The sequence below is a fragment of the Adiantum capillus-veneris genome, chromosome 17 (genome assembly GCF_014529385.1).
Source record: "Adiantum capillus-veneris isolate H3 chromosome 17, ASM1452938v2, whole genome shotgun sequence".
Classification (NCBI taxonomy): domain Eukaryota; kingdom Viridiplantae; phylum Streptophyta; class Polypodiopsida; order Polypodiales; family Pteridaceae; genus Adiantum; species Adiantum capillus-veneris.
Genome location: NC_140947.1, coordinates 113670886 through 113727176, shown reverse-complemented (window position 1 = coordinate 113727176; position 56291 = coordinate 113670886). Strand labels below are relative to the sequence as shown.

Below are 56291 nucleotides of genomic sequence, written 5' to 3'. Positions count from 1 at the left end.
AAAAAGGCCCAAATAGAGTCCTCAAAGGCTGCAACTCCGGAGATACACAGAGACACACACGTAGTAAGGTGGTGGCCCAGATGCCAGTTCCAATAGACTAGCATTGGCTAGCTCACTACTGAGATTGAAAATGGAGAAGACAACGCACCACACCCAAAAAGGCGGGGCCATGCTAATTATACCACTTTTTTTAAAGTCAGGACGGGGTCAAATCGAGAGCCATGACAGATTGAAATCGGTGATCTCATTTGCCAAAGCTAGAAGCTCAGAGAAGAAGGGAATTAATCTAGCTAATCAACAAGTGCAAAGCATCTTGGCTAAACTTGACGTAGTGCAAGACGTGACCTGTTGTTTAAGAGACAAAGACAAAACCTCCTTTTTGCCTTAGTAAAGTAAACCCCTTAAAAAAAATAATGAATTGTCCTTGTCCGAAAAAGGCAAAGCTCGCATAGCGGAGCAGAATGAACGAGGATCGGATAATCCCGATGGTAAGTGAAGCGATCACCACTTATCAAAAACTAGTAACAAGTGAAACTAGTAACAAGTGTACTTCGTGTGTTGACACAAATTTAACTGCAAACACAGGGGCAAATTTGACTAGTGCTAGCTCTGATTTCTAAGGGGATGGGTCGTTTGGCCCATTTAATTAACCTTCGCAAAGTGTCGCATAAATAGCGACCTGCATGAATAGTGTACACAATAGGTTACTTTTCTTTTTGAGATTTCAAAACAAAAAAGGTTATGGATACAAGAGATGAAAAACCCAATACAAAAAGTTGACTTTCAATTTATCATAACTTGCTGCTGTCTGCCAGAATCATTTGCTATTGTTCTATTGGTTTTCAAATGGATATACAGATTTGAAATCTCAAAGAACAAGAATAAAATAATATCATACACCATTACCCCTATCCATATAAGATAGAAGAAAAAAAAAATATTATTCCAAAGAAAAACAAAAAGTCATTCTTTAGAGATTACCTAGTACAAGTGCACATCTAGGCTATTAAGGACCCTCTACCCTATATTATTAAAGATATTCATATAGATTTAGACATAAAAGGGCTATTATGTATTTAGAAAAAACACTTCTCTTATTGAAGATTGCCTATAATATGATTAAATCTATTATTCATAAAGGAGGCCATTTATTGTTAGTAAAGATTGATCCTTTATGCAATGAAATAATTTAAAAATGGGAAAAAATAATTAAAATCATATTAATTTTAAACGGTGTCGTGCCGTGGCTCGTTCATAATGTGAAATTAAAATATCTACCTCACTCTTAATGTTTATGATGTGTGGGACCAAATACTATAATGTACATACTGTGATATATGCGAAAATGAATGCCACGGTTGCAGCCGTGTACATACCTTGCCAGGCGGACGAGGCCCTACACGTGGCACCATGGAATAATTTTTCAGCATAAATATATGCCTAATTTACTTTGGGAATGTACAAATGTCAAGTGTTTCGAAGTGGCACGCTCGTTTTGCCTAGAAAGTTCAATGCGGGCAATCTCGACCAAAAATAGCAAGTTTTGTACGCTGGTGTGAAAGACGTATCCAAAGTGCTTACCAAGTGGGAAAATGAGGTTCAACATGAAATTTGAGCCCAATGGGATTTTCACGGACAAAAAGTGATATTTTTGGGCTAAAATTGGTCAAAAATAGCCTTAAAAATGCTCAAAATATCTCGAAATGCCACATCCACGATCCTAGCATTGTTGCTCAACCTGGGCGGAAAATGTTAGAGCCAAGAATGAGCTCATTTGGGCACATGAGCAAGGAGATACAGCCATTCCTTTACAAGGTGCTAGTGCAGTCCCGTGTTGCTTCCACTACATGGTTGAGGCTGTGAGGCCTCCAATTAGGGTTTCCCCTCCTCAAATAACTACTTGGGATTCTCCAATGAATTACTGAAGCTTCCATGAAATGGTCACAACAAAGAATCGAAGCATAAATTTAGGGTTTTTAACAGGTGGAATGAGCACTGCATCTGTGCAATTGGGAGCGAGGCTACACCTCAAGAGTTTTGAGTTAGTATGGGTTCTTTTTCAAAGTGGAGCTTTCATGGCTGGAGTTTTGTTATTTTTTAGTGTGTTTTTGGCTTCAAATCGTCTACGTCTTGCTTGATTTTGCTACGAATCTTCACAATCAGAGACCCAACGCTTTCCTAGTCGCATTGCGCACTTCTTGACACATTTTTGGTGAACTCGACGCAAAGTAGGCTAGGGTGAGGGTTCAAAAGGTTCGTTGAAGGTCTCAAAGAAAGGTTTAAATCTATGGAGCAACAAGAGAAATAGGGGGTTCGGTTTGATCCAATAAAAATGCAAATGTTTCAAGCTTTTGTAGTGTTTATGCAGCAGTAGTAAGCTGGAGAAAGGAGGGAGGTCTCCTCAACCAAAGTGCTTCTATTTGTGGTGAAGAAATTGGATGAATTTAAAGGTAAAGATGTAACAAAGTATCTTTGTGGATATGTAAAGGAGATGGAGCTTCATCGAGTGCTCGAAGCAGAGATGGTGCAAGGTTTTGAACTTGTTGTGGTTACCGAGATCAAAGAGCATGTAAGGGGAATTAGAAATGAGCACGGGGCAACTTGGGAAGGATTCAAATCAGCCTTGAAGGAAGAGTATTTCATGGAGGACTCCGAAAGGGTAACAAAGAAGACTTTCTTAGAGTGGGTAGTTCGGCCAAAAGAGGGGCTCTCGCCCCCGAACTCCTAAGAGAATTTGAATGCCATTATGATCAACTATCAAGGACTGCAAAGGCTACACTAAACTCAGAGAAGACATAGCTCTTTTTGCAGGCAGTAGGTAAAGAGATTCAAGAGAAGTTAGAGATACTACTTGAGGATAAGGATTCAGAACAAGGCTTAAGGACTAATTGGAATGATGTTGAAGATGCCATTTCGCTACTAGCTAAGCGTCAACGACAAAGAGACAAGATGATAGTTAAACTTACTCAATTCCCAAGTGTTTCCGAGAGTCCTATAAAGCATATTAGTGTGGTTCCAAAGAGTGACAAGTCCATTCTAGATGGTATTGTCAAGGGAATGCAAGAGCTCAAGTTAAAGCTTACAAGACTAGAAGAAAAGGGGCAACCATCAGGTCAATCTACAGGGCAACGACTGCAAACCAGAGAAGGATTTGTCTATAGATGCATATGGTGTGATAGTACTGACCATGGAAGGAGGGATTGTGAAAGTTTTAAAGACGCTTTGACAAAGGATCTCGTTTCCTTTAAAGATGGAAAAATTCACTTAAGTGAACAGGTAAGCTCTTGGGAACAAACTTTGGGAAACGCGGGATGAAGAAACTAGTTGAGGACATGGCTACTAGCCATGCCATCTCGATGGTTGAGGCAGCCGCATATGCGTTGAAGGTGGATCCTATTAAGAAAAAAGGACCAGTCAAAGGTAAAAGAAGAGTAATCTAATGGTATTGGAGAGCTATGGCCATGCGCTATAGAGTCTGCTATGAAGGGTAAAATGACTATAGAGGTTTTACATGCAGCTGGAGATTGCATTCCGCTTGAAATAGGTTGGAATGTTACTGTGGACTCTTTGTCAGTGCATGCATATATTGCCAAATGTCAAGCAAATGAGGCCATTGTTGAAGAGAAACGTAGGCACGAGAATGGGGATGAAGGGCCTTCAAAGCGGGCAACAAGGAGTCGAGGTAGAAATGACACAGTGCCTCCTAGATCACCTTCCCTGCAGCAGATGCTTGTCCCCAAAGTGCCTATGCAAGAAGCCTCTAAAGCAAAGAAGACGGATGCAAAAAAATCCATAGCAAAGGGTCCGGCCTACAAACCCCAATCCGATATAGAGGCAGCAAGGGATCTCAAAAAGGTTTTGGAAGAGAGGATTCTAAACAATAAGGTGGAATTTACCTTGGGCGAGGTCCTTGGTATAGCAAAGCAAGAATTCCACGAAGAACTAATTGATATCATAAAGAGAAAGCGGAAGTCTCTTACTCAATCTATCCATGTACAGGGTGAAGAAGAAACTTTAAATGCATAGGGTGTACATGTCTATGGCGAGCAAGGTGAAGAAACTGTTGTTGGATGCTACAAGTCCAAGGGAGGAGTAAAACACGTTCGCTTCTTGGATGATGAAGATGAAGTTGAGATCACTCACAAGAGCTACTACTTGAAGAGTCACTGGGCAAGAGCAACTACGGAGACCCTGGTAAAAGTGGGTGACTTGGGAGAGCCATACATTGCATTGATAGATCGTGGGTTAGAATTAACATCATGTCAAAGAGTCTTTAAAATGGCCAATTGATATAAATCATGGATGGATGATTCGTGCAGCAAACAACTCATTAGGGGAGCTGTATGGAGCTTGTCCAAATGTAAAGTTGACTATTGGAGATGTGAAAGATAACCAGAATTTCCTTGTACAGGACATGTCTACATACCCTCTTATCCTTGGACAACCATACATCAATGTTACTCGCATGGAAACCAAGGTGATGGATGATGGGTCAGCTTATGCAAGAATAAGGAGCATGGAAGGAAAGCGTGCAGTACAGTTCCTTATTGTTTATGTAGACCATGAAAGGAACCTTGAAAGTCTTAGAGAGCAACCCTTGCCAAAGACAAACAAAGAGTTCAAGGAATACAGGGATATGAGGGGTTTTGGCCATCTGCCATTGTAGAGCGGGATTGTAGTGGTACAAGAAGAGAAAGGTTCTCGCATGATGTGTATGCAAAGGAGACATTTTCTACAGGGTTTGTAGGATTATCAAACTATGGATCTATTGCTTTTACAGAGTGTGAGGACTTAAAGTGGGGTGAACAACAACATGTAAATAGTGTACAAAGAGGTTTGAAGATAAATGTTTTTCTAAAAGATGATGAATGCATTACAGGTGTGTTTGATCGATGTTCATTTGTGGATATTATGCAAGATTTGGAGTCTTTAGTGGATCGCAATCTGTGTATGGGAAGTGAGGTTGTGAAAGTATGCTCAATAGAAATGTATAAGTCCATTGAGGATTTCAAATATGCTCAAAGTGTTGATGTACGAGTGGAGACTAAGTATAAGTACGTGGCAAAGAAAGTGAAACTAGTGGCATTACCTCTACCAAAAGACTGCACAAATAAGATGGAACAAGCTGCTTTGCAACCTAGCCTTCGTGACCCAAGCAAGATTGGACACAAGTTCACAAAGGATTCTTTGAAAGAGTTAAAGGTTGGTTGCGAGGACAGTTTTACAAAAGTTGAAAAGATATGCTTTGAAGACATGCTTGCCAAACACGGAAAAGCTTTTGCATTTGAGCCTTATGAGATAGGGCGTGTTGATCCATCCATTGTTGCTCCTATGGTGATCTTCACTATGCCTCATGTACCTTGGAACTTGAGACCTATTCTTGTTTCAAAGGCTCATTCGCCAAAACTAATTGAGTTGCTTAATGAAAAGATCAAGATGGGTATCTTGGGTCCTTCTTGTGCTCCATATTCAAACAGGTGGTTCACAGTTCCGAAGAAAAATGGTTCTTTACGCTTTATTCAGGATATGCAACCTGTAAATAAGGTGACAATCAGAAATGTGGGTATAGGGCCAATTGTCGATGAGTTTGAAGAGGCATTTGCAGGAAGGGCAATATATTCTATGGGAGATTTGTACTCAGGGTACGATCAATTCCAACTAGCAATGGAAAGCAGGGACCTGACTACCATAAGGACACCCTTAGGTTTAGTAAGTATGTGCAACTTACCTTAGGGGGAAACTAATTCAGATGCACATATAATGAATGGTATAAACAAAGTCCTACGTGACTTCATACCTCAAACTACAATGCCTTTCCTTGATGATGTGACAATCAAAGGATGTGATGTAAGTGATAAATATGTGGCTCTAGACTCGAGGGGGTGTCGCCAGTATGTGGCAAACCATATCAATGATTGTGATAATATCTTGTCGAGGTTGGAAGAGGTGAAACTTACCTTGTCTGGCCAAAAGTCAGTGTTTGTTGTGAATGAAGTTCTTATTGTGGGACATATGTGCGGGCCATATGGTAGAAGGCCTTGTCCTACAAAGATTGATGTAATCTAGAGAATGAAAGAGAAATGTATAAATGTCACTGAGGTTCGAAGGTTCTTGGGTGCATGAGTGTTTTATGTTATTTGGATTCCGCATTATGCACATGTAGCAGAGCCTTTGTGTCAACTTTTGAGAAAGAACCAAAAGTTTCAATGGAAAGAAATGCATACACATGCCATGAGGAAATTAAAGAATTTGCTGCTTATGTCTCTAACTTTGAGGAAAGCAAACTATGAATGTGGAAGATATGTAATTGTGACAATTGATACTAGCCCCATAGGAATTGGATGGGTGATTGGGCAAGATGATAATGATGGAAAACGATATGTGGTGAGGTTTGGAGCAAAAGTACTAAGTGCTCGTCAACGCAACTATCTGCAGGTAAAAAGAGAGCTATGGGGAGTCGTCACATCTTTGAAATGTGGTAAACAGTATTTGATAGGAGCAAATGTAATAGTGGAGATTGATTGTCTACCCCTTCTTGGAATGATCACAACACTACAAGAGGTTGTGTGCTCTTGTGATGCTGTTAGCGACGGAAATACACTGGGTTTTTATAACCCCCGGCGTCGCTAAAACCGTCGCTCCGAGCGTCGCTACGAGAGCGTCGCTATATAGCGACGCTCATAGCGACGTTTACACAGAAGACTATAGCGACGCTCATAGCGACGCTACAGATCCATAAATAGCGACGCTTATAGCGATGCCCGAGAGTTTTTTTTTTTGGTGGCAGGGCATTGAATGCCCTGCCACCCATCAACCATATTGTACTTGATTCACTTTTTAAAAAAAGTGCAAGGGTAGATAATAGACCCAAAATAGTCACCCACAAGACGCATTGTTTGCAAAATTGACAATTGTACACATCATAGGCAAAATGAATTGATTGGCAAATGTAATAATGACAATTGTACAACATCATAGGCATAAAGAATTGATTGGCAAAAGGAACTGCAGTGACAAATGTAATAATATACATGGTTCAAAAAGACGTATAAAATCCGTCTCATGATACATAAGCTATGAGAAACCCTAAACTAATGCTATCTAGCTACGGCTAAACTGACGTCGTCTAGTCAGACATCTCATCGCGTCCAAGCGGCGTATCTGTCGGATTCTGCAAAAAAAGACAATAAGATAGCTTTCAGTAAGTATAAACATATAACGACATTTATAAAACAATACAAAAAATAAAAAAGAGTAAACCCTAATACTAACCATGCCGCCGCGAGAACTGAGAATGTCCATCAGGGCGTTTAAGCCCTTCCTGCCTGCGTACTCGCGCTCGTACGGTGTGGGATCACGTCCTGTCATCGACCACTGTCAAAACATACAAAGATTTCATTATGTTAGAATTAAAAAACTCATAAACCCTAAACTATCGAACATAAAGAGCAATGTAAAAACACTTACAAAATCGGCCTCAAATGATGTCCATCCACCGCTCCCCAAGTGGTGCGAGCTCCCTGCCTCTACTCGCGCTCTGGCTGCATCCTTTTGTTGCTTCCACTTGTCGGGATTCTCACGCGCTGCTTTCTTCGCATTCTTCCAATCTTCTTTGGCCAGCCAATCTGGCCTGTTCCACCCATTCTTGATTGCTTTTTGCACTTCGGAACGCTTGTGTTTGCAGTATTCGCGCATTCGAATCTTCATCAGGTCTTCATTGAAGCGCTGATCCCGTGTTGGAACGGGAAACTCATCATGAAGTATGCTGATGACTCTATTTTTTAAATCACTTGGTACTTCACTCCATTTGTTTAGTATGTAGTGTCTAAACAGCTGAGAGCAAAGACCACGCATGCGCGAGATCACCTTCTTGCCGTCATCATCCATGATGATGTCGCCGCTGATGTCGACGGAGTAAGGCAAGCCCTCTGGCCGGTGACGCGTGAACCTGGGTGTCCCGGCAGGGGTCTCTAGCGGCGTGTCGATGGGGGTACGGACGTCAGGTGTCTCCACGGGCGTCTGGGCCCCGAAGCGAGGAGTGTCGAGTGGGGTGGCTCCTGGCGGAGTAGGTAGAGGTGTGTAGCTTCTAGGAACAATCAGCCGTGCAAAACCTGGCGTACATGGCGATGCTGTGGCTGGTGTGGGGGCGGGCAAAGAAGGGGAGGGTAAAGAGCCTCGTCGAACACGAGGCGGTGTGGAGGCATCGGTGGCGGAATCCCCACAACAACCGCCACTGCCACCACTAGAGCGCCGGTGTCTAGACGAGTGTGAAGCTCGTCTCGTCGACGCCGAAGCTTCGGAGCGCGCCGAATGCTCCGAAAGAGAGGGAGATGCGGATGGAGTAGGAACGCGCGATGATGCGCTAGAGCGATGACGCTCCACGTACCACTATCTCTGCTGCGGTGACAAAGAAGAAAGAAACTCCTCATCATCCATTCTGCATTAAACACACGAATATTTAAACTTAATATTGAATGAATAGAGTAGACAATGACGCAAAGACCATTAAATACAATGACGTAATGACACATATAAATACAATGACGCAATGAATTGAGTGATAGAAGAGGCAAGTCGAAAACTCAGAATTTTCAATCAAAAGATGTGAGCACGAGTAGATAGAGCGTTATACACCATGGAAGGTACTTAGAGAGCCAGAGCTTTTACAACACGGAGCAAAATTGTTCAAATACAATATTTGTGGCTTTAAGAGATCTCTCTCTCATCCTCGCATAACTCAGCATAACTTCCTATATCTATATAGAGCTCTCCGTTTAAACACATATCCTCTGTTTCATTTTGTAGCTCCTCTGCATGCACCCCATATAGAGTAGTAGCATCTTGATGCTCGTCTGGCACCACCGCAGCGGCTTCTGATTGAGCATCTTCTCTGATCTCCTTCATACGTCCTTGCACTACAAGGGGCTACCTCTATGACGTACCACCAGTTTGATGTAGACTTTGTAGGATGAAATATTACCTGCCAGAGCCACATAACTTACATGAGAGCTTTCAAGCACATAACTTGTAAAAGGGGGATGTTAACTATTTACATACTTACTTGTTCACAATGCTCGGGTAGTACGAAAGAGTCTCTTAGGTCAGTCCATTTCTTAGTAGAATCCACCTCAAGAAAACCAGACTCTCCTCTACGCACAGTAGCGTTGCGACCCTCCATGATTATCTTGAACCATTGCACGTCGAACCAGACTCTCCTCTTGCTCTGTATCCACCTCAAGAAAACCAGACTCTCCTCTTGCTCTGTATCCGCTTGTTTGAAGCCCTGCATGTATACACATGATAATAGATCAACTATGGAAAAAAACAAGATTTACAGTGTCTGAGTGAGGAGTGTCAATAGATCACCTGAGCATTGTGTTAGCCCGGGATAGTCATGCATGGTCCACATTAGAATGCCTCTAATCAAAGCATTCCGTTGTCCTGTGTGTCGGCTCATATCCACCACCTCTATGCCAATCCACAATTTTTGTAGCTCTTCCAATAGTGGACGAAGATACACATCCATATTCCCCACTTTATATCGCCCTGGCACAATCAAGCTTAGCCATAGGTGCCCCTTCTTCGTAGTCAACCACGGGGGAATGTTGTAGTTGACGATGACAATGGGCCATACACTGTAAGATGTTGATCTTTGACCAAATGGATTTACGCCATCCATAGCCAGGCCTAAGCGCAAATTTCGAGCTTCCCTGGCAAAATCCGACCATGTTCCATCTATATGTTTCCACGCTACGCAATCTGCAGGAATTCGTAGCACACCATCCGAAGATTTATTCTCCTCATTCCATGATGCTAGGGCGGCCATGGACTTACATTCGAAGAAATGCTTGATGCGAGGAAGCAGAGGGAAATGTTGCAAAACCTTTTGTGGAATTTTTGTCCCGTGGAGATCTACTCGATATCTTTCGGAATCACATTTCGGACACTTCTCCATGTCTATGTATTCCCCTCTGAAAAGAATGCAGTCATTAGGACAAGCGTGGATAGAATTGTAATCCATCCCCAAGTTTCGCAAAATCTTTCTTGCTTCATCTCGGGAATCTGGCATCACATTGTCAGCTGGTAGTATGTGCTCTTTCAGCAATCTACACAACATAAAAATATGATACAGTCGTGTAAAAATCTATCAGATCATTATACATTTAGAGTTTTATTAAAATAAACTAATTGTAATAGGTCACCTGAAAAGCGCTGTGACGCTAGTGTCACTCCATCCAAACTTTGCCTGCATGTTGAGAAGAACCAGGAGTGCTTTCAATCTAGACATACGTGCTCCATTATACAATGGCGTATCGGCTTCACTTTTCATATCATCATAGATAAGCCTTTCTGAATCCATGATCGTCTCGATCATTTCATCAATCTCGGGCTCAAACATTGCCTCGTTGGGAATGTGCTCTGCATGATCATCCCCCGAGCTGTCAGAGGCTACATCTTGTGGCCTCACATATGCTGCTTGACCAAAGCGCCTGCGAACACGTCTATTGGGTTGCAAGATTGCTGCTTGTTGGCCAGCGTCAGAGTCCGACCAGTTATAATTGGCAACAACTCGATCTATAATAGATGGATCGAACTCGCCAAATTCATGAACGTGCTGCAAAGAAACACGTCTTGTCCGTCGCACAGCATGCTTGCATTGATTACAAGGACATAAGACCCTCGTTGAGAGATAGGTGTTTCGGTTGGACGGTCCCACATCCTCGTCGCTACTCATAATGAGGATAAAAAACTTATAACCTGGACAACAAATTTAATATTCTATTGGCATTCTTCGTCTTATCTCTCTCTCTCTCTCTCTCTCTCTCTCTCTCTCTCTCTCTCTCTCTCTTTACCTCACATTCTCTAGTCATGTCCAATCCCCGCACACCTCGGTCTAGAGGTGCACGGAGATCAGAACCACCAGGTTATAATCTCGTCTTTATTGGTCAATACCTATATTTGTGGGTACAAGAAATCTACACACCCACGTCTACATGATACTGCAGATAGTGGACAAAACCCCTTTGCCTCTTCTGTAGCTGTAGCACTTCACAGCATCTTAACATCTTTTCACAGTAGATCTTTTCACTGTTCGTCTAACTCTAAACCCTAAACCGTAAGTAATTCTTGCGTGGACTCGATCTAATGTAAATAAGCGTAAATCTAAATAAACGTAAATCTAACTAAAAATAAACCTAAATCTAATTTAACGTAAGTCTACATCTAACCTAATCTTTAACGTCTTTTGGGATAGTTTCCTACGACGTTAAAACTCTCTTCTTCTTGTGTGTGTGTGTGTGTGTGTGTGGGTAAACCTAAATAAACCTAAGTCTAATCTAATATAACATAAATCTAAATCTAACGTAAATTATGTTATATTAAAAACAAAGAACTAAACTAATAGGGATTATAAGAACCTTAAAACTGATTTAACACATAATTTTTCACATAACTCGGCAAGAGTTGGCATTCTCATCACTAAAGATGTGAGAGTTAACTTCCGACGGTGACGCTACCTCATCTCCATCCACATCTGATGACAGCAATTGGCCCTTTAGACCGTTCTTGCTCTTGTTACTAACTTTGAAGTTGCTGTTGAATGACTAGAGGTTGTCTAGATGGTCATTGTGTCGGGGATGTAGTGACTCTTGCCGCCCTGAAGATCCACCTTCTTCCCTATCTTCTGACGACATTTCACCAGTACTTTTGGATCGACTGAGCCCACCATGAGTGAAGGCAACAATACCATATATTCCATTGAGGGCTTTCTTCACCCGCTTCATGCAGGCATCGCAGTCTATGGAGACCTAAATCTAATCTAATATAACGTAAATCTAAATCTAGCGTAAATAAACCTAAATCTAGTTAAAAATAAACCTAAATCTAATTTAATGTAAGTCTACATATAACCTAATCTTTAACGTCTTTTAAGATAGTTTTCTACGACGTTATAACTCTCTTCTTCTTGTGTGTGTGCGCGTGTGTGGATGTGTGTGCCAATAAAAAGAGATAAATGGTATAACCTTTCTATCACCCATGACAAGTATGATAGATTGATTATGCCATTTCCCTCTTGAATAATAGGTCTTGAGTTCAACTCCTCGTCGGCTAGATCTTTAGTTCTTTTAATTTTAATTAGTTTCCTACGACGTTAAATTAGTTTCTCTCTTCCTCTCTCAATGTGTGTGCGTTTTTTTGGATCGTATGCATGTTTTCTCTCTCTTTTCCTCTCTCAATGTGTGCGTTTTTTGTTTATGCATGTTCTCTCTCTCTTTTCCTCTCTCAATGCGTGCGTTTTTTGTTTATGCATGCTCTCTCTCTCAATGTGTGTGTGCATTCTTTGTTTATGTATGTGTGTGTGCGTTTTTGTTTTTTTTTGTACTCTCTCTCTCTCTCTCAAAAACACTATGTGTGTGTGTGTATGTGTGTGTGTGTGAGAGAGAGAGAGAGAGAGAGGGAGAGAGAAAGAGGGGAAGGGAACATGAGAATGAGGAGAGGGAAGGAGCATACCTGGCTCTCCTTCCTCTCCTCGTGTGTGTGTGTGTGTGTGTGTGTGGAGAAGAAAAAGAGAGAGAGAGAGAGAGAGAGAGAGAGAGAGAGAGAGAGAGTGAGGGAGAGCGTTACCTGCTCCTTGTTTGAGGGCGCCGAAAAACTCAGATCTGAGATTTGAGTTTTTGGGCGCGCTCGGTTATTTTTTTAGCCCAGCCGGCGTCGCTATGAGCGTCGCAAATTTCTTTGTAAATTTGCGACGCTCATAGCGACGGCGGGAATTTTTTTTTTGAGCGTCGCTGTGTGAGCATCGCTAATATGAATAGCCTCTTTTAGTGCAAGCTGCTCAACTCCCAACATTGCTATGTTGAGATGGATTGCCTACATAAAGTCCTTGAATCCAGATTTTAAGCATATTGAAGGGAAAGATAATCCAGTTGCAGATTTTCTTTTAAGAGCAAGGTATGAAAAAGAATAAGACATGGTTGTCGAGGGCGATGATTTAGGCAGACAGTTCTATAGTATCTCTCATACCAAGGGTGATCATGTTTTCCTGTCAAATGCACTTGAGTCATTTACAGAGGACCTGTATCAAGGTGACTGGTTACTCATTGGACACTATCTGAGCACTTTGCCAAGGCAAGAAGGGTGGACTGATCAAAAGTTCAAAAGAATACTTAGAAAGGCCTATGGATACTTTTTGAAAGACGGGTACTTATGGAAGCATCCATAACAAAGAAATGGAATGCCGATGAGAGTCGTGAATGATAAGGACGCTCAAAATGAGCTTATGAAAAAGTTTCATGAGAGTCTTTATGCTGGACATAGAGGTGTATGGGCCACCTTTACTAAAATGAAAGAGAGGTATTGGTGGAAAGGTATGTATGAATATGTGTCTCACTTTGTGGAATCATGTGAAACCTGTCAAATGTATTCAAATGTACGTCATCGTGATGGGTTGCACCCTACTTACCCATTGGCCATGCATTACAAGTGGGTAGTAGATCTGGTTACAATGCCATTGGGCTTATGGAAAATGAGATACATAGTGCTTGCAGGGGAAGATTTAACCAACCAAGTTGAAGGTCGTGCTCCAAGAACAAAAAGCATAGATGGGGTATGTAAGTTCCTCTTGGATGATGTAATTAGCCGTTATGGTTGTGTTGGGAAAATAACAACGGACAGGGGTGAGTTGGATACTGACAAAACAAGGAAGTTTTTCTCTTGATTGGGCATTAAACTTTCTCTCACTACTGCATATAATCCTGATGGAAATGGAAAATCGGAGCGTGGGCATCCTCCTATCATAAAAGCTTTGGCTAAGGCCTCCAAAGGTAAAATGGGAGAGTGGCCTAGGTTATTGCCTTATGCTTTATGGGTTAATCATACAACTTATAGATCAGTTACTAGTTATATGCCTTTTGAGTTGATGTATGGTCAGAAACCTATAATGCCAATTAAGGATGTAATTCCCACATGGAATGTATTGCCTTGGGAAGATGGAATGAGTAAGGAAGGCCTTCTTGCTTTGCGCATACAACAGTTAGAAAGAAGGCCCCAATATATTGAGATTGAAGTAGCATGATTGAAAGATGCAAGGTTAAAGAATAAGGACAGATTTGATAAGCGGCATAGGCTCAGACCTAAAGCTATTGAGGAAGGTGATTGGGTGTTCGTGTATGACAGTAGTCTTGAAAACTAACATTCAACAATAAGAAATCTTTCAAAGATATGGTTTGGTCCTTATGTGGTTCAACATGTACATGGGAATGCAACTTACACCTGGCATGAACTAGATGGGACAAAAATGAAGATTCCCATCACAGGAAAAAGAATCAAGTTATTCAAAAGAAGAGGTGACACAGATCCCTTTGATTCACAAGAAAGTCAACTTGAAGGCTCTAATGAAAATGTTATGGATGTGGATGAATAACAAGAGGATGATGCGCTAGATTTTGTTGCAAGTGATGATGAAATTGACATGTATGTGGACTTGAATGAAGATTGAACCTGCAAAAGTTATCTGTGGCACATGCCGGAGGATGTGCAGGTTTAGAGGGGGTGGATGTCCTGCCATGAAACATTCATAATGTGAAATTAAAATATCTACTTCACTCTTAATGTTTATGATGGGTGGGACCAAATGCTATAATGTACATAGTGTAATATATGCAAAAATGAATGCCACGGTTGCAGCCCTGTACATACCTTGCCGGGCGGACGAGGCCCTACATGTGGCACCATGGAATGATTTTTCACAAAAATATATGACTAATTTGCTTTGGTAATGTACAAATGTCAAGTGTTTCGAAGTGGCAGGCTCGTTTTGCCTAGAAAGTTCAATGTGGGCAATCTCAACCAAAAATAGTAGGTTTCGTATGCTGGCGTGAAAGACATATCCAAAGTGCTTACCAAGTGGGGTTCAACATAAAATTTGAGCCCAATGGGGTTTTTCCACAATTTTAGGGAATTTTCCCAGCTGGTTTGAGCTTTTTACGGACAAAAAGTGACATTTTTGGGCTAAAAATGGCCTAAAAATGATAAAAAATAGCCTTAAAAATGCTCCAAATAGCTCAAAATGCCACATCAACGAATCTATAGTTGTTTCTCAAGCTGAGTGGAAAATTTTAGAGACAAGAATGAGCTCATTTGGGCACATGAGCAAGGAGATACAGCCATTCTTATACAGGGTACTAGTGTAGTCCAATGTTGCTTCCACTACATGGTTGAGGCTGTGAGGCCTCCAATTAGGGTTTCCCCTCCTCAAAAAATTACTTGGTATTCTCCAATGAATTATTGAAGCTTACATGAAATGGTCACGACGAAGAATCGAAGCATGAATTTAGGGTTTTTAACAGTTCGAATGAGCACTGCATCTGTGCAATTAGGAGCGAGGCTACACCTAATCTTCACACACACAAGAGTTTTGAGTTAGTATTGGTTCTTTTTCAAAGTGGAGCTTTCATGCTTGGAGTTTTCTTCTTTTTTAGTGTGTTTTTGGCTTCAAATCGTCTACGCCTTGCTTGAATTTGCTACGAATCCTCACAGTCAGAGGCCCGACGCTTTCCTAGTTGCAATGCGCACTTCTTGACATCGGATTGGTGGTTTTTTAACTAATTGGAAACATATGAAACATGAGAAACGCTTAAAATCTTCATCTAGGAAAAACTTTAGCCCACGTTTATTAAAGATGTAAAGATATTTTGAGGGATTGATAACACGCTAAATTCTAGATGGTTTGATTATATTGAATGCATGTAGAGATTTTTGCGCTATATTTGGAGCTAATTGATTATGAATACTTATTGCATTTTGGTAGATTCTATTCTCCCAAAGGAATTACGAAAATTAATTACTCATCCCATCCTGGTGAATAATGATTCTATATGGTTCACAAATCCATTTTTTTCATTAGTCATAGAAAAAATATTTATTTCATAAATTCTTCAAATGCTAGCAAAAAAGCCAAAGGAATTTACATAAAAGGTTCCATAAAAAAGGAAAAAACATAGAAAAAAGGAAAAACTATCAAAGAGCCCATAAAACAGAAAAAAAAACAATAAACAATGAATTTTTTCACTTTTCATTTTTATTACTTTGTTTAATGATCTTAGTTGAGTTATTATGGCTTTTCTATGGACAGGAATAGCTATAGTTCTTTGCGCAAGGAGTGAATTGAAATTGATAGAACACTTTTGGCTGGCATATTTTTATAGAAGATGTCTGATCTTATCTTCTTCAAAATTCACCAAAATTTGGGGTTTGACCGAAACATACCAAATGGGAAAATTGCCCAAGGCTTGGATGACACATGATCTGGCTGAGGCCATGTTTTCTAAAAAACTACAATCCCTTATAGGTTCGCTAAAATCATAATTATATCTCCACATCCATGCATTGGATAATGTAACAAATTGACGGGAATCAAGCAAGGGTTTTTGCTTATAAGGAAACTACTTTACTTAATAACCTAGAAATGGAAAATAAGCAAGTGTTTGTTGGATTCAATGATCTTGCATTTAACATTGAGTTATACATTACATTGCACGGGGCTCAAAGTTCTCTCTACTTCAACCCTCCCCTTATAAAAAATCATAAATTTCCTTTCAACCATCAAATTAGCCCCAAAAAACTTGAATTGGTCGGTTAGCTTTTAAAGAAATCCAAAAGCCTATTATGAGTTGTTCTAATAACTTATGTAGGATCCAAAATTACTGTTTGTGGAAATTATTGAAATCTTCATGTCGGCATCGTATGCCAAAGATGGATTTGTTGTCTCTACATCTGGCGTGGCTGACTTTGGACAGAAATTCAAACAAGTGTTTCAATCAAATAGCTGCAACATTTCACTGATTCAAAAAGAAAATGGATAATCAATCATATCGTATTTTCGTAGTTTGTAGTTTCTTTTACTGATACAGATATAGAATTTATTTATTTTATTATAAAACGGTACTTTAAAATACAAACTAACGTTGGGGGAATGTCTGATCCCTTCCCTTCCAGGAGGTATGGATGAGCGGCTTAAGGCATTGGTTTGCTAAATTAACATACAATACATTGTATAATCGGTTCGAATCCCATTTCCTCCTTTAATTTTCCTCGATGATTATGTTGAAGTACATTGAAGAATCAAAAATTACAAGACGCTCTTTCCCTATCATATGATGGTCAGCTCTAGGTTTAGTCGCTCTATGAATGTCTAGGCTATTAAAGGTCCAAGTTCTCTAGGGACTTTTTTAAAAATTTATCATGCAGTGATTGAAACGTAATTCCATCCGTTCTTTACACACATAATTCCTTTTAAGCTTTCTTCGCCTCGCTTGATAAATTTCAATCCTTTGCCTTTTGCCATTTGTAACTTGATCAAATGACACCATAATAGCTCACAAGTTATTGTCATCATCTTCTTTTCACTGGTTTCATTATTATATAGGTTTGTCTTGGTTTTTTTTAAACAAAACACAAAAAATCTATTGCTTATATATGTGTGCATATAGCTGTTTTTTTATAGAGCTTAGACTTGAAAGAACCAACTAAGACACGACCCCATTTTGTCACACTATTGAGGTTGTTTGCTAAATTTTATAAAGTAAAGGTGTGTTGTTGAAGTAGTAATAGTTCATGAATCTTTCCTCGGCTCACTATTTTCATTGTATCTAGAAAGGAAAGAAGCCAAAAAGGCCAGAAGCCTTAAAGCCATTTACAAAACAAAAAGGAAAAGGTTATGGATACAAGAGATGAAAAACCCAATGCGAAAAGAAAAGTCAAACAAAAAACATGAACTTTGAACTCGCTTTTATCACTATTTTTGAATTTACCCCTGTTCCTCTCTACTTGGGCATCACTTTCCTACTTTCCCTAATCCTAGTTGGTGCCTCTTTTGCATTTTCTTTAAAAGGTCCGGATTATCTAGATATATTGTCAACTTACAAACGTAGTTTTGATCTATCCGATGATGTTAGAAGTCGTTTTGATATATGATTTTATTTGGTCTCTCCTGCATTCATTATGTTTGATTTGGAAGTGACATTTTTGTTTAATTGGACAATATACTTGAATAAGATTGGTTGGTTTGGATTTTGGTTCATGATGGCGTTTGTATGGATTCTGTCAGTTGGATTTATTTATGAATGAAATAAAGGAGCTCTGGATTGGGAGTCATTGACATTGAAGACTTGAGATCCAATGGAATGGATGATTAGTAAATGTGAGGGCTGCACACAAGAATACTCAAAATAACTATTATTACTATCATGTCTAAGTGACTCTTAGTTATTAAACAGCCTTTATTTTCTATACTTAACTAGCATTTGATAGAACAGCTAATTCTAAGCAATACAAATTATTGGTGGGGGTCTGGTTCATTAGCTGGTCCTTGTTTAGTCATTTAGATTATTGCTGGCATCTTTTTGGCCATGCATTCGACACCTCATGTCAATTTATCTTTCAACAGTGTAGAACACATTATGAGAGATGTAAAGGGAGGCTGGTTGCTTCATTATATGTATGCCAATGGGACTAGAATGTTTCTTACTACAGTTCATATTTATATTTTTTCTAGCTTGTATTATGGAAGCTATACCAGTCCTAGAGAATTCATTTGGTGTCTCGGAGTGGTCATCTTTTAATTAATGATTGTTATTGTTTTTATAAGCTATGTACTCTCTTGGGGTTAAATGAGCTTTTGGGGAGCTATAGTAATCACTAGCTCAGCCAGTCCCATACCTAAAGTAGGAAGTTACTTAGCTTTGGGGTGGTTTCTCCGTAGACAATGCCACCTTAAATCCTTTTTCTAGTCTTTATTACTTGCTCCGTTTTGTAATTGTAGGCGTTAGTCCTATCTATTTGGCAATGTTGTATTAATACGATTTCAATAATCCATTGGTTCTAACGTCCTCTGTGGATAACATTTCTTTTTATCCCTATTTTTATGCTAAAAATGTAGTAGGTCGGATAGAATTTCCTATTTGTTTTTTCATTTGTCTCTTCTATGCACCTAATGTCTTAGGACACCTTGACAATTATATGCCTCCAAATTTGATGTTCATACTGGCTCATATTGTATTAGAATGGTGTTCCTTATCAATTCATGCTATTTTATGAAGTATCCCTAACAAATTAGGAGGAGTGGCCGCTATAGGACCAATCTCTGTGTCATTATTGGCCCTACTTTTCCTTAACATTTCAATAGTACAGAGTTTAAGTTTTTGACCAATTTACTAAAGAATGTTTTGTTGTCTTTTACTTGATTGCTTACTTTTATTTTGGATTGGATGTTAAATATATGTACTCGTTTGTGTTGGTATACACACGTATCTTGTTCATTTTCCATTGAAAATTGAGGAGGCATTATACACTATTATTGGATAAGTGGCTCTTTTATGATTTATTCTTTTTTTTTAGTATCATGTTTCTTTTTAAAAATCAGGAAAATTTGTTTTTGTATGTACATAAAACAATAAAGAAAATTGAAGGAGATGTTTTGGAAGAGAAGAAACAAAATTAAGTAATAGTGCTTTTTTTTTGCCTTTCTTCAGTTGCCCCGGCCTCCCCACTTTTCCATATCCTTTGATTGATGGCCGCTCTAAAATTAGTATTCTTATTCTTTATAATTATAATATTTATTTTATTTATCATCTCTTAATTGACGACCCCCTTCCTCCTATCCTTGAGTTGCCGAGCAGATCATGGGTAGGTGGAAATAAAAATAAGAACAACAAAAAATGCCGCCTTTCTTGATTTGTGAAGGCACTCACAAAGTAGATGAAAGGATGCTTCTGTGGTGGTGGAAGAGGCTAAGAGTAGTTTCATGCATTATAGGTGGCGTTTCAAAAAAAAAGGTAAAGTGAACATGTAATGAGCTGGAGTCAAGAGATGTTAGAAACCTTAGCGGCGCACACCCCACCCCACTGCAAGGAAAACTCAAACGATCTCTTAAAAAACATAAGATACTTTGCCGAGCCAATTCTAGATGCTTAAGCATATAGGTAAGCAACCCTACTACTGGCTATGACAAGGTCATCGCGTAAGATCGCTTAGAGGAAAACTAATCCCTATGCCCATCCATGGCATGTGCTTGCTGGACGAGGTGAACACTTCCTAAGAAGAAGAGAGTGATTTGTTTTGTAGAAAATATAACTTCACGATGATAGGGATACTATTAAGACACCCTATACAGCAACAACTATATTAAAAACAACAACAACAAAGCTGTAACTGGACTTGATTTTTGAAGTGTTCTAGCAATAAATTTTGTTTTCCTAGGAAGTTTTGGTTGGTCCACTGTGTAGAAGGATGTGTGGATTGTTTTTGTCCAATAAAATTTATTGAGCCGGAAGGCACTTTCTGGGTTATTTTTTAACGTGTTAACGTGTGATTTTGGAAAAGTGATGTATGAAGCGATTGAATCCTGTGTTATAAGGAACAACTTTGGTTCTCTGAGTTTTTAGAGATTTTGATGTTTTGATGCTCGTTGAGGGCCAAAGATTAAGGAAAAAGTGAGATTTGCTATTTTTGCATCGTTTTTATAGAAAATGTGGTTTTGCAGGTTGATTTTTAGCAAATTAGAGCAGGCTCTGGAAATTTTGCATCACATAGCCGTCGAAGAGTGCAACAAGAGCAACAAGATTGTGTGAGAAGGACCTGGGCTTTTTGGCTCCGTTTGGGAGTTATGTTCAGTTGAAGACAGCTGGAAATTTTAGGACTAATTTTAGGACTAAAGGTTTTGAAAATATAACCTTTATGGATCGCTTCGCGATCACGTTCTTATCTTATTCTCGCAGGTATAATTGTGCAAAAATCGAGACGACCGAACGCCTAAAAAGCGGCTATTTTGAGAAGTCGCATGCTTTTCGAGGAAAAGAAGGATAAAGGAACGACGGGTGGTGTGTTTGGGGATCATTCACAGATCTCCTCTTCTGCGAGTGCGAGTGAGACGCTGCATGCATCTGCTATAAGAATTCGGGGTAAGATAGGAACTGAAATTGTGAATTTTCTCATTGATTCGGGTAGTACGCATTGTTTTATGTCTAATAAGCTTGCGTAGACTTTGAAATTGAATTATGATTTTCACTTTAGGAGACCTGTAGAATTGGCTAATGGGAAGAAACATTATACACAGGGTCATATTCAAAACTTACCTTTTTTGCTGAACGAAGAGAAACATTCGGGAGAATTTTATGTTATTGGCATGGGTGAACGGGATGTAGTTCTAGGAATGGATTGGTTCGCTGCGAATCATGCATTGATTGATTGTGAGAAGGGTGAATTGGTTTTTAAAAACAAAGATGGTCATGTGATTAAAGCTGAGGAGACAGATACTAAATCACTTCTGATTTCTACCATGAAGCTTTTGAGGGGGGTGAGACAAAGGTGTGAGACGTTTCTTGTGTTTGCTAATGAGATTAAAGAAGAATCTGGGGATAAACAGAAAGAGACAAATCCAAATTTTTAAGATGATCTTTTACATGAATTTAAGGATGTGTTTCCGGACGATCTTCCTGGTATGCCTCCGCCTAGAGCGGTAGACCATGCCATAGATCTATACGCAAGAGCAACACCTTATTCAAGGGCTCCATACAGGTTCAATATTGATGAGCTTAAAGAGCTCAAGATACAACTTAATGATCTTTTGAAAAAGGGTTTAATTAAACCTAGTGTATCTCCTTGGGGTAGTCCTGTGTTATTCCAAAAGAAAAAGGATAGTACATATAGGTTATGCATTGACTATAAGGGATTAAACAAACATACCATTAAGAACAAATATCCTCTTCCTCACATAGATGAATTGCTTAGCCAATTGAGTGGTGCCACAATATTTTCAAAGATTGACCTTCGTTCTGGCAACAAGATTGTGTGAGACGGGCCTGGGATGTTTTGGCTCCGTTTGGGAGTTATGTTTAGTTGAAGACAATTTTGAAAATATAACATATACGGATCGCTTCGCGATCACGTTCTTATCTTATTCTCGCAGGTATACTTGGTGCAAAAATCGAGTCGACTGAATGCCTAAAAAGTGGCTATTTTAAGAAGTCTCATGCTTTTTGAGGAAAACAAGGATAAAGGAATGACGGGTGGTGCGTTTGGGGATCATTCACAGATCTCCTCTTCTGTGAGTGCGAGTGCGAGTGTGAGTGAGACGCTGCATGCAAGCGGACTGAAGCTCGTGGGTGGTCAGGAGGTTCGAGCTCCATACAACGGAGTGTGCCCATATTCAATTGCTCCTCTCTTGTATTAAGACTCTGCAAAAATTCATCAATACAAAGATCTCTTTCTCTATCTTTTGCTGTCTATCTCTATTATTCTATTCCTGTGACAAAATCTAAAGCCAACATATAAGATTCAACCACCGTTTAGCCCTTTTCAATCTAGCGCACACAAAAATCCTATTTCTATGTATATATTATGGTGCTATGCATGCAACATGTCTTGTATAACCAATTTAATACCCATTTAATATGGATTTAATACCAATTTAGTCTAGTACTCGTGGTATCTAAGAAGTGTTACCTACTATTGGATTTTAACCAATGACTCACCAAATGAAAACGATACTATAACCCCCCTTGAGTTAAGTAGGTTGGACTTTCAATCTTATAGCGACCTGTTCTATCAAACCTTGAGGTTCTATGCCATTAGCTCGATTTTCTATTAAAAAGCCAAATCCTCAATTTTGCTTATGTGTCAGAATTCTATCCCTTTTACATGTGGTATCAGCAAGCATAAATGCTTTAAGCCCGGGCCAGGTGTACAACGGCCCTGCCACCAACTTAGAGACGAGGAGTAGTCCTTGCAATGTACACACCACTACAGACAATGGCCACATTATTGATGACTCATCAATAAGTGAAATTCTAGTAAGATCAACTAAGCCACTGGATCTACATTTGTATTATGTGGCTTGCAGGCAAATGAAAGCATGGAATTTGTAGAAAAATCTTCACAAACTCCTAAAGATAAAGAGGCTTTCTTACATTACCCTGCCATTATGGATGGTCTTAAAACAATAATAGACAATACTAATCTTATTACTGTGATACATGGCTCTACGTGGGATGGTCACCTTTCCTTAGCCTCCCATGTTGAAAATCCTTGAATAGCCTTGAGTGGTAAATAATGCATAGTAGGGGTGATAGTATACTTCTTTATAGGATCCCAAAGGAGACTTAGATCCTTACTTTGGACCAAAGGGAGCTGCTATTAGAGTGAAGGAAGCTCTTCTTCAATTAAATTGAATAAACCCTCCATTTTGCAACATTAATCAAGCCTTGCTTTGCTCTAATTAAAGGGAACTGCTCTTAAACTGAGTGAAGCTTTGCTTCAATTAAATTGACTTGTTGCACTCCATATGTCGATGAGGATTTCCATCTTAATGAACCCCAAAGTAATCATCTTGCACATTAAGATAGGGCCGGAAATGGCGTTATAAAAGCACTAGTCTAGCTCACCACATCAATTGCAACTAGGTTGATGCAGCTCTTGAAAGGCATGCACCTAACAATCCTAAAAGTTATCGTATTGTGCAATCATAGTAGAGAATTCCTAGAATACCATAAGTTTTAAAGACACAATAACATAAAGTTGTAATCAAATTCTTTTTTATCCATCCCCGCATCTTTTATCAAAATTAACGTAGTTGTTTATAAGCCTGAAGCATTGGCATAGTGAACTAAAAAAGCCCCCCAAGACCAATTGTTAAAAATAATGAGTTGTTGTTGCTGTTAATAGCATATAACCAATCACGTAACCACAAGCTCCAACTTCCATTACATTACTTGTCGGATTATCTTAGAAGATAAAAGCATATCAAAATTGTACGAAGCTTTACAATGAGCCAATTGGATCCACTCAGCAAATACAAGTTCAATTAGAATTTGTTTATTTGGAGTCCTAAAGAAAAGGCCAATATGACATCATTGTAAACAAAAAGACCTAACTTATGAAACCCCAAAAATAAGATAGCCTAACTTAAGTAAGATTGATTCTTTGTGCTCTAGCATTCTTGCTAAGACATTATCTCTATTTTGCTTAAAATCGTAGTCTCCAAAAAAACAAAAACAGATGGCTTTGTTTTAGCTCTTGCCATAATAAACTTGGCAATGTATTTGTCATAAAATCTAGTATCTAACCAACCCAAATGATTTTCTCATATAAAACTGATCATCTTATGTGGGATAATAAATGGGAACAAGGGTTAGAATATAGACATGTTCTTATGAATCTATCTCAACACGGGGCCAATGGTAAAGGGGTCCAAATGAGAGATGGTCAATCAAAGACCAGCTAGCTAATGGAGCTTAAAATACCTTAGTGTTAGCTTCATTAAAGACCTCTAGTGGTTAGTGTTAAAAGTCCTTTGACCTTAGGAAAACTAGGGCTGAGATTACGGTGGAAACGCGGCCTAAGCTTGAGGTGCTTGTCGTGCTCGATGACTAAGGTGCTTGAGGTTCTTACCGTGCTTGATGACTAAGGTGCTTGAGGTGCTTGTCATGCATAATGGCTAAGGTGCTTGAGGTGCTTTTCATGCTTGATGAGAAGTGCTTGAAAAGCTTTCCATGCATGGGGGGTAAGGTGCTTGAGTCAAAAAGAGACCCTACAAAGGAGGGGAAAAGCCCCAAAATTTAGGGGAATCTTTGACTTAACCTCCCACTCAACCAAAGGGCCCCCCCTTTCTCAAGGGGCACATGGACACATGTCAGACTCTATGTTTGGCCACATGATGTGCTTGAATCTTATTGGTTGGGCTAAAGAGGGGTCCAATGAGCTTCTAGTTCCATTCAACAAATATCAAGATATTTATAAACTCTCTCTCTCAAAAAAAAAGGGGTAGGGAGGTCCAGAGACTACCGATGTGCTTGAAATGCATGGTGCATGTGATTGTCTATAGAGAGAGGGGTCCAATAAGCTTGAAGCTTGAGCAAAAAGGAGGCCTTGCCCAAAGCAAGCAAGGGGTATGCTTGGGGGATATACACCTCTCACACACTCACTTTTTTTAGTACATTCTCACTTGGTGAAAGGGAGGAACTCCATCTCATTCTCCAAGCTTGTTGAGAAGTGAGAGCCTACATAAACGCTCTTGGCTATGGAATGCAAATCCAACCAAGATCCATGCTTCAATGCTTAAGCTTGCCATCTTCTACAGCTTCTTTACTGTGCTATTATGTATCTAGCAAGAAGAGTGATGATAAGTGAGCAACTATTTATTTCCCGTATGGAATGTTTCTTCTTCCTCTTCCCTATCCTCATTCCCCACTAGCTCTCTCCACCTTCAAAAGTGTTTAGGCCTTGGGAATGAGGCTTAGGATTGTTAATGATTTCTACAAAGTTTATGTTATGCTCGTGATGCATAAATCTTTCCATCTTCATTGCATCATCTAGGTCATAAGGAACACAAAGATTGTATTGTACCAAGTGTCTCTTGATGGGAGAAACTATAATACAAATTGCAGACAGATCAAGAGAAACTTGGACACAACTCCTCTACATTTGCAACGGCGACATATTCCAACGTGCGGTGAGTACAAAGTGCCACATTTTAATCTTGAACACTAAGGACACAGTAAAAAGGAACACACCGAAAATTGCATGCTGCCGTGGGAATGGCACGTTCCCTCGTATTATAAAAATTGGGGAGGACTGTGCAAACTCCCCCGTGCAGGGACACCAGCACGTTTTCGTTTTTTTCTATAACATAAGAGATAAAGAACACATACAAATAATGAGATTACTCTCAGATACTTAAACATTGTGCTATTACTTTTCTAACGCTTCGTACTTATTCTTTGCAAGGGACAATCAAGAAATCAGCTACCGCTTGCCTCTTCTCAGTCCGAAACCCCACAACAGCGCAATCCAGCACCAGGTACATAGTTGTTTCAAACGCTTGAACTGTCCGTTGCTTAGCCGTGACTAGTAGCTAAATATCACAAGGTTCTGATCGCATTGAACCATTAAGATTGAGTCCGACTGAAGCCTTCAATGGACCATCACCGAAAGCGTAGGATACACCTTAGCAGATCGAAAGCGAGACATCGCGTTTCAATGAAGAATAAGGGTAGATTTCTACCATGCTCACAATCATGGATTGATATTGTCGATTTAGTACACCGATGGAGTTCAGAAATAGCAACGACATTCAGACCTTTAATCATATGCTTTTTACGTGGTGTAGTTTTCATCCAAAGAAGTGCCTCTTTTCATTGTACTTGAGCTCTAGACGAGACATCGGTTGCAATGTTTGCTAGCAGTCTACTGGTATCCAGCTTAGAGGCTACACAAATAGAAACGCAATGGGTGCAGTGCTCTACTTGTGAGAACTCAAGTGCACGTCGTAGATATTGTGTCCCATTACTTCTAGACAACACAAGAAGAATACTGAACGGAAATCAGCTTCACATGCAACTATTTAGCGTCATCGACATATCTATCAATGCCATCTCAACAGTGACAACAATTGCATGTGGTACACTAGACAGACGTTTAATATTAGATAACCCTCTACTATCATGGAGTAAAGAGCATAGAACAACCTTCACAGAGCAAGACCTAGCTACATCACAAGTGGCAGACATACTTGCATTCAATCTTGAAAACAACTTCTTACTACAGAAGTACATGTCGATGGCTGAACGACCGAATAAGAAGCTTGGCCTCTACATACTAAGTCAAGATAGTGTGAGCAAGATCATCCAGCACCAACAAGACAACGCACCGTTTGCAATGATGGCGCAGCTTGACACGAGTTTGATGTTTGGCATCATCGAAAACATCGTTGAACCAGCCAGGAGAAGAACATTCACCGCTAGCGATACTTACGAATTTGCTTCTCTGTAGCTCCGTGGCCGTCAACACTTGCTCGAGAGAATAGTTACTTTCAAGCCCAACGACATGCCTGCCGCATCAAGCTCCATGAACGACATCACAATAGAGACGGCAACGTTTCCATTCATGTTCCCTTTTGTGAAAGGCCAATATGATGGTAAAATCAACTTCAGTATATATGTAAATATACGTGCATCGACTCTGTTCTCCGTTTACACCCTGTACAAGCCATACCTTCTCATAATGTACCAACTAAAGCAGGCTCTTATGTTGGCTAACAATACACACACGAGCTTGTTGCAAAGGGACATTGAAAACTACAAGAAGGCCAATAATACAGCAACTGACGAGGATACTGTGAGACATGTGCTTCGGTACAGCACCCCTTCCAGCATGCCAGGCTCCTGCTCGTGGCACCGCAAGAACCTAAATGACTTGATAGCAATGGTGGACGAATGGGTAATGCCTCATTTCTTCTTGACTTTCACTGCTGATGAGGTCACAGACACAAGATGGCATGAGATTGGCACGATCGAGCTAATTGCACGTCATTTGAACGCCTCCTTCACTTGAACAGACTGCCCAGTCGAATGCACCCTCACCTTCCACAATAAATTCCAAATGCTTATGTCCAAATATATACTTGCGAAAGGTGTGTTGGGCCGTGTGCAACACCACTTGGTTAGATACAAGGTCCAAAATAGAGGATCACTGCATGCTCATGTCATACTGTGGATGCATGAAGAAGACAAAGAGCAACTATCTGCTGAGATAACTACATACATCCCGCCACAAACTAGCACTGTGGTATTGGCAGAAGTGAGCCACCTCCGACAACTTGTGCTCAGGAAACAACTTCACAAGTGCCGTACAAGTTGTTACCACGGTCAAAGAGATGGAGTATGTAAACACGGGTTTCCATTTCATGCGTAGCCAAATCCAAACCTAGTCTTCAACAAACAAAATCACAAATGGCAATACTTCAAGCCCTGGCATGAAGAGAGAAATGTTGTACCGTACCACCCTACACTGCTCTTGCTATGGGGTGCACATATGAATATACAGCGGGTCACCAATTCATCGTTGTCCTACTACCTCTTGAAGTATGCACTCAAAACTTAACCAATGGGCCATCTCAACATCCACTCAGAAGATGCAGAGCGCTTAGGCCTAGGTGGCCTTGACACTGTGAAATTGAAGTTGATCTCAGCCTCTTTACTGTCGAAGCCTATCTCAGCAACAGAAGTGGCATTAAATTGTTTGCAAATCCCAATCATGTCAAAGAGCGACACTGTCCAATACGTCGACTCATCACCGTCGGCACTACGACAACGAATAATTTCTCACAACAATGATGTTGTGATGCACCCTATCGATCTGTACTGCACACGGCCACAAACTCTGAAGAATCTTACGTTCTACGACTTCCACAAGAATTACACATTGACGAAGGGGAAACAAAGGAAAAAAAGTATTTCAGAGGCGAACACCTACAGCTAGTCGCTGGAGCGGCAACACCGACTGGTCCGTTTCACAGACTTCCACCCAGGGAATCATCTGGAGGCTTTCTTTTACAACGTGCTGCTAAAGAGCATCACCTTCAGAAATGAATCCCAGCTGCTCTCACTGAAGAACACGTCCAGGTCATACTATCTTGAGTGCAAACTTAGAAATTTGATACTGACAGATGAGGACCTTGAGATGTACATCATAGAGTATACACAAAGAAATATGCTCACGACAGATCAAACACACCAATTTCACAACATGATACTATAGAAGACATCCTCAACAAAGGCTGCCTCATTTCAATCTCCAGATGTGCAAACAGACTACAAGCAATAGGACACGACTTCTCGCATCTCTGCCCTTCTAAACGAGCTTCAAAACGTCCAGAACGCGTCACTGAGGTCTGAACAAGTAGAGATCTACAAGAAGCTCACAGCAGCAAAGGGTGGTCTGCATGTGATCACAGGCACTCTTGGCAGTGGCAAAAGATTCCTCATAAGATATATCACAAGCCAACTCATAATGCAAGGGAAAAATGTCACACTTGCTGCTTCGACTGGTGCAGCGGCCACGAGGTTAAGCATGATCGCAACAACTGTCTATTACCGATTCAAGATACCAGTGTGCACACAACAATATCCCCTATCAATCTCCGAAACTGATGATAGATACGTCAGCATCAAAGAAGAAGACACGATTATCATAGACGAGATTTCTATGTTGACAAAGCAAACTTTTGATCTCATAGTACGACAAATTGTGAATGTCACCAACGACACACTGCTAGACCCATTCAAAGATAAAAAGCTTTTCTTGTTCGGTGATTTGGCACAGTTGCCGCCGGTCTGCAGGCATCCAAGTGATCATTGCTACTCATGCCACATCACAAGCTCCACTTATTGGTCCACTGCTACGTACATTATGTCTTGCTCAGTGCGCCATGCAAAAGATATCTCTTTCATAGAGTTCCTCAATACAATAAGAGTCAGAAAGAAAGAGATTCACGATGCGCTCGGGGATCGCATCATAACGCAGGATCAAATAGAGAAACACATGAATAGGAATATGACAATCATTTGCACACACAAGAGTGACATTCGATATTATGATAACCTTCTCTTGGAACGCTTCCATCGGCATAGTCACATCATCCAAATCGGCCTCAAGACAAATGCACACAACGTCCCTGAGCTCCAAGCATGGCTTGAAGATCCCGACTTACACGCAATTGACAGAATAGCAGAAGGAGCAAAGGCGTTGATAACAGAGAACATAGACTTAACAATTGGAGCAGCCAATGGCTCCCTATGTCGCGTAGATGAAATCCTCCAAGATGAAGAAGGAGTTGTCAAAGCAATCAAAGTCACACTCGACACGTCCAAACATGAACTTACACTTCGACGGTCAAAGCATAGCAGACGGACATTCAATGGGCACTGTACCATAAATCCACATTCCCACTAGCCCTCGCCTATGCTATGACTGGACACAAGTCCCAAGGCACAACAATCAACTCCAACGTCTTGCTCATTGTAAAAGAAGTTTTCTCCCCTAGCCTTCTATACGTGATGCTGTCGCGCGTCACTAAGCGAACCAGGCTACATTTACTAGAGCTACCTATGTCAGATATGTTCACACCATCTAGATTTTTAAACTTCTAGCCAGGAATGTTTCCTACGCCCTCTTCAGTATCAATTCCTCTTTTTATTAAACAGATGAAATCTCCTTGTAACTTCCTTCTATATAAAGCATGAATTTTTGTTGAATTGCTCATCTTCTCTTCTGTGGACTTCTCATGTTCAATATGTTGCACTGATGAGACACCTTCCCTATCACCCCTGCTCACTCTGATCCACCTTCTGTAAATTTACTGCTCTTCCCTTTTTCACTTCATTCATTTGTGTTTAAATGTTTTTCGGATCTTATGCTTCATAAATACTGCAAGAGGTCATCAAAATAAATTTTTTTACGTGCAGGAAACTGAATCAAACAATGGATTACAACACGGTACATTTTGCAAGCTTCTCTAATCTTGCATCTGCCTGTGTATACACATGCAAATCAATCACTAATCTTACTATGCAGCTCATTAAGCAATACACGAACAACGCAAAGGAAACGCAACCAGCGATACAACCTAAGAGATTTTACCTTACGACTAAGTAGATGAGATTGGAAAACTCAACAGGCGAGAAACCCCATGCGTATATTGAGGGGTTCCATACTTTTCAAGAGCGTCGCAACTTCACGCATAAGTGCGACGTGAGATATAAATCTCTCGAGAAAACGATGGCCACACCAAGCACAGACGGAATGACAACATGTACTATTAGAAAAGAAAAATATAATGCCTTTTATCTGTCATGCTAACAAGCTTGCTCCTACATCCTGTAGGTCTCATGAAGCAAATACTTGAAGAGCTTAACATCGAGTACGAGGATGATGAGAGTATGTAACGTAATGTTGAATCACAACAACTCCTCAACACAAAAATTGAAGGAGTTACATTGTACACAATGGAGCAGCTGCGGTTTGGATACAACATTGATTTGGCTGAAATTTCAAAAGCAACTCAAGACAACTGTGCCGCTATCTTGACAAATTTCATGACTTTGGCACACCACACGCACGATGCAACTAACCCACCTATCAAAATCCAGAAGGTAGCATGGCACTACAGTAAACACAAGGCAGTAAATTACGGACAACCAGCCTCCCCATATGAGCCAGTTGCGATAGACCAAGGCAAGTATGGATAACAAGTATCACTAGCTTCCATTCATTCCTCTGTAGCACCGTCATTTTTTTATTTACCTAACCAATCTACATGGATTGCAGATTTAGACACTCATCAACAACCAGAGACAAGCATCGGCCTTCCCCCCCAAAAAAAGCTGCGTCGTGGCAAGAATACATAATCTATAGTATACGCTGCAGGAAAAACGATAGGAGATATATCAGAGTTACAAATAACGTCCATAAACCTTAGCTCGCCTCACCTAAACATATGAGCCTCATTGCTTGAATATTTGAGCTTCAATCATAAAGAGTATGGAGTTTGAGTTGGAATCCGCTTTGGAAGACATGTGGCAGCCTTAATTTGAGCCTCGCTCATAAAGAGTATAGAATATGGTCTTTCTACACTGGCTCTAAAATAAAAGAAATCTAACAGTAGACTATGAGATACCATGCAAGTGTTTGTGCGTATGCATCCAAATAATCTCTAGCAACGTTTTGCTCAAAAAGGAATTGAAATGTGGATTGATCTCTCTCTCTCTCTCTCTCTCTCTCTCTCTCTCTCTCTCTCTCTCTCTCTCTCTCTCTCTCTCTCTCTCTCTCCACAATCCTGTACCCATGCCCTTCTTCACCACTATCATTTCCATCTTAAAGCTCCTTCATTGCAGCCATGAAATGGTCTGTGTGCCTTGTTTCTCAACCCCAATAGCGAACATTCATTGTGGTCGGGGAAGTCCGTTCAAGTTTTGCTAATTGTTGTCGAAGGAGTCCTTTCTAGTTCCAACTTCTAGCTATAAGAAAACGAACAAAACTTATGATTTTCCTCTCTAAGGTCTTTTAAAGCATCTCGTTGCAAACTATTGACTCTTGATTTTTCTGAGACTGGGAGGCCCTACATGGACACTTTCCAATTTTGAATTCCTATGATGGATGTTCATCCTAGAAAACAAAGGCAAAGGCTCTCTCCCACTGGATGAGTTGTGAAGAGGATGACAAAGCAGGTTTTGTAAATATTTTCAAGACTTTTTAATTTTTATTTGGATAATAAGCGTATAATGTTTTTGCATAGCACTATGTACTGTCCTTCTTTCTCAATACTTCCTCGCAAATTGTTTGTATGGAACGTTGTTTGCTTGATTACGATCAAAGGTGAAAGATCTTCGCAACATTATATGTTCCTCATGGTAAAATTGTGTTTTTGTTGTGGCAAACCTGCTTGTAAACCTGCTCATAACTCAAGATTTACATAAGAAAAATGTGTTTTATGCATAGGAGGGTGTTGGGGCATCATTTCTAAGCTCTAGGGTGCAATCGAGACAAAAAATGATCATGTTCCTCATGGTAAAATTGTGTTTTTGTTGTGGAAAACCTGCTTGTAAACCTGCTCATAACTCAAGATTTACATAAGAAAAATGTGTTTTATGCATAGGAGGGTGTTGGGGCATCATTTCTAAGCTCTAGGGTGCAATCGAGACCAAAAATGATCATGTGGAAGAGGACAATAGTCAATTGGCTTGCGGGACATGCTTGACCACTTCGATTACCTACCATCCCTCCCAGAAACTAAGGCTTTGGATCTCTTTCAGCTCACTCTAGAGCACTTTTGATCCTACAACTGTTCTAAGGACAAGAGGTATGCGATGCTACAAGCATTGCATCTGCTTGCTACCAGCATTGTGTCTCCACCAAAACGGCAGCTAATATTGTAGGCTTGGCTAGCGGAGAAAAAGCCATGATTGATGCCCTTTTTTACCTTAAGAAGAGGCTCGGCAACCAGCTATATCCACTCAAGGATGAGGCCGCTTTATCTACAACGCTAGAACCTCCTTCTTTGCAAAATCACTAAGATATGCAGCAAGGACAAGGCCCTTGATGCTCGCAGTGGATGATTCTCAAGTCATCACTGCAATCGTTCCATCCTTATTTTCTGAATAGAAGCATGACCTTCATAGATGACTGCGATGTACATGAGAGAATATGTGTGCACACACCAATTATACATGTGCGAGTGTGTATTGTTCTTATATGCATGTGTCAGTGTCCAATGTCATGGTGTATTGTGTGTATGTGCGTACGTGCTTCCAATAATTTGTTATCAATACTCATATCTTATTTAATTATCAAGTCCACTTACCTTTGAATTAGCATAGAAGATGTTTCAGCCGAGCTAGGCATTACTCATGAAGTCAAGCATGCCACCATTGAGTTAGGATTCCAGGTTTTGCACCTTATACATGGTAGCTACTGCCACTGATGATTGTCGGCAGTACAAGTCTAGCTTCTTAGCACCGCATACATGGTGACTACTATCACTTATGACACTTGGCACTACAAGTCTAGCTTCTTAGCAATCTAGAGTACTAACTTAATGGTGCCTTACTTGGCTTCATGAGTCATGCCTAATCAAATCATTTCCTATGGCAAGGCAAAGGTGATTAATAATATGCCATTTAAGCGGCTTTGGGTCTCAAGTATTTCATGACATAAACCAAGCTTTTCGACAAACAAATGAGGTCGGAAAATTTTATTTTGCAAATTTAATTTCCATATTGCTCACATTGTTGGTAAGCACAGTCAAGTGGTTGATGCACTTTCACGTGAGGACCAAAAGTTAATGCGGTGTCTATAGCTACTCACAATGATCTATCTTCTATGATAAATGAGTATGCTATTGGCCGTGACTTTAGAGACATAATGTCAGCCCTTAATTTGGGGAAGAAAGAAGAACGATTCACCTTGTAGGATGGTTATCTTCTCCACAGCAATAGGCTATGTGTTACCGATTCCCTTCGTATGAATCCCATGATCCTCCCTATGTGGGGCATAGAGGCATTCAACCTATTTTTAAAGGAGTAGATAGATATTTCTATTGGCATACCATGAAAATGGACATACAAGAGTATGTTTCAAAATGTGTAGTATGCCAAAAGACCAAGTATGATAGAGGAAAGAAACATGGATTACTCCAGCCACCATTGCCTATCCAAAATTCACCGTGGGATAGTATATCCATGGATTTCATCTTTGGATTACCGAAGTCTATCCATGGGAATAAGAGAATATGGTCAATAGTCGACAGGTTTAGTAAGCAAGCACACTTTATTCCTGTCAAAAAGACTATTAAGGCACACCAAATGGCAGCTCTCTTCATATCCAAGGTTTTCAAACACCATGGATTGCCAACATCCATCATGTCAGATAGAGATCCTGGAATGACCTGTAATTTCTTGAAAGGTCTCTTTGAAAATCTAGGCACAAGATTGAATTTCTCTTTGGCCTATCACCCACAAACGGATGGCCAAAGTGAGATAGCCAATCTTATGATACTCGATCTACTAAATACATATGTTACCGATGTGGATCAACGCTCATAATGAAAAAGTACTTACCTCTTGAAGAGTATGCCTACAATACTACTATACATACTTCTATGCGAAAATCACCTTCTGAGATCATTGAGGGAAGACCTAAAAGTCCCTTGCTACTCAAAGTACATGGGAAGATCTTCGCTGTTGTCGATGAGTATAGTCGTGACCTACAAGAATCTTTTCAAAAGATTAAGGAGGTTATATCCATCTGTCAACAAAGGCAAAAAGATGTTGTGCTGACAAGCGCAGAAGGGTCTTAACCTTCAAAGAAAATGATGGGTCTTACTTAATTTTCATAAGGCTCGATTAAGGCAAACCACGGGCAAAAGTCCTACGGGCCATCAAAATTATTATGCTAAGCTAGAAAAAATATACTGTGGTTCTTTCCAAATCTTCAAGCCTATCAATGAGACGGCCAACCAACTCATGTTGCCCAACCATTGGCTCATACACAATGATTTTCATGTGAGCCTAATTAAGCCCTACAAAGGAGCACCACCAAGTGAACCAATCATTGCACACCCTCCCGAAGTTGAAGATCAAGAAGAGGTGCTACAACCCGAAGCTATCCATCGGCATGAAGACAAGGGACTATGACATGGTAAGATTATCCGACGGTCTCTTATTAAGTTCAAAAATTATCCTTTTGAAGATGCTAGATGGATGCAAGGAATACACCCTATGAACCTTGTCAATGCTTACAATGCTACATTAGAGTAAGCAAATGTACAAAGTTCTTTTAAATGACCAATGTTTTTGTCCTATAAGACTAGTTCTCTTTTTATTATGCACAAAGTTAAATAGTATGCATGCTTAGAATCATGTTTGTGATGACGACGTCTCTCAAACACCAAGAAGAATTTGTCCATCTACTTTTAGAGACTGGAATGGACTAAAGAGAAGACATGCTTGCGGCGGCTATGTCTCCCAAGCACCAAATCAATTAGTCATCCATCTTGCAAAGATATCGTAGGGTAAAAAGGGATCCTCTACTCGCCAAGCAAGATTGACTAATGACTAACACTTTATCTCTTCTACCTCATAGTCAAGGACGACTATGATTTGAAGAGAGAGGTAATGTCATAAAATCTAATATCTAACCACCCCAAATGATTTTCTCATATTAAATTGATCATTTAATGTGGGATAATGAACGGGAAAAAGGGTAAGGATATAGACATGTGCTTATAGATCTATCTCAACGTGGGGCCTATGGTAAAGGGGCCCAAATGAGAGACGGTCTATCAAAGAGAAAGGCTAACCAATGGAGCATAAAGACCTTACAGCTAGCCTCATTGAAGACCTCCAGTAGTTAGTGTTAAAAGCCCTTTGACCTTAGGTAATCTAGGGTTGTTCTTGAGGTGGGAACTCGGCCCAAGATTGAGGTGCTTGCCATGCCTGATGACTGAGATGCTTGAAGTGCTTGAGGATTGAGATGCTTTAGGTGCTTTTCATGCTTGAGATGGTAGGGTTGTACTTGAGGTGAGAACCCAGCCCAATGTTGAGCTTATATGTGAAGCTACTCAATATATGGCTTCTTTATATATGGCACCCAGGTCCCCTCTATATATACATCATCTCATGTGTGTATTCTACACACTTTGCGGTTCTACTTCTGTGCTCTCTCCTTCTCTCTCAACATGGTATCAGAGCAGTACGTTTTTGTTTTCAATTTTACTCCTAATCGAAATCGATTTTGCAGAAACTACTCTCAAGAGGGATCGGAATCGATGTGGTCTACAACTTTGCAGAAGGAAGTTTCTTCAAATTCTGCACCGATTTTGAGTTATTGTTCGCGGACTGCGTACATACCTGAAAAACAGCTTCCGTGTTTTGTTTTTGATTTTTCTACTAATTGGAAACGATTTTGCAAAAACTACCCGCGGAGGAGACCGGAATCGATGTGGTCTACAACTTTGCAGAAGGAAGTTTTTTCAAAGTCTGCACCGATTTTGAGTTATCGTTCGCGGACTGCGTACATACCTGAAAAGCAACTTCCACTCTTTGTTTTTTATTTTTCTGCTAATTAAAAACGATTTTGCAAAAACTACCCGCGGAAGAGACCGGAATCGATGTGCTCTACAACTTTGCAAAAGGAGATTTTTTCAAATTCTGCACCAATTTTGAGTTATCGTTCACGGACTGCGTACATACCTGAAAAGCAACTTTCGCTTTTTGTTTTTAATTTTCCTGCTAATTAGAAACGATTTTGCAAAAACTACCCGCTAAAGAGACCGGAATTGATGTGGTCTACAACTTTGCAAAAGAAAGTGTTTACAAATTCTGCACCGATTTTGAGTTATCGTTCGCGGACTGCGTACATACCTGAAAAGCAACTTCCGCTTTTTGTTTTTGATTTTTCTACTAATTGAAAACGATTTTGCAGAAACTATCCGCGTGAGAGACCGGAATTGATGTGTTCTACAACTTTGCAGAAGAAACTACCTGCGATGGGGATTGGAATCGATGTGGTCTATAACTTTGCAGAAGAAAGTTTCTCTAAATTCTGCACCGATTTTGGGTTATCGTCTCGGACTGCGAATATGTTTGAAAATCAAAATTTTACTTTTTGCTTTTGATTTTTCTCATAATTGAAAACTTCTCAATTATATTTTTCTTCATCAATCATATATTTGTTACTGACGTAACTTTGTTGCAGAAGCCAGTTACACATCGTTCCGATTCAGTCGAGCCGTTGATGATCGTCGAAATTCTATTGAGCTACTGTTGGTACATGATCTTTTGTTATATGATATACTCGTTCATTGATTCTCGTATAATTATTCTTTTAGAGATATAGTTTACGTCGCTTTATTGATAATTTCTCATTGATACCATAGTGATTTTGATGGTACCATGATGATGTTTTGTTAATACTTTGGTCATGGTGATTTTCGTTGATACCATGATGATATGTCATTGATAGCATAGCATGGTTATTCTCGGTGGTGCCATGATGATATTTCATTTATACCATGGTTATTCTCGGTGATTCCATGATGATATTTCGTTGATTCCATGGTGATTTTTGTTGATACCATGATGATGTTTTGTTGATACCATGGTTATTCTCGGTGATACCATGATGTTGTTTCGTTGATACCATGGTTATTCTCGGTGATGCCATGATGATGTTTCGTTGATACCATGGTTATTCTCGGTGATTCCATGATGTTGTTTCGTTGATACAATGATTATTCTCGGTGATATCATGATGCTTTTCGTTGATACCATGATCATTTATTCATTTTTATTGATATAATGATGATATTTTGTTAATACTTTGATGGTATTCATTGATCACTACATTGATAAATGTTGTTTTATGTAGTATATACACATATCATTTGTATCACGTAATCACACATTTTGTACTTTTACGTTTATACTTTATGTACCATATGTTGTCGTGTGTATATATGTCGTCAAAAGAGTGGCGTCGCGAACCATCTCTTATGGCATTGTGAACGTAATTATTTCATTAACGATGCTAATAATTTTCATGACATGTTTTTTTTTTGGAGTCTATGATCTATGTAGGATTGATCAAAGAATTGATTTTATGAAGACAAACTTGGTGACAATAAAAGATTTATGAAGATATGTTTGGTGATGCCATATTGATGACAACATGAAGACATGTTTGGTGATGCGATATTGATGACAAGCTACACAGCAGATTCACGGAGACACTTTTGATTACAAGCTAATCGATAGCTTTTACACCTCTTTATTGAACCTTTGTATTCATTATTGTATTTGATAGGATAGGAGTAATGTAACTCCTCATAAAACATTCAATGTAAAAGGAGTGATGTAGCTCCTCGTAAACATTTGTATATTCAATGATTTTTATAATATAACGGTGGGTGTATATAGAGCTGTGGGTTTTTCCCTTGATCCCCCAAGGGTTTTTTCATCCACAGTTAGGGACCTTATTTGAGCGGGGGTGTTGAGCTTATATGTGAAGCTACTCAATATATGGCTTCTCTATATATGGCACCCAGGTCCCCTCTATATATACATCATCTCATGTGTGTATTCTACACACTTTGGGGCTCTACTTCTGTGCTCTCTCCTTCTCTCTCAACACCCAAGATGGAGGGGCTTAAGGGCCAAGCTTGTGGTGAGAACTAGGCCCAAGGTTGATGCGCTTGAGGAGGCACAAAAGTCAAAAGAAAATCCCTACAAGGAGGGGGAGAGCCATGCAAGAAGGGGGGCTGGTTTCTTGACCACTCTATGTTAGACAAGGGGAACTAGAAATTAGGATTCCACCTCCCAACCACCCACTATATAGCATGACTCCTAGCCCTTTGCCCTAGTTGGACTCCCTTTCCACACTGCCTAGCCCGGCCTTGCCCTTGTCTACTCTGGCCTTGTCGTTTTCCTGACATTACTTCCCCCTTAAGAAGAGTTTTTGTCCTCAAAAACAAAAGTGGGAAACTTCTTCTTAAGAACACTAATGTTTTCCCAAGTGTCACCTTCCTTAGGTCGATCTTTCCACTTGATTAAGGCTTGTTGACATACATGCTGACACGTACGTAACTCATGATAATCAAGAACACGTTCAGGTTCATGCGGTAAGGTAGGATGTTCAATGAAATCTTCCAAAATCTGTTGGTCAATGACATTGTCGTTCCCATGTATCCGCTTACGTAAATGGCTTATATGAAACACTGGATGATTACAAGAATGTGTAGGTAGCAATAATTTGTAGGCAGGATCACCTACTCGCTTGAGTATTTTGAAAGGCCCACAATATCGGGGAGACAATTTAGGTGTTGGCCCAGCTTTCAGACTTTCTAAATGTTTTGGCACACGTAAAAATACTTCCTTCCCTTCCTCGAAGGTAACTTGCCGGTGTTTCTCATCAGCATACTTCTTATACCGATCCTGTGCTTGTCGGACATTCTGACAAAGAAAATTTCAGCATATCCATGTGGTCTTGGAGAAAATTCTTAACCTGTTGGAGCTTTTCAATTGCCAATCCCACCGTAAGAGGTGACCTAGGTTGAAACCCATACATGAGCATGAAAGGACTAGATCAAGTTGTGACATGCTTAGCACTATTGTAGGCAAACTCGAGAATAGGTAAGTATTCTTCCCAGTTTGACTATTTTTTGCTGACGTATGCTCTTAGCATATCCTCTAGCACTTGGTTAACTCGTTCAGTCTGACCATCTATTTCTCGATGATCAGTTGTACTAAGGTTCAGTTGTGTACCCAATATTTTAAACACAGCCCTCCAAAAGTGACTGTTAAACTTGGGATCACGATCACTGACAATGTTACTTGGCAAACCATATAACTTGTATAGATTTTCCACAAATAAATTGGCTAATTATGGTGTCTAATTAACTGTTGATTTGGTTGTAATAAACTTATATAGTTTAATCAACATGTCTACAACCACCCATACCGAGGCATGACCTTGTACAGTGTTTGGTAAACCCACAATAAAGTCCATAGAGATACTTTCGCATTTTCCATTGCGAATCTCCAAAGGATGTAAGAGTCCTCCTAATTTCAGGCGGTCTGCTTTGTTAGCTTGATATTTTTGGCAATGCAAGACATAAGCTTGAACAAAATCATGTATACTTGGCCAGTAAATCTGTCATCGTACAAGAGCATACGTTTTTATAATACCCAAGTTCCCTGCTCTTGGACTATCATGACATTCATAAAGAATTTGACGCCGAATGTCTGTGTGCGTCGGTATACAAACTCTCCCCTTTTGGAGTAGGTGCCTATTTTCCATGGTGAAATGTTTCCATCGCTATAGTTCATCACTCGATAGAGGAGAACTAGGTGTGGGTGTTAATGTTACACTACCATCATTGGAGTGAGAAGGATCCCTCGTTTGTACATAGCTCCACACTTTGGAATATGCTTCATCATGCTCATATTAGCCTTTTAGAGGATCCAAAAATTCACCAAGAAGTTCCATGAACAAGAGAGAAATGATCTCTGGTATAGGACTTAGAGCGTCAGTCACCACATTGTATCGACCTTTACGATACCTAAGCTTGGCGTCATATTCCTGAAGAATCTCAACCCACCCGGCTTTTCGACCCTTCAAATCCGTTTGTTGTGTAAACCATTTGATGATTTCATGGTCAAACACAATCTCAAATTGAGCACCATACAGATAATGCTGCCATGTTTTTAAGGCAGATAGTATTGCATAGAGTTCGTGCTCATAAGCAGAGTTGTTCTGCTGAGCTGCATCACGCTTCTTGCTTTCAAATGCAATTGGCCGCCCATCTTGTAACAAGACTTCTCCAATAGCACGGTCACTGGCATCCGTTTCGAGAGCGAATGGTTTCGAAGGATCTACAATAGCTAGTATGGGAGTTGTAGCTAATGCATCCTTAAGCGTATCAAAATTGTGTTGTTGAGCGGGTCCCCACTGAAAAGCTTTTCCTTTTCCTTTCAGTTGATCCGTCATGGGAACAACAATATTAGCATAGGTTTTAACGAACCTTCGGTAAAAACCTACAAATCCCAAAACATTTGAAACTCTTCCAGATTTTTAACAAAAGGCCATTTCCAGATGGTATCCACTTTGGATTGATCCATATATAGCCCATCAGATGAAATAACATGCCCTAGATAGTGAATTTCTTCTTTCAAAAAGTCACACTTAGATTCCTTGGCATACAATTTATTTGTTTGTAACAGATCGAACACCCGCCAAAGATGTTGTAAGTGTTCTTCTTCAGAAGCACTATAGACTAGAATGTCATCGAGAAAAACGATGACAAATTTGGCCAAGTATGGCTTCAAGACACCATCCATAAGTGTCATGAATGTTGCAGGTGCATTGGTTAACCCAAAGAGCATCACCAAAAACTCGTAGTGTCCAAACCTTGTTCGGAATGCAGTTTTGGGTATATCAGCAAGTTGAATACGAACTTGGTGATAACCTGACCGTAAGTCTATTTTTTGTAAAAATGCAAGCATGAGTGAGTTTGTCGAACAACTCATCCACTCGTGGAAATGGGTACTTTTTCTTAACCGTAACTGCATTGAAGCCATGGTAGTCTAAGCACATGTGCATACTCTCGTCTTTTTTCTTCACTAATAAGATAGGAGAGGCCCATGGTGAAGAACTGGGTTTTATAAACCCTCTGCTAAGGTAGTCAGCAAGCTGACGTTCCACCTCAGCAGCTTCATAGTAACTCATATGGTAGGGCGGTCTACTGAAGGTTTACAGACTACAACCACATGGATGCTGTGTTGCACCGATCGTGTCGGTGGTAATCCTAGTGGAAAATCATTAGGAAAAACATATTGAAATTCCTTTAATAATTTTTGTAACTCACTAAAAACTTTTGCTTATTTGGAAGTAGCCATTTGTGGAAGAGATGAGAGAGAAGCATGCGGCGTTGAGGAATGTTCAACAGATTCAATGTTAGAGAGAAAATGAGACAGTGAGTAACATAAGAAAACTTGATCTATTTCATTATTAAAACCAAATGCATAAGCTCACCTGTACAAGTCAATGGTGAAGAAGGTACATCCTTCTCTCCTAACAAAAGCACATGTGCACCGTGGGATTCAATCATCAAGTGTTGTGCTCATAGCTATGCTTTAGTGATGGTCCTAAGCTATGCAACAACTCCCTACCAAGGACCACATCTTCCCTCTCCATGTTCATAACGTGAAAATATAAGGACGTGGAGTAACCTTGTACTTCCAACAGAACAACTCGGACTTATCCCAGATTTTGGTATCATGTCCATTCATCAGTGCTACCTTGTAGCGGTGGGTACTCAGAGTTTGAGGCAATTTGAGTTTTTTCACCAATCCGTAATTGATGAAATTGTGAGTAGCACCATCATCTACCAAGATGCACACCTTGTGCCCTTGCAGAGATCCATGCATACGTACTAAATCATGTGGAATACCAATATCCATGGCTGTTTTTTGTGTTTTGTGATTGTGAAGTCGTAGTTTTAATTTTCTTAATCAAACTAAAGATGCTTTTCCTTGACAACGAAGCTGTAGTACCGTATTCCATCCCAGTTTCTCAAAGGTTTTTTGCCACATGGAAGCTATGAGACAGCATTCACGCACCACCTCGATGTGTGTTACTTCCACTGTAAAGAATCATGAGGAAGACTCAAGAGGCAGCAGTTGCACCGTGTGCACTGCTTTCTCCTTGCCATGAGCAATAGATTTCCCCTTGGGACAATCCTTTTTGCCATGACCACTTCCTAGAGATTGAAAACATAATTTCTCTTTCTTAGATTTATCAAAGTCCTCAAGAGAGAGAGGACCTCTAGACCCCTTGGGTTTTCTAGATACTTCTAAATTGGCTACTATAAAATTTCTTTTATTGTGCCCATATTGTGTGCATGCATTACCATGTGTATTAGCAGGCAGGTGAATATTATGTGCTTCCTTTTCATCTGGATCATCGTGAATATGTGTTTTCACTATGGCTTCCTCAATTTTTTTAGGGTCTTGGGTCTTGACGTGCTTCTTAAGGTTTGGTGTTAGACCACGTATAAACCCCCGTACTTGTTGAAAGTTATCTAAGCCTTCCAACTTGAGGATAACATCCCAATAGTGAGATATATATTCAAGTAGTGATGGGTATTGGTGCATCAAACACGTGTCCCAAGCCGTACAATTCCGATCTGCCTCATTTGTAGGCAAAAATTCTTTGTGAAACATAGCTTCAAAAGCTGCCCAACACTGTGGTATGATATTCTTCTCCTTGAGAGACATCCATTATTTGTAGACCTTGCCTTCTAGAGTTAAGATCGTTTGTAGAGCTCTAACTGTGTCTGGAGTACACCGTACGGCGTGAATTCCATCCCACTTGATGAGAAAGATATTCACTGCATCCTTATTGCGGTCTCCGTCTTCTCCCTTAAAAGTCGGTGGTTTGGTGTTTTTTAGCAGCTCATCCACCTCTTTTGCAGTTAGAGTGTGCAAAGTATCAAGAGTTGGGCCTTGCCCTTGATTAGAAGGGCCTTGCCCTTGTGTAGCAACGTGCTCATGCATGTGTGTGTCAGCAAGACCCTTGGACTACTGTTGCATTAATTGAATCACTAATGTGGATAGTTTAGTGAAATTTTCATTTAAAACCTTAAAATTTTCATCCATGACTGACATGCATGTCTGAAGTGCACAAAATTCTTGAATGTCGAGCAATTCATAAGTGTCATCACCTGCCGTAGTGTCACGGGAACTCTCCGTGGGAGCATCCAGCTGTGAGTCATCATGGGCAAGATCAGGTGTATTTTGCTCGAAATCAAAAGTCATATTGATATTGGAATCCATGGCAACACAGTGCGGTGCAAGGAATAGTCAAAAAAATACCTGAGATTGAGCACTTGCAAAGTGTAATTAGCCTTGCTAATCCCATCAAAGTCGATATTAGCAAAGGTTTATTCGATCCAAAATGTCCGCCGTGTAGGGAATTCCTTCATCCTTTGTAGCCGAACTCTATTATGCGTTGGACCGTAATCGTTTTTGAAAAATAACAACACTTAAGATGGTTTTATTAAATTTATAGTTTTCTGAAGCTCGTACGTAGAGAATTGGTGTGGGTGTGTGTGTTTTCAGGCCCTACCTTTGATTCCCTTGGATCGATGCTTACTTCTTACCAACTCTCGAAATCGGAGCTCCTTGCTTGAGGCGGGGTGTGTACCACCCCTTGTGTCAATAAAGTCCTAAGGCCAAACGCCTTAGGTGTTTTATAATGTGAACTCAAGGTCTCACAGGCGCCATGGCCGCCTGCAGTAGCGTGCGAGGAGATTCAGAGAGATATGGCGGTCGCTGCAGGGCGAATTGGGCTTTGGCCCTGGGTTGAGTTGTGCTCCCCAGCCCGGCGCGATGCTGTAGAGCCCGCAAGGGTGCTGTTTGGTGTAGGTCCAACCGAGTGGCTTCTCCTTGCAAGGGAAGTTGCCCACGCCTTTGGGCCTCTCGTCCTCCTCACAGGAGGTGAGTTCCATGCTCCCTTGACCCCGACATGCAAAAAAACATGACAATTTGTGTGGCTCCCCTCCTCCATGGCTCTCCCTTTCCCAAAAAAGGAACCTTCCTCTTGATACCAATGTTAGACAAGGGGAACTAGAACCTAGGAGTCCACATCCCAACCACCCACTATATAGCATGACTCCTAGCCCTTTGCCCTAGTTGGACTCCCTTTCCACACTGCCTAGCCCGGCCTTGCCCTTATCTAGTCCGGCCTTGCCATTCTCCTGATACTCTCTCTCCCAAAGGGCACCCCTTACCCAAGAGGCAAGTAGGACACATGTCAAGACCCTAGCTAGGTTACCCTCATGGTGTGCCTAAATCCTATTGGTTGGCCTTCAAAGAGGTCCAAAGATAATTTATTGGATTTAAATTATTGGTTTAGTATTTATCAATCCCTCTCTCTCAAAGGGGAAAGGGGTACACTTGTCCAAGGTTCACCTTGTTGCTTGGTATGATTCTTGCTTGTGATTGGCGGCCTGGAGGGGTCCACTGAGCTTTAAGCATGATCTACGAAGGGGGGGGGTCAACCAAAGCAAGTAGGGGGGATGCTTGAGGGATATACTCTCTCACACTTACCACACTCACACTCTCACTGTGTATTGTGAAAAGTACAAGAGCTCCCTCTCCTTCTCCAAGCAAGTACAGAGTTTGAGAGCCTACACCAACACTCTTGGCTATGGAATGCAAATCCAACCAAGATCCATGCTTCAATGTTGCTTAAGCTTTCCATCTTCTCCATCTTCATTGCCGTGCTATTATCTATGCTAGCAAGAAGAGTGATGATAAGTGAGGAACTAATTCTTTCTCCTATGAAATGTTTCTTCTTCCTCTTTCCTAACCTCGTTTCCTGCTAGCTCTCTCCACCTTCGAAGGTGTTCTAGGTCTTGGGACTGAGGCTTGGGACAACTAATGCTTTCTACAAAGTTTATGTTATGCTCGTGATGCATGAATCTTTCCATCTTCATTGCACCACCTAGGTCACAAGGAACACAAAGATTGTATTGTAACAAGTCTCTCTTGATGGGAGAAATTATAATACAAATGCCTATTGGAGGGGGGATCTTCTCCACATAAATCCGGTCCTCGACTCATGTTCTCTAAACTCTCTCTCTCTCTCTCTCTCTCTCTCTCTCTCAAAAGTATTGTTCATGCCATGTTAACTAAATGATGTGTTTATGTTGCTTCCATCAATTATGTTCACCCGCTATGCTCACAAAGTAATTTCATAAAAGCACTTCTCTAATTTTCACTAGTCTCAAAGTAAATAGGCCAATTCCATTACATTGCAACTGCCAATGCGCTTTGACTGGCAGTGTAGATGATGTTGGCAATGTCTTGTCCAACACCCAAATCAGCCATAAGGCATCTGAGCCATACACACTCAACCGTAGTTGTGAAGGATTCCCTGTACTCAGCCTCACAATTGGAAATGGCCACAATAGGTTGCTTCTTGCTCAACCATGAAATACATGAACTACCTAGCATGAAACAAAAACCATATGTGGTCACTTGCGTGTCATAACAACCAGCCCAATTTGAGTCCAAAAAAGCATGTAAATCTGGCCGCAATGATCTCGCCTTGGGATTAAAAAATCCAAGCTATGAAATTCCTCTCAAGTAGAGAAAAATCCTCTTGACTCTCTACCAATGCTTAGAGCCTTGGCTATGCATAAATCTACTGACCTGTGAGACTGAAAATTGAATATGTTGCATATATAAATGAGGCAGCCAATACAATTTTGGTAAAGAGTGACATCAGCAGGATCACCAGCATCATGTAGACTCAACTTCAAACCAGTTCCCATGGGAGGGGCAATAGGTTTCAATCCTCAAGTCCAAAATTACATAGCAATGTCTCTATGTAACTTTTTTGACACAAGGCAATACCACCATCACCTGCTTAAATTTTATGTGCAAGTAATGATGCAACAACCCTAAATATTTCATCTTGAAAGTAGCATTCAAATCAGCTTTAAATTCAAAAATATGTGCCTCATTGGGACCAGTGATCAGCAAATCTGTTATCTTGAAAGTAGCATTCAAATCAGCCTTAAATTAAGCAATATGTGCCTCATTAGGACTAGTGATCAACAAATCATCCACATAAAGAACAACAATGAGAAGTACATCTCCCTCACGCTTGACATACAATGTGCTTTCTCTTGGACTGTTACAAAAGCCTGGTTTGACCAAATGAGTGTCAACTTTCTCATACCAAGCACGAGGAGATTGCTTCAACCCATACAAAGCCTTCTTACATCTACACACTTTGTCCTCTTTTACTTTCTTGACAAAACCACGAGGCTGCGCTACATAGACTTCCTCAAAAATTTCACCATTCAAGAAAGTGGTAACAATATCGGATTGATGTACATCCCAACCAAAATGAGCTGCCAATGCACATAGAAAACGTATAGAAGTCATACGACAAGTGGGAGAAAAAGTCTCTTCATAATCCGTCTTTTTGCTATGCATAACCTTTTGCAACAAGTCAAGCCTTATAGAGATCAATCTCACCATGTGGCTTGTATTTCAACTTCTAAATCCACTTTGTATCAATGGCCTTTTTGCCAGAGGCAAATCACATAAAGTCCATGTGGCATTTTCTATAAGTGCATCATATTTTGATTGCATGGTAGCCATCCAGTTTTTGGAATTATGTGCTTCATCAAAAGATAGAGGTGTCTCAACATCATGTAAGCTAGACATAGCCAATGCATAAGGTGCATGGCGAGAACCTGAGTGAGTACGACTAGACAAAGGTGCATCCAAATTACTATCACGAAAAGTATGCACCAATCATTTAAGCATACCTCTAGCCTGCTCATTCTCAACCGTTTCCTCATCAAGTACATCATGTACATCTGCATCAGTAATAGGTTGATCTGCAACATTTTCAAAAACCCCCATTGGCTGTACATTTGCCTCATTGGAATTTACATTCAAACTTACACCACTAAAAAGAGGAAACAAGGTGTCATAAATGTCTTGTGAGCTGACATTAGTGTCTCTAGTACATGACAGCAAGGGCTGAAAAGAATCTTTCACAAACACAACACCCTATAAGACCAAGATACGCTTTGTTTGCATATGATACAACCTGTTACCTTTGCTTTTAGCACTATAACAAGCAAAAATATATTTGACAGCCTTATCATCCAATTTTTTGCGTTGTTTTGTGGCACCAAATCATATGCCAAACAGCCAAAAACAAGCATGTGCTCAATAGAAGGCTTTCTATCATGGCATGCTTCATATGGAGTAATAGACTGCAAAGCTTTTGTAGGACATCTTTTTAGTACATAATGGCACATATGATGGCCTCAAGCCAAAACCAATGCGGTAAAGCTTGACTTTTGACCATACATCATGCCATCTCTGTAAATGACATGTTTTTCCTTTCAACACCATTTTGCTGAGATGTATAAGGCAGTGCACATTGGTGTTTTATCCCATGACTAGCTAAAAATGCATTAAATTCATGAGCAATATACTCCCCCCCTCGATCAGAACGGAAGGTACCCATAGTACATTTTGAGACATTTTCAGCCATAGCCAAAAATGTTTTGAAGCACATAAAAACTTTGAGCTTTGCTTTAAGCGGAGTAATGCAACAATATTTTTGCAACAACATATCAGATTTCTGCAAATGCAGCAAAATGGAAAAATTTAGATGACCAAAACGTTGTCATGTAGCTCCGCTTCCATGACAAGAAAATGAGATGAAAATCAGGTTTATTTGAATTCTATGTGATTATTCAATTGTAATAAGGGCTTGCTAACAAGCCAACTTTAAATTAAAAGTATGTCAGATGCGGCTTTAAAGAGCCAAAATTTGTCTTGTTAATGCTAACAGAGAGTAAGCTTGAAGTGGTCATAGCTGGGAATTTATTGATTAGAATTGCAGTACTTGAAGTGCTCTATAGGCTTGCCTTTACGGCTCGTCAATCAGAGTTACGAATAGGAAGTTATGCCAGTTTGAATTTTGAGTTGATAGCAGATTCATACCGGATTGGGCAACTGCAGCTGAGGGGACAGAAATGAAGTGAATACATGGTCTTGAAGTGCTCACTTTATGGAGAGAATCAGTCTTTTCATATCAGTGATTGGAGATATTGCCAGACTAAATTTCATCGGGAGCCAGTTACGTACCAGTCTGGTCGGCTCAGTCGGTGTGCTATCAGGGAATTTTTGAGCTTCTGTTGTCAAAATGACTGCTAAAATTGCTAGAAATCCGTTGTGTCTATAAGTGTCTGGAAACCTAGAGAAAGTGTGTGTAAACGGGCTCAAAATCCCCCTGTAACCTGAGTGGCCGTGTCCATATGGGAAAAAAACGGTGTCGGGTTGCATGTCAAATGTTCGCCCGTAACAAGAGGTGTCGGGATGATGCGGAGCGTCGAGAGAGTAAGTGTGCTCTCTCTCTTTCTATGTACGTTGATGGTAGTGCCGGTAGAGTGGTGAGTCGTCAATGTCTGGTGTTGAGGTCGACGGACTAAGAAGAGCCTTCCGCCGCCGGACGAGAGTCTCCAATGCCAAGACGAGTTGTTGAAGTTGCAAATCCCTGTTCTCACGTTCTCTCACATTTTCGCTCTCTCACAGTGAGAGTATCTCTCTCTCTCAATCTCTCAAGCTCACTCTTTCATTCTCGAGTGTTCAAGGGTTTGATAGGAGTAGGGGAGATCGGTTTTGTCGAGATCGCCGATGGGAGCGATCCCTTGCACAAGGTAAAGTTTTTATAAAAAAATCAATTTGAAATGGTAGAGATTTTCAGACGAGTGTGCCGAGATGGGAGGTGGTTGTGCGTGTACAAAGCTCGGCTTCACTTCCTTGCTTACGCGCTCCCATGCTCACGAGCGTGGTCTGTTGCCAACTTTGCTTGATTTGCTGCCTCTGCTGCCCGGCCAAGAATGCTTCCGAAACTGCCCAATTATCTGCAAATGCTCCCAGTTTGCCTTTGATTGGCTTTTTTCTACATCCCAAGAGGCCTTCTTCACAAGCCTCCAAGCTCTAATGTGCTAAATGCAGCTTGGCGCTGCCCCAAACTGTTCAATTTTGCAAGCTCTGGCTTCTCCAGAGCGAGAGTTTCTCTCTCTCTCTCTCTCTCTCTCTCTCTCTTTTCTCGCTTGCCTGCTCAATTACTCGGTGCAATCTTCGATTCCTTGCTGCAGAGCTTCCAAAGCTCACAAGGTTCCTATCTCCCCTTTTCTCGATTCTCCCCTAGTTGCATCGACTTCAATTTCTCTGCAGAATCCCCCCAAGTTGCCCGATTCTCTGCTTTTGACTTGCCAAAGCTTCAAGAATCTATACCTGATGGAGTCATTACACACGTTGGGTAGCCGAGGATCGGGTGATACCACTCGATGGAACCACCTTGCGGGTGCAAGAGAGGGAAGGAGATGAGAGAAATACATAGTGTATGGGTGGAGCTATAGAGAGTAATTCTCTCTATCTCCTTATTGTCATTATAACCAAAGAATAGAGTAAAGATGGGTGAGCGCCGGCCACAGGGCGTGAAACCTAACAATTAAAGGCTCAAGCCAAAACGAATGTCGCCAAGCTTGACTTCTAACCATACATTGTGTCATCTCCGTAAGCGACCTGTTTTCTCTTTCAGTTTCACCATTTTGATGAGGTATATACCGCATTTTACCTTGGTGTTTTATCCCACGATTAGCTAAAAATGCATTAAACTCATGAGACATATACTCCCCTCCTAGATCTAAACGGAGGGTGCCCATAGTACATTTAAAGACATTTTCAGCCATAGCAAAAATTTCTTGAAGCACATAAATACTTTGGACTTAGCTTAGCTTTAAGTGGATACACCCATGCATGCTTGGAGTAATCATCAATGAAACTCACAAAGTACAAGTAATTCCCCAAGGACGAAGTTTGCATAGGCCCATAACCATCAATATGCACAAGTTGCAATCTGCAGGTAGCCCTAACTGAATCAAATACTTTGGAAACGTTGAACGCTGCATCTTACCCAAAATACATCCTTCATAAACATGCTTCACAAGTGCTTCAAGAGGCGGCAAAGAAGAAACCCTATCAAATTTTTGCAAACACAGCAAATTGGTAAAGTTTAGATGCCCAAAATGTGCATGCTAATTTTTTCATCTGAAACAGCCTTTGAATCCACAACTGCATTTGCAAAATTCTGCCCATACTTCTTATCTAAAGTCAGCTTATACAGTGCATGGCACAAAATTCCACGTGCAACAATTTCATCACCAACTAAGATCATGAATCGTACATTTGTCATCCACAAATTTGACAAAAAGTCCATGTCTAGCAAGTGCAGATACATATAAAAGATTCTTTTTTATCCCAGGTACAGAAAGTTCATCAACAAGTGTGAAAGAACTGCCATTCGTAGCAGTCAGCACAATCTTTCCAACTCCCTTGATTGGATAAGAGGCATTGTTGGCACAAGTGATTGTATACCCATAAGGACAGACTCGAGAGAGGTAAACATTAGGTAAAATTTGGATTCACAAAGGGGCCCTTTAAGGAGTTTGAGTTTACCTCTCTCCACCAAAACGAGCGCTGTATAAATTTTTGCAAACAAACTCCAAAGTTGGTGGAGGTTTGACATTTAGAATGTCATCTTCAAGCTCTATCTATTTATCTATAGCACGCCAAGAGATTCCTCATATTTTAGAAGATTCTTTTTTTGATTCACTTAGATTTCGATAGAGTTATCAAACCATAGGTGAATCAAAAAAGGTATATCATAACATCAAAAATTTTATGACAAAACAACTAGCAGAGCACCGGACCCTGTGTAGGGATCGACCGGTCCATCCATCCACTTCCGCTCTACTACCGACAGAGAGAATTTCACTTCATTGGGAGCGAGCCAGAACACCTCCATCCTACCTGAGCCATACATAAATGAGGCCGCTTCGCCTCCCTCCATGAGCTCGAGCTGTGAAAGGATCCCAAATACCAGCAGGTGGTAGGGTATCAACACCAACCATACCAGTTTAGGCGCTCCGTCTCTTTGATGTCCAACACCGGATCTCTAGACAAAGCCAAGGCAAGATCCCCAACGTATTAGTCGTGTAGTTCATTCAACCACCGATGCACTAACCGTGTAGATGAGCCTAGCAAAAATAAGAAGACCTAGGCAACACTCCCGATCCAACAAAGCCCCATGTCAACGAGCCTTTGATCTAAGTCTAAGTGATGTAGGTGATCCTAGTCTTGTAGCAACACTGCCATGAGAAACATAACACATGATTCCAATCACAATAGCACTTTCCAGATGCACAAACAATCCTTTTCCAAACAGTTAGATTGTATAGGGTCTCTACCCTTACACGTCTACCATAAACCATCTTGATTACTTCATGATCCAATCCAAAAACCATAAACCATAAACAAAAATCCAATCACATCACACGGGTGAGCTCTTCACCCTACTTGGGTGAGGCACAACCAATCCTGCATAACCACTTTAGAACATAACATTGCTGCAAAAATTTCGTCAACATTTTGGCAGCATAACCCAATCAACAAAAAAAACCATAAGCCACACCGGCTTCCACCATAAAGTATCAACCATAATCTATGAGGAAATCTTAGCCCTTAGCCATAATATCATAATCACACTGAATCAACTTCCACACTTGGAGTTTGACATATCCCCTCCAACAGTCAATCGGAGTCTATACACATGTAACCCTTAAGATTTGATTCTTTCATGTATAAAAAGAGTCCGACTAGCGACTAATCATGATATAAAAATCCAATTTTGACAACATCCAACCACGTAAAGTTGATGCATCACATCTGCACTTCACCACTCTAGCACATAGAGCTAGTTTGGACCTAGAAAGGTGGAAAGCAATCATAACCATGCATATGAGACATCCACATCAATACATGAGTTCACATACTTCATATGATAACATTCCAACACCATAAACATGATTTCAAAACAACTCCGACCTTTAGGTCAACCATAAACTATAACTTCACACATGTGCAAAAAACAACTTTTTGACATTTTTGGGAGCATGTAAAACATGCAAATAAAAGTGTTTAACCTCAACCCAACTCATCAAGATCTATAATATATACTATCAATCCATCATGTCAGTTTGACCATATGATACTCACACAACAAACGGTAATCCCAAAAGAAAGTCACTTTATTCATATCTGCTTATGCGGTTCGGAATGTTTAACCATATACTCTCATGTAAGTTTAGGGCCATTTAATAATTGAAATCAAATCACTAAAACAAACCATATAACATATCAAAAGAGCTTGGTCAACTCACGACGTCATATGGTATCCCCCTTTGATAGCACCCCTACGCGTGTAGGTAAAACTGATAATAGAGTGATTAATAACTCACATTCCCGAAGTGATAATTGAAACCAAAATTCATTTATCATCAAGTTTCATTAAGCTTTTCAATTGGTTAAGTGGGTTTTCCCATCCGATAAATCTATATAGTGGTTCTCCAAGGAGCTTGTAGTCAAAAAATTTGGTTGTGTAGTGGGCAGCAATATGTTTTTTGACCATATCTCTTAGCTCGTGCGTGTTTTTCACATGACACATAAGAGATAAAATGTTCTAAATGATGTGTTTTGTCTATGGTATGAAGGGTTCGGGCTAATTTATAACGCTTTGTGATTTATGACCAAAACAGTATTCCTACCGCTTCCATGACGTGAAACGAAAAGCGCTTCTTTATGCACGTGCATGACCATAACGCATCATGTGAATAAATCAACGTGTAAAACATAATGAAACAATCATGATACAACCTTGTATGCACTTGGTTAATCCATACATGAACTTGTATGCGAAAAACAATCACCGAGAGGGTGACTACGTAGAAAACGACATAAAGAGAGAGAGATGATGACTATGGAGTTTATGGTTTCTCACCGTGCTTTTGAATTGATTAGGGGGTTGTCGAAAGGCTTCTATATTTTCCGCAAGAGAGCAGTGATGAGAGCTACGTAGAGGTATCCGTCACGAAAACTTTTGGAGAGCGCGTACACCGTGAAACGAGAGAGAAGATAATAAGCAAATAGAGAGAGAGTATTCTTCTTCTTCTTCTTCATGAGAGAGAAGAGTTTATGGAGATTGTGATGAAGATCTTGCACCACTCCATATAATAGATAAGTAATCCTCACGTCAAGGCAAGAGAGCTTCCGCGTCTGAGAGTGTATCTATCTTCCCCAAAGTGAAAGAAGAGAGGTCTTTATATAGGCTCTCAAGGCCAAAAGCACTAGCTAAGAATAGAATGAGCAAGGAGAGACAAGTTCGCGCACGTTCGTAGCTTTTCAATTTTATTTTATTTCTTTATTTTTTTAAAATGTTTTTCCCGAGGACACGGATTTCGACTTGCGGTTTAGAGACTCTAAGAAGAAGCTTAGCTCCCAACAAAGGAGTTCTAAACTAAGCTACTCCTCTCTTTTTTAAAAAGACTCTTTCTTTCCTAAAAACAAACCTTTGATTTTTGGTAGTCAACTCTCCCCCTTACCATTCAATTTTTACATTAAATTTGACCATCCGAACAATATTCCAACTAATGAAAACCGTAGCTAGACTACGCCACATCGTAACATCCGGCATAATTATGACTTTCCAATACTATCAATCAAAATTCGATGAAATAGATATTGAAAGTTATTTTTCTTATTTTTAAAAGAGACCCAAACATTGGGGATCTTACAAATGGCTTGCCTAATTCCTATTGGCCAGAAGACAAAGGGGTCCAATGAGAGTTTAGTTGCATTAATTGATTACCTAGAGCTCTCACAAAAGGGGAAAGGGAGACACATTTCAGAAGGCTATCACTTATGCTACTTAATTCTTACAAGCTAAGCTTGGCATGGGTCAATGGGGTGCCTACATCAGTAAAATGGAAGAGGGACGACCAAGAGAGAGAGGGGGCTGAATTTGTCAAAGCATTATCACATACACACTCACAAAATCTCATGTGTGAAGCAAGATGACTCTCTCTCCTTCTCAAGCTTTAATGGAAATCTCATCACCTACTCCAAGCTTGTGAGAAGGGAGGCGTACACCAACACTCGAGTGGTTCACTATGTGTAAAACTACCATATCACGTGCATTCAAGACATGTTTGTAAAACCCCTTATCTATGAATTTTATTAAGAATATAATATACCCTTTTCTTTTAAAATCTGTAAGTTTTTTTCAAATTTGAAAAAATAATGCCTTTCTATATATATATTTCTGTAAGTTTCAAGAACTTTAAATACCCTTCTGTTGAACTCATGTGATAGGTTACATTTTTATTAGGTGACCTCCCCAGGCACCAGCAACACCTGGCTTTGTGATGCAAATCCAACAAGGAGCTAAGCTTCAATGCATGCTCATCCCCTCTACCATGCTAATTACTAAGCTATGCTATGATAATTTGGATGATTATGTGAGGAGAATTACTTCTTTCTCGTAAGACTACTCCTTCCTCTCTATCTATTCTCATACCCTGCTAGCTCTCACCATCTTCGAGGGTGTGTGAGCTCTTGGGTCTTAGACCATGAGGGAATTGATGTTTTATTTCATAAGTGTTTGCTTAGTTCTTGAAGCTTCCATATTTATTGCACTAGCTAGTTATTGAAGGAACACAAAGAATTGTATTTTAAAATGTCTCCCTTGATGGGGGAAACCTATAATACAAAGCTTAATTTCTCTTTCTTTTGAAGTATTGTTCATGCCTATCTAACTAGGTGTTACGCTTTTTGTTGCTCTCTCCACCCAAGCACTCTTGTTATGCTCATAAGGAATCTATTCTAACGAAATACTCACTATGTTCATGCTATTTTCCGCTACACACAAGTTACTAGGCCATTAAATGTTACATTGGTATCACAACACAAGGTGTCTCTTTTCTTGCTCAAGAAGGGAGGTCCTTAAGCTAGCTATAAATGGTTGTTATTATTAATTTCAATTCAGTAAGTAGAATAGGGATTTTTCCAGCCTTGCAGTGTGCCTGTCTTTGTCCAGATAACGGGCATCACCGTCGAGAGCTATGTTCTTAATAGTGGAGTACACCTAAAAATATTACGCCTAAAAATTGTTAGAATGGCTGACAATAGTAAAGAGAGTGAAATTAATCTTGATAGCTTTGATTTTGCTAATGAGCAAGCTACTAATGATGCCCCTATGCTTGTTAACTACCTTGTTTCTAGTCTTCAACAAGCCATGGGAATCCATCCCTCCAAAATGAAGTGCAACGCCAGCTTCGTGCTCATGGGATTATCCAAGCTCCCCACCATGATAAGAGAGTACCTAGGAAGACTCCTTGCAGGACTCCCAAAAGGTGCCTCTCTCCGATTCGGGAAGAAGAAGAGCATCCATACAAAGGGCTCAAAACTTTTCTTCTTGATGATGCATCTCCTTCCCAAGGGAGAACTCAAGAGCCCCCACCAAAGGAATGAGAAATAAGTGAATCTACTGCCACCTCTCGAACTTAGTAAAAGAGGACCTATTTACTTAGCTATTCAACAATCTATCTCTTCCATGTTTGTGAAGAAGGGAATAAAGTCTAAGCTTTTACCAACAGCTGCAAGTGTTTGGAAGGAAAGACTACAACTCAATCATGAACATACGGAGTTCATTGGATGTCCATTTCATATTCAAGATGTTTATAGCTCAAAGGAACTACTCTCACTTATGATGAGTACAACAATATCTTCATGGACCTCCCTTTGTTGCAAACTAGAATGGTAGAGTTCTACAATATCACATTCGAAGAGATAGGTGGCATTCTACATTTTGTTTTGAAGCTAGATGAGTGTGAGATTCTTAAAGAGAAGAAGCTAGAGCGAGTTACAATCACATTAATGAATAGGGTCCTTTCCAAATGTCCCATT

General features: G+C 40.2%; 1 protein-coding gene across 1 annotated transcript; it reads left to right on the top strand.

Annotated features, from left to right (window-relative positions):
- Positions 1 to 27936: 27936 nt before the first annotated feature.
- LOC147437901 (uncharacterized) lies at positions 27937 to 29784 on the top strand. The gene is made up of 2 exons (XM_086486637.1): positions 27937 to 28293; positions 28708 to 29784. The coding sequence occupies exons 1-2, from the start codon at positions 27937 to 27939 to the stop codon at positions 29782 to 29784; spliced, it is 1434 nt and encodes a 477-aa protein (XP_086342763.1).
- Positions 29785 to 56291: the final 26507 nt, after the last annotated feature.

What these genes read in the sequence shown, in the direction of transcription:
- LOC147437901 (XM_086486637.1), top strand. Translation starts at nt 27,937, where the DNA reads ATGGGCCATCTCAACATCCACTCAGAAGATGCAGAGCGCTTAGGCCTA. An exon ending in GGAAAAAAAGTATTTCAGAG is followed by an intron (nt 28,294 to 28,707) that starts GCGAACACCTAC and finishes CAAAACGTCCAG; the next exon opens with AACGCGTCACTGAGGTCTGA.